Source organism: Humulus lupulus, chromosome 5 (genome assembly GCF_963169125.1).
Source record: "Humulus lupulus chromosome 5, drHumLupu1.1, whole genome shotgun sequence".
NCBI classification, from domain to species: domain Eukaryota; kingdom Viridiplantae; phylum Streptophyta; class Magnoliopsida; order Rosales; family Cannabaceae; genus Humulus; species Humulus lupulus.
Genome location: NC_084797.1, coordinates 238,706,234 through 238,778,322, shown reverse-complemented (window position 1 = coordinate 238,778,322; position 72,089 = coordinate 238,706,234). Strand labels below are relative to the sequence as shown.

Genomic DNA, 72,089 nt, shown 5'->3' with positions numbered 1-72,089 from the left:
TTTACAAGTGTTACACTTCACAAATGTGCATATTAACATGTCAAACGTGTAGATCTTGAAAAAATACCCAAAATAAAAAAAAATCACCCCAAACGGACACCCGAGTGAAAAATTATGTCTCTTGCAATAATTGCATCGAGCACCATCGAGCCACTATCGAGCTACCATCGAACCACCATCGAGCTAAGTCATTTTTTCAATAAAAATCATGATTTTGAAGGTCCCATCGAGCTGGCATCGAGCACCATCAAGCAAGGTCGATTTTCTGCAGATTTCAGAGTTTCAGATCTGAAAAAAAATCGCCAAAAAAACCCAAAAATCATGTCCAAATCTGTTCGAAATATAATATTTAGTGTGGTAGTGGTGTTGGTGGTGGTGTGAGGTGAGAGAGAGTGAAATAAGAGAGAGAGAGAGAGGGAAGAGAGAAGAGAGAAATTAGGAGTGAAAAGTGAGGAGGAAATGGTAATGGCATTTTGGGTAAAGTACAAAAAAGTAGCATATTTTTGAAAATTTTAATATTCCTAGCATTTTTTTTTTGTAATTATAACTTTTATCAAGCATATAAATTGAAATTTCCCTTCTAAAAGTAATGGGAAATTTGAGTTTTAATGCAATAAGTGACATTCTATTTGAAAAATACCTTATCACTATATAACTCTTGTTTTGGTGCTACTAATGCCGTTACTACCCAAAATACCCCTGGCATAATTTTCCCTCTCTTTTTCTCGTAGTCCTCACTCTCTATCTCTTATGTTTTCCCTCTCTGTCTCTCAAACTCTTGTACACACAAAAAAAAGCCAGCCACCATTAATTTGCATTTCGGATCTAGGGGCAAGTTATGAGTCCTTTCAAGTCAAGAAACTTAATTTTGGATTTCGGATCTAGGGAAAAAATCTTATGGGTAAGTATATATTTGTTATATGTAGTGAGAAAACTTGTCTGGTTACATTACTTGTCTTATTTCGAACAGATCTGTGTATGCCTTCATGTTTTATTGCAATTTTTCACGGAATGAATTTTGGATACTTCGTGCGTTTTTTTCTGGATTTTTTTCCTACCTCGATGAGTTTCGATGAAACTCAATAGGTCTCGATGTGTTGCATGCATGCTGGCTCGATAGTCCTCGATGGACCTCAACGTGCCTCGATAGTGTTAGGATGTTAGTACCTCGATGGTACTCGATTGTACTCGATAAAACTCGATAGGTGATAACTCTATATTTTAGAGTTATTAATTGAGCTTTTGAACTTAAAAATTTAAGTGAAATAGAGTGTTTGTGTTATTATTGTGTGGTTTTAGTCATTTTGTCTTTTTAATTTTGTTTGTGTATTCTGTTTTAATTAATGATAACTCTTGTGGAAAATAATGAGATTATATTCTAAAAATGTGGTATCTATTTTGAAGGCAAAAAGAAAGGGTGCTTGGAAAGCTTAGTGAAACATGTGCAAGGAAATCATCTTGGAGCTGAAATTCTGGCATTTTGTTGCAACATCAGTCAACTTTGCTGCAGCAAAGTGTGGGCAGTCAGCAACATAAAGTCTGTACACTTGGCATGTACTTAGATGAGGTGGAAATGAGCTGCAAAATTCTGAAAAGGAAAAGGATGTGGTCCCCACGTGTAGAAGAAAAAGAAAGGGTTTATACCCAATTTTGGAGCCCTAGAGAGTAAATTTAATTTTTATCTCCTTCAACCTTGGAGCAACCACCATTTTGGAGAGAGAGCTGCCATTGTAGAGAGAAAAACACCCAGAAAAATGAAGAAAAAGAAAAAGAAAAAAATATTTTATTTGAGTGTTAGTTTTAGGTTTGGTATTTTCCTCTAGTAATTTTATTTAGAGATTTGGCAAAAATCAAGAGGAGAAGAAGAGGATTTTGGGGGAAAAGCTTGGAGTCTTGTGACAAACTCCATATGGGTTTTTCTTTTTATCTTTCTTTAATTTAGAATTTTGTATTTTTACACATCTATTTATGAGTTAATTTGTATTTTGCTAGTATTATTTTCTTGACTTGAAATTGTGATTTGGTACTTTGTTGCATGAATGTTTTGGTGGATGAGTTTTGTTCATTCAAGTGTGTATATTGCCTAGTGCTTACTTTTGTTTGATCACCAATTGTGGGCTGATGAATTAATATTAATTCTGGAAAGGTTAATGTTAATGGACACAAACTTGAATGATGCAAGTTCTTAATTTCTTAGATTTGGATTTGTGATTGTATAGAGATATATTATCACCTTGCATGACTTAGAGGAATTGTACTTATATTGGTGTTCTTGAAATTAATTGGGCATAGGAATATGTTAATTAATTAAAGAACCAAACCATAAACACTTTGGAAAAATGATTATGAAATTTAAATTCCTAGTCAACTTTGCCCAGTTGCTATAGCATTCCTCTGCAACATTGTTACCATAATTGCATTTTTAGGACAATTTAATAATTCTAGCTTGTTTCTTCTCTTAGTTTTTGTTTGTTAATTTTATTTGCTTTTCATTAATTTAGTTTTATCTTATTGTTTTACTTTTATTTGAAACCGATTTGTGAGTAATTAATTTTGTGAATTAATTTCCAATTTTCAATTCCTGTGGAGACGATATTTGACTTATCACTTGTTTGACGACTGTGTATACTTGCACACACTATTAATTTCGCAACAATAGATGTATAAGAGTTTAATTGGATTTAATAACTCGATTGTACTCGATTGTACTCGATAGGTGTATAAGGTTTAATTGGATTGTTTGCCTCGATTGTTCTCGATAAAACTCGATAGGTGTATAAGGTTTAATTGGATTGTTTGCCTCGATTGTTCTCGATAAAACTCGATAGGTGTATAAGAGTTTAATTGGATTGTTTGCCTCGATAGTCCTCGACTGTACTCGATAAAACTCGATATGTGTGACCTCGATAGGACTCGACATATATCGATAGAAATCGATATTTTCTGTTTTATGTTGTAGTTTAACTTTTTGACCTTTTTTTTTGTTTTTTTTTTTTTTGCAGATTCGACTGTTTCCGTATTTGTTGCATTCAATGGTGTTTGGGAACTCGAAAATAGGGATTGGATTTTCAGAGATGCTGAAAATCAAGTTCTACCCGTGGAGAAGGGTGTGACATATGAGCAACTGCTTGACATTCTGTACGATGAGCTTGAAGTGGATAAATGTGTGCATGACTTGAAAATTGAGGTCCCGTACACATGCCTATCACAATCCGTCAAACCTATCGTTATAAAAAAATGATAGGCATGTGTGTGCATTCATTGGGTTAGCATCAAATGTTATATTATTTTATAATATAATGTAAAATTATATTATATTATAATATAATGTTTTAGATTAAATAAATGTGACATAGAGTGTCACATATTGTAACATATAATAGAGAGTTACATTATTTGGATATATGTGAAATATCCAAACATGTAACATATTTGGTGTTACAAATTCATCACAAATTTGTAACTCCTAAATATCACCCATTATTGTGTAGATTTGTTGTTACACAATATTGAGATGAATTTCTTAAAGCCATATGAGAAATGGCTGATAGAGATGTGATTTTAACTCCCATTATGTGTATGGAAGTTACAAAATCAAGTGAGAATGAATTTGGAACGTTTTGGAAAAGTTGGAAAAATGGTTGCTGAAAAAACGTCTTAGGCCGCGGCCTGAGTTTTCCAAGCTGCGGCTCAAGAGGCAAAATAGGCATAAAATGAACCGTAGGCCGCGACTCGTGTTTTTCAGGCCGCGGCCTGAGCAGCTGACACCATTTTCCATACTACGGTTTTTTCCAATTTTGAACGTTTCCAACAGCCAAGTAACTCCCAAATCTCTATTTTAATTCCATAAAACACCCAATTAATCATTGGTAACAGCCATGGGGTTGGTGGAATTTGAAATTCAAAGGGTGTCTCTAAACTCTATAAATAGGAGCCTAATGCTCACTTGTAAGACACACCATTTTTATCCACTAGAGCACTTGGCTAGAAACACCTTGAGGCTTGATTATTCCAGAAAGCATTTCCAAAATCTGTGAGAGATCCCTTAGTGCTTGAGTTAGGGGGAAATAAGCTTTTGGACAAAGGTTTCAAACCTTGTTCAAGTTGGTGATCCCCAATACTCTTCACTTTGGTTGTGTGAGTGAGAGTTCTTTGTTCATTGTTCTTATTCTTGTTCTTATATTATATTGCTTTTCTTTTCTTCTATTATTCACTCTTTTACATGTATCTTTTGTTTTAGAGTTGTAATCTCATCTATATCTTTTCATTATACTACTTCTAGTTTATTTGTATATTTTGTCTTAGAGTTGTATTTTCTATTTCTATCATCTTCTACCTCTTTCTTTATATTTACATGTATCTTTTGTCATAGAGTTGTAACACTTTTTAATCAATCAATATTTATTTGTAATATATTGTCTAGAGTTGTAATAGAATCTTACCATTTCCATTGAGGCAATATTATTTTTCCTAACATCAAAATCTGTAGAGAAGCTCATTCCTCTATGTGTCACATTGATTAAGAAGGGAGGTGTAAGAAATGCATCGGCTTCTGCCAGCGTTAATAAAGAAGTTCAATTTGAAGAGAACATTTCTCCTCCATGTCATGGTTTCAAAGGAACTCAATGTGACATTGGAACATGTGTTCCCGAGACAAATCCAGATGTCATAGTCCATGATGATATCTCGGTTAGAGATCCTTCATATGTGCATGACACGGCGAAGTACGATCCCTATGGCTACGAACCTTATGTCAACGACGATCTTGTTGCTGATGCAACAGATCTTGGTGGGCCAGATGTTAGGGCAGATTTTCCAACACAGAGTTAAGATGTTATGGTAGATGAGGAGCACATAATAGAAGACCGACAAACACCTGAGACCAGCAGTAGTCGTCCAGGTCCAAGTAGAAACGATGATAGTTTTAGATGGAGTTCTCCATTGGACTTAGGTGAAGATCGTAGAACATGGAGTGCTCCCATGTTCACCAAAGAGGATATAGAGGCCTCACATCAACATCATTCCTCAACCAACAAAGCTTCAGGAGAATTGCACCTTGGGAAGTTCTTTCAGAACAAGCTTGAATTGAAAACCAAAGCATCCATATTTGCGATGAAGAATAATTTTGAGTTTATGGTGAAGAAATCTGGGACTGATGTGTGGTACATTACCTGCAAGGATCCTGATTGTGGTTGGAGATTGAGGGGTAAGAAAAAAATGCGATCTGAAATGTTCGAGATTACTGTATACAACGAAGTACACACTTGCTCACAAGAAATTCGAGATAAGGACCACCGTCAAGCATCACCATGGGTTGCTGGGCACCTAATCAAGAGGAAATTTTCTACCGATGGTACTCGGTACATGGCAAACAACATAAGGGAGGACATGAAGCACCATTTTGGGGTTGAAATGAGCTATGAGAAGGCGTGGAGATGCAGAGAAAAGACTCTTATGTATGTCAGAGGGGCACCTGAGGAATCATACTCCAAGCTACCTGGATACCTGTGTCAGTTGGAGCATAAGAACCCAGGTACAATTACTGATTTTGTAGCAGAAGATGGTCGTTTCTTGTATTGCTTATTTTCCCTCGGTGTTTCTAGGTGTGGTTTCCAGTACCGTCGTCCTGTAATTTGTGTGGATGGCACATTCTTGAAGAATAAGTATGGTGGCCACATGTTCTGTGCTGTTGCGTTGGATGCAAACAACCAGTTGTTTCCAATTGCATTTGCATTGGTGGACAGTGAGAACCATAACTCTTGGGCTTATTTCATGAGAAAATTGAAGGAAGCCATAGGGGACGTTGAGAACCTTGCTTTTGTATTGGACAGGCATAAAAGCATTAATCATGCTTTGGAGCTTGTGTTCCTAGATGCGTATCACGGTGCATGTTACCATCATATCTGTATGAATGTTGTGGCAAAATTCAAAACTGACCACGTGCAAGACATCATGGGGTGTGTAGCGTACGCATTTCGAAGAACGGAATTTCACAAGTTCTTTGACAAGATTAAGGTAATTGATCCGCCCATTGCTCAATATCTAGACGGAATTGGCTTTGAAAGGTGGAGTAGTGCTTATTTTCCTGGTAATCGATACAATATCATGACGAGTAACTACGCAGAAAGCTTTAACAATAAGACCAAGGAGGCAAGGAGCTTTCCAGTCGCCACTTTTCTTGAATTCATAAGATTCACTCTTCAGTCTTGGTTTGCAGATAGACGTGAAAGAGCTGCAAAAGCAACAACTGTGTTATCACCTGAGATGGAAAAGGATTTGAAGCAAATAGGTGATAAAGCAATCTTTTTAGATGTCCAAGTCCTTAGTCATCACGAATTTCTTGTGGTCGATGGTAATGGTGATGGTGAGATGAACTTGGCCACAAAATCATGCTCTTGTGGCATGTTCCAAACCATTGGGATACCCTGTGTACATGCTTTTGCTGCAGCCAGAAAAAGAAGCATAAACATTTACTCATTGTGTTCCCTTTACTATAGAATCGAGGCATTGAAGGACACTTATAAAGATACTATTTACCCTGTTGGGAACGAGGATGAATGGGTAATCCCTGATCACATCAGAGATACGGTTGTCGGCGTCCCCGCTGAGAAAACCCCTGTAGGAAGGTCCAGGAAACAGAAAGTGGGTAGGCGAAAGACAAATCGCTATGCTTCACGCGGGGAAAAGATTGTCAAGCCATGTAAGTGTAGCAGATGTGGTGGTAGTGGACACAATAGGAAGTCATGTAAGGCTAGGATTTAAAATATTGTGTTATGTAATTATTTAATTGATTTTGCTTCTCCTCTATTCCAATGGAATTTTATTTATAGGCTGTGATAAATGTTTTTACTCCAAACATGTTATTGAACTCGTTGTTTTGATATAAACATGTTTTGCTTTGTGCTTTGGTGAATATGAAGTATGATAAAATAGGATAAACAAAACTAGCAGAATTAGAATTTGTTTATAAACTCAACCTCTGTTTACTCAGTTCACTTTGTTGTTTCATATTTGGTTTTTCAATTCAATCATATCGTAGATTCAACTTGTATGTAGATAAAAAGTATGCATGCCCACAAAACAAAAATATAAAAAGTAAGCATGAAAAGATTTTAACGAACAAATAACAAAAAATCTAAATAGAAACCAGAATAAGCTAAAAAATATTCCAAAAATACAAAGACCTAGACACCCAAACAACACAATTAGAATTAAGAGGAAACATATTAATCATCAAAGAACAATACTTTAAAGAACAAAAGGTAAAAACTTTGCCTCTTTTTAACCTAGAAAGATACTCTCGGCATAAGTAGCAAAGTAGGAACGACACTCCCGTTCACCAATATAGTGGACTGTCCTACTCTTAGGATCATAAAAGGACAGAGCATACTAGCTCTTCTCATGAAGACTTCTTGATTCAAGTAAGAGGTTACCATTATGTGAAACACCTATTGGCCGGAAGTGTTTTCTTAAGGATGATGGCACAGTTTGGTTAGCCAAGTCCACGTAAAGATATTTAGTCCAAGAATCGCACACACCATATTTCTTCATCACCCTTATCTCGATGGAAAAGAGCTGCAAAAGCAACAACTGTGTTATCACCTGAGATGGAAAAGGATTTGAAGCAAATAGGTGTTAAAACTATTTTTTTAGATGTCCAAGTTCTTGGTTATCACGAATTTTTTGTGGTCGATGGTAATGGGCACAATAGGAAGTCATGTAAGGCTAGGATTTAAAATATTGTGTTATGTAATTATTTAATTGATTTTGCTGCATTTATCATATGGAATACTTCTTCTAATACTTTGTGTGTTTGGATGTCGAGGCAGAGACATTATGTGAATTTAATATTTTTTTATTTAATAACTTTTTCAAAAAATATTGTTTGATAAAAAATAATATACAAAACTAACTATATGCTATACTATACAAGATGTGTAAGACAAAAATGTAAAGAGCATCACGGGGCCAAATTCTGATAGAACAGGTCCACACACCACTTGGTCCTGAAATGCTGGATGTTCTCATCGATAAGTGGTAGCCTCGCAACCAGATGCTTGATATGTTTGATGGCAAACATACCATAATCCCCACTGCATATAATCGATTTTGTGTCAATAGAAGATAAAAATAACTTTAATTTTCAGATTTCAAAATCCACTAATTAAATAGGGGAATACCTTGTCTTAGTCTGAGGACACTCCTTTGGATGAATACGACAATATGAGAAAGGCTTTGCATTCTGCTCAGGATATACCTGGAGGTCCTCATGGTCGTCAAACATGCCAGAACACCATAACAACGAAGGCAACAATAAGCACCAAGGCTTGATCGCTTCCTCCTTCAGAGTGGGGCTGAGCATGCTATGGTTGGAATCATAAACGTTGATGCACCACATTGGAATGGAGACTTCAATGGCGTCCAATGTGTGGCTTTCTCGGCGTGCAAGGCAAAATATACTTCACTCACATTTTTCCATGATACAAGGAATTGATTATCATCGCCCTTAAACATTCTCAGCACATCGTCGTCCCATGTATACTTAGTGCCGGTCTCTCTGAAATGATTCCAACGACCTAGGCACACCTGGGGGAAGGTGGTGTTCATGATCGCAGCATCCTGCTGAAATGCAGCATGGTAAAAGTGGCGTCGGCGGCGTAGCATGTGCAAAGCGGAATCAATATGCTAAAAAAACATAAAAATTCGTTAGTACCATCAATATATTTTAAGATTGAATTGAAAACATGAATGTAATTTACATACCGAACCCCAAAGCCAAGTCTGGACTGTGTGCAACTGTAAGAACCATGCCACACCGTGCGTCCCAGTATACACGTTGTGGTCTCTCTTATTGTCGTTCTTCCCGATGATCCACTTATGAAAGCTCTTCTCCTGCTGTGGGTCACACTTCCTCAGTGGTTCAGCAACTAGCCCCTGTTTATCTAGTCTGATCTTCTTTGTTGGGTCGGTGAAGTCATCAAAACGCTTGGGCCTGCGTTTCTTCCTGACAACTTCAAGGCTAGCTGCCTCCTCGGGCTGCAGTACTCGTACATTGGGACTGTCAGCATCATTGGCAGCTATAGATGTCTGGGCCTGTGGAGTGGAGGGTTGATCACCGTGCTCGTAGTCTGCAGGCAAGATATCAGACTCTGTATCTGATTTTACGTTGGTGGATCGACATGAGACCAGTGAAAGCAGCTGCGCCAACTGAGCCATGATCGTGGTCTGATTCTGTAGTAAGGTTGCCTGGCCCTCATCAACCCTCTTGAGCCTCTGTGTCAATTGCTCATAATCAGGCTGGGCAACCTGACTAGATGAAGCTGCACAGGCCTGTGAAGTGCCCTCAACCCTCGGGACATCCTCATAAAAAATGAAGGCTTCCTTTGCAACTTCTGTTAGCTTCTCTGCCTCCTTCTCAGGTACCATTACTTCATCCACTACAGTCCCAGCCTCCAACTCAGGGAATAACCTGGAATCAACTTCTGGGAGGGTATTGTAGTAGACTACCTCACCGGGACGTGGCTTCAACATGGAAAATACCACTAACTGCATGGTTGAATAACATGTGTCAGAAAAACTTTAATAAAATAAATCGTTAATCAATTAATTTGTGACATTTAACAAGATAAAATGGAACTTACTCGACGATTGACGAATATAGGAACCAACAGAGTTGTCGAAATAATGATATCAGTCTTCGTAGCCCAGCTGAGCATCCTCGGAATCTGATTCCCACTGTTCTCACCGAACTTACTCCCGAGAGAAGGCATGGCCTCAAAAGCCCAGTAAAGAATCGCGGGTGCATAGCAATTGAAACTATACTTCGCCTCCTTCTGTTTTTTGCTTGACCCCTCTTTCTTCTTCTCCACATAGTGTTTCAATTGCTTCTTCATGTCCTTTTGAAGGCCTTTGCTAACCTTCTTAAATGACAACTTCCCCCAAGGATATATGAAAAAGTAATCAATATCCTCAACCATCCTCAGGGAATCTCCCTATATCGTTGTTGTCTTCTCTGGGGCATTCAGTACCCCCTCTATCAAATAGCACAAACCCAGCTTAAATGCATCTTCTGGGTTTGTGGAGGCCTTCAATGCATCTTCCAGCTGACCAAAACTAACCTTCGAATCACCATTAAAATATTCCTAGATGATCCGATCACTTGAAAGATGCTCTTTCAATTCATCTGGGGACGATGATTTCCCAAAATTTAGCGTGGTAACTAGGGCAAACTCTGGAATACCAAATCTACACAGAGTGTTGCCCAGGTAGAACTGACCCTCTTCAGGCTTCTTACTTTCTACCTTACGCAACATTAGCTGATGCAGCAGAACCCCAGAAAAACTAAATGGTTTTGCCTTAAAGAACTGTCCCAACGGGCATGCCTGTGCCCTTTCAATAAGACCATGCCTCTTAGAGCTGAGCATAAAATCCAAAAAACTGAAAAAACCGTATACACCGACCTTCCGAACACCAAAAAAACTGAAACCGATTAAATCGAACACCGAAAAAACCGCCAACGGCGCAAACCGCCACTGTTGGTCGGTTTGAAAATTTTGTCCGAACCGACGGGCGGAACTGAAATCGACCGAACAATATAATATATAATAATATAATATTATATAATTATTAATTATTAAAATTATTAAATAAAAATAAAAAAATATAAAATTATGTTCTATATATTTATATTTTAAAAATGCACAAAAATGGATTCCAACAATCCAAAAATTTTAGTTTTTTAACTAAAACTTAAAAAAAAAAAAAAAAAAAATAAGAAATTCGGTTTGGTCGGTTTAACCGACCAAACCGCGGTCCAAAACGGCCGGTTTTTTCTTTTAACTGGTTTGGTCGGTCGGTTTTTGGATTGCACCAATCCGGACCGAAAACCGAATTCTGGATTTTATGTTATGAAAAAACTGCCCAAACCGACCGATGCTCTCTCCTAATGCCTCTTAAACTGCTCTATAAGGGTATCCAAGTAGGCACTACCCCTATAAGTGACACAGCCAGGAAAGTGTTTCTCCAACGGCACAATAAGTTCAGGCATCTGGAAAAAAAAAACAAAAAAAATGTAAAACAATCTGGTAAGGCAGTTACTATCGAGGCAGAAACAATCGAGTTCTATTGAGTCTTATCGATGCCTATCGAGGTGGGTTCCAAAATCACAAAGAATAATATCATCGGGTTACTATCGAGTCCTATCGAGGTAAGGCAAAAAAACCAAAGTCTAGTCATATCGAGGCCTATCGATTCCTATTGAGGTGGGTCCTAAAAATCCCGAAGCCGCGTACCATCGAGTCTTATCGAGTCCTATCGATTCATATCGAGGTATGTTCTAAAATTCCCAAAGCCTTGTATCATCGAGCCCTATCGAAGCCTATCAATTCCTATCGAGGTGGGTCCTAAAAATCCCAAAGCCGTATCTCATCGAGTCTTATTGAGTCCTATCGATTCATATCGAGGTAGGTTCTAAAATTTCCAAAGCCTTGTATCATCGAGTCCCATCGATTCCTATCGAGGCATAGTCTAATCCATTCCTCATCCTATACTATCGAGTCCTATCGATTCCTATCGATTTCTATCGAGTTTCATGAAAATATCAAAAAAAACCCATATTTCTTCATTGCCAGCCCTGATCTATTCTATGAACAAAAATCAACAAAAAAACCAGGCACATACACATATTGCAGATTAAAAACGAAATCCCTCACCTTCGCTTTCTTTGAGGTTGTTTCCTAAAAATTTGGTCGGCTTGCTCGACGTTTTCTCCTTCCCCTTCTCCGATCGTCACCCTTTGGGAGCCCTTATTCGTGGTCGTGGAAGACAATGAAGGTTGGGTTCTATGGATTCAATCGAGGCCTATCGATTTCAAAGTTTGCTTGGTTCGGGTATTTTGGGAGAGAATACGGAGAGTTTGAGAAAATTATGCCAGGGGTATTTTGGGTAGTAATGACATTAGTAGCACCAAAACGAGAGGCTTATAGGGATAGGGTATTTTTCAAACGGAGTGTCACTTATTGCATTAAACTCAAATTTCCCAAAGTAACATACCTCAATTTAAAGTTTTCCTTAAATCATGTTTTTTCCGTTTTCTGAGTTTTAAAAAGTAACATTTTGGTTACTTAAAATATTAATAAGTTACCAATTAATTACTTTTTCATGAAAATTTTATTTTAAAGCATGTTATTTTATATATATTTTGGTTACTTCCAAAACTTATTTGTTGAAACTTTTTTATCCTAAGACCCCGATTAATCATTTTTAAGTTATATTATGGTGTCTTATTATTTAAGATACTTTTATGTTGCCGATTTGTCATTTTTAGAAACTAATGAGTTACAATAAAGTATAACAAATTAATGTGTAGCTTATTATTAAAAGCTACTTTTAGTATACTATACAATAATTTTTTTAATGAAAAGTTTTAATTCACTTTTTAGTCACTAATGTAATTTACATGGGAGTAGTAATTTTTTTTATTAATCAAACAAAAAAGAAAGTTAAAAGTTACTTTTGAATAATAATAATAATAAAAATACATTTCGGTATTTTATTATTAAGTTTTGTTTAATCAAATTAAAAAGCAAGTACATAGTTACTTTTTAAATACAATATAGAAATTACTTATTTAAATTATTAAGAAACCTTTCCGTATTTTTTAATAAACAAAGCTTAAAAGAAACTTAAACGGTACTTTTCAAACACAACACAAAAACTATTCCATCCCATCATCTTCTTCGTCGACGTCAAGAAACCTATGCTTTCCATATACCAAAACGACCACCTTCAAGAGTAGGTCGCGATGGTACCACTCTTAAGCCCAAACAACCAACGATATACCCGAAAAAAGCTTCTAAAGTCGTGGAATACCCACAAACTACTCTCCGGAAAAAAGCCGACATATAGTTAGAGTAGCTGGGTTGTGTTCCTCTCGAAGAGCTTGTTCCAATGGTACCACCCCTGAGACTCGGGGTGGTCAGAGTTGGCTAGAAAATGCAGTCAAAATGTCACCGACGCTATCTTTGACCGGCGTGTGCAGCGGCTTCCGCCAACCATTGATGACGAAACTTCAGCCGAAGCTTCGTCGGCAACCGCTCTTCCTAGTAGTCCGACGCGTGTATAGAATGGATGCTCCGGTGGTTGGCGACAGCGAGGATAGAATAGAAGAAGAGAGAGAATGAATTAAGATATATTTATTAAGTTTAAAAAATAATATAAAAAAACATTATATTTGTAATTAAAAAAAATAAAAGTAAAACTGTAAATAAAATGCAAAAATCAATTCTACATGTAATTTTTCCTAAATTATATATGTAAAATTCCAATACAACCGTTGTTCCAATTATATATATATTTTTTAGAAACATATTTATTTAATTAGAATTGTACTTATAGTTGGATTTGTAATAATATAATTTTTTTTTGTTGAGTAATGATAACTTTATTGTTATAATATTATAAATTATTTTTGAAAAAATTCAGCTGAATAAATAGTATGCGATCAATCAAAAGGCCAAAGAATATTAAATGTGAAGAGAAAGTTATAAAAAGGAGATTGGTTGAGGCTCATTGTTTTTCTCAGTAACACTCTCTCCCTCTTCCTCTGTATCATTGAGGCTCTCTCATGAACTCTAAAAATGGGAACTCGGATGGGTTGTCCATCGTCATCTCGGCTGGCCACCATTCTAAAGCCCGGACAACATGTAGACTCAGGCGAGCTCTTCTTTCTCTGCCTATCCCTCGCCAGGTACTTGACTTTCTTGGGTTTTTATTTCTATCTATTATAACATATTCTCCTTTCATTCTCTTTGTTTCTATATATTTATCTCTTTTTCACCATTTTTTATTCTTGATCTTGATTTAAAGCTTTTGAGTTTTATGGTTTACTTTTCTTTTTCTTGGTGTACAAAAGATGGAGGTAGTGTGAGTTCATTTTTTTTTTTTGTTTATTTGGATTCAGGGTTTGGATTTTGTGCTATCAAGCTTTGATTTTTAGGGTTTTTTGTTTTTGTTTTTATTTTTTCGGGGTCACTGGCTAAAGATGAAAGAAGTTAGTGCTGCATTGCGTAGTATGTAATTATGGAGTATGACCTAACCCAGTGTTATTTGTTATTAGAGTAATATTGCATGGTCTGGTTGTTATGGTTGTGGAAACTTGTCTTAGTGGTGACATTGTTACTTTATCACTCATGTCTTTATGCTTCCTTTTGTCCCAAATTTATGGCTATTCTTCCTGTGATTTTTTCACCCTTTTCCCTTTACGGTGTTAATGAACTATATGGTTGAGTTTGTTGGTTTTCTGGGTGGAAACTTTAGCCACTGGTTGAGTTGTTATGTAAAAGCCATTGACTTGGGTGAAAGTTGGATGTTCATAGCATGATTGGGAGTTAGAACCCCCAATGAACGTATCAGCATCGGTGAACTGTGGTCTATACGAAAATCTTGGTCTACTTAAAGTTTTCTTACAGATAATGAGACCCAGTGGCGACTGGCTACCATCTTTTTTTATTTTTATAACTCAAACTCCCGGAAATAGTTAAAATTCAAATGATTAATTTAATGATTTTCTTAGTTTAGAGTTTCCTGTTTTATTATAAATAAATAGGCCTTTGAGTACATCTGTTTGAAGAATGGGGAAATGTTTAGTGGATAAGAACCAAGCTTGGTTAATCATAGATAAGCAGGCGAGGAGCCTTTAATCATTGGGTTGATTAAAGAGAAGCTTTATGGTATGGTGCTAAGAGGGCTAAAAAGTTGTGGAGAAGAGTGGGGGGATGGGTTGCAGTTATGTGGTCAAGTGACTAAATTGTTCCAGGACCAACACCCTAATTCTTAGTAACCATACTGTTACAGAGTCGGTTCTTTGGAGCAGATGTAACCAATGTATGAGATTTATGAGCAATTTTTTAATTCATATGGTTGTATTTGGTAAGATTTTAGGATCTTTGAACCAGTTAATCAATTACCTTTCGGAAGGCCTCACTTTTCAGAAATCCCATACCGAACTAACTTAGTTAACAAGAAGACCTATTTAACCTGGTCTGGGGGTAAAGCTTGTTTCAGTTTATTTGAATTGGTGGATATTGTGCAAATCTCTAATCCTGGTTGTAATGTTGATTAGCTGTTCCATTCTTTGAATGGGATGCTTCATTTGTTTATATTAAAATTGTAAATTTGACTTCTAATAGTGTCTCTTACTTGGCTTGGTTAACTTTGAAAAAACAGGGGTATTGACTTTGCAGTTGCAAACAATGAAAAAACAACTAGATCATGTGTGAAGATTTGAGTAGTAAACAGCATGCTTTGATATTGTTTGGTTGTAGTACATTGACTTATTAATTTGTCGTTCTTGCTTGTGAATACTGCATACCTTTATCTATTGAACTTTACCACACGCTATTGCCCTCATATTTGTTTGCATAATACCGTTTCCTTTTATGCATGCGTGCATTGGGGTGGGTAGAGTGCAGAATAAGCACACCTGGCCTGCACTATTCTCTAGAAAAGTGGCAAGTGAATGATTTTTACTTTTGTATGAATCATTGTGATTCTATATCCATTTTTGCAAATGCATTCTTGATTGTGAGCACTTTTTAGTTAAATTGCTTGCTAATTTAAATATGGACATGGTAGATTTGGTGCATCTAGTTAATAATAGGATGACTCAAGGAATTTAGACAACAACTTGTTGCTTAATTGTGATACATTCTTAAGAAATTTGTGAATTTTATTTCAACTTCAAAGGAGCTTATTGCTCTTGTAGCGACACCAAACCTAGCTGGTCTATTATGTTTCTCAGAAAGACCAACTAGGTACGAAATTGGTACAACATGGGACACCTTTTAAAGACTTATTATTATTATTTATTTTTTATGAGAAATTAGTGAAAATAACTTATTTTTTTTTAAGTGATTTTGCACTCTGGTCTGCTTTTGATAATTTTTTGCAAAATGACCTCTGTCTAAAATTCGACCAGCTGTCTAATATTTTTGAATGTTTGTTTGAATTTTTTGACACTTGTCTAAATTTTCAACCCTCTGTCTAAATTTTGAGAGGTTATTTTGCAAAAAATTATTAAAACTATGCTAAAGTGCAAAATGACTTTAAAAAATAGACCATTTTGCCGAATGACTCTTATTTTATTATTGGGTACAATTTGTTCTCTGATTAAATTATCTTTGTTTTTACAACTGGATTGTTGCTGGAAATATTAGCATAACACCTTGGTCTCAATATTTATGCATTCGCTCATATATAATTTTGTTATTTAAATCAAACCTTTGTTCTTATGTCTTTGTAGATATGTGAACAAAAAAGTTATATCTCCTTACAAGCTATGATTATGGTGGTAATGATTTCTGTAAAGGTAAATGTTAATACCAGCCAATGATATGCAGATTTTTTGTGTTCATAAAGAACAGTTAGACCTTTTATTGAAAAAGAAGTTGAACCCTTTTGGTTTATGATCATGCTTTATTAATTTAATATAAGTATTGCCCACTGCGGGCTTATTTATAGTCTTCATCTAACATCAGAATGTTTCTAATTGCTATAATTGTATTTTTTTGAAATTTTTTTCTTCTTTTAAAGATGTCTCTTAAAATGACTGTTATATGACTTTGTGCTCTGCAGAATGCTTGTAAAGTTGGATGGTTTTCTGAAAAGGAGACCAATGAGCTTTATACTCTAGCTAATGAGGTTGCTACACTATTGTATATTTTTATTTGCTTATGTTATTTATTTATTTTTTTGTCAAATTTATGGTCTGCATTAGATGGGTTTTTATGGCCCTTGCTTATTCATTTATTTTGTTGATACATATAGGGATGTACTTCTGCAGTCCAGGGGATATTAACACTGCACCTAGCTGTTTGGATTCTACCGTTGCAACAGTCATGACTAGGTGGGACTTTGATCTGGTTTACTGTTCAAAAAATTTCCCGAGCTTAGGTGAACTAAACGTTTCTTAAAAATTAATTTCAGCATTATCAAGTTTTTCATTGTTGGTTACATACTAGTGGTAGTTGAATCATTTTGTTGAATGTCCTTTTTTCAGGTTTTATCCACAATTGAAGATCGGCCATATTCTTGTTTCTCTTGATGTCAAGGTAGCTTTTTATATATTTTTTGTACATTTTTCATTTGTGAAGCATGTTGTAATTCCTCTTTGTTTATTTATTTGTTTGTTTATTTTTTTATTATTTCTTTCTAGCCTGGATATGGGATCTACGCAATTGATTTCCAGATATTGAAGAACAATGCGCAGTCTCAAGAGGAAAAGATTGTAAGCATCTCTTTAGTTAATTTGTATATGAAATTCTTATAGTTATAGGTTATATTATTATAGTCTGTTTCTATGTGTTTATTATCGTAATGCAAATATTCAACTCGTTTTTAGGGTGCATGTGTATGGCTTTTTCTTGGTCCAAGGGTTGGACTAGAAGGGTAATCCTGCATCTACTTTACTTGATTTTGACCCCAGAGCTTGGGAGACCTTGCAAACGTGTGCCAATATGCCTGTACCACGAGGGCTCTGTGTCTTGGCATGTTAACTTTCTTGATACAACTTATTCTGTGAAGATCAAAAGAAAACATCATTTTTTTTGTTAAATGTTATGTTGCGGGGCTCTGTGGGGCTGGTTGGCTGGGCTTCTAAAAGCCACTTTTTGGCTTTTGAAGTGCTAAAAGCACTTTTAATATTGTTTGGGTTTTTGATGCACTTTTGCTTTTAGCTCTAAAAGACATTTTAGAAGAAGCTAGACCCATCAACTTTATGGGTAAGTACTTTTTGGGAAGCTAAAAGTTAAAGCAAAAGTCCAGCCAATCATGCCTTATCTCCTGGCAAGTTAACTTTCTTGATTCAGCTTATTCTACGAAGATAAGAGAAAACTAATTTTTTTTGTTAAATGTTGTGTTACTTGAACCCAACCTGATGCCTCATACTCTACTCCACACTTGAGTGCTCCCATACTAATATTCTTTATGGTTGCATGATCTTTCCAATCTAACCTTAACTTTATGCATGCTATTCTTTGTTGCATTTGTGTACAAATAATATTCATGATCCATATACATATAGATGTAGCTAGTACTCAATGGGAGGTTAGATAGATTCTTTAGTCATGGATGGTTACATCAGCTTTAGTTGTTACATCTTTATTCAGTGATACAATTTTTCATACCTTTAAAAGGTAACTAAAAATAAATTGACTTTTTCAAATTTTTGGAAAGGCTGTCTCATGACATGGCGGTCACATATTTATTAATTAAAGAATAAAAAAAAATCTTATTTAATATTCATTTTTCATTTCTTCCTCATTCTTGATTCATTCATTTTATCCATTCCATGAGAAAAAAAATCATGTTGGAATCAATGGGAATAATTAATGTGACCATTATCTTTCCAATTAATGTTTATTGCCTAATTAATCTAAAAAAGTCAAAATTATTGATTTTATATATTTTATTTATTTATTTATTTTCATCATCATTATAATCATTTCTCATCAAAGACTTGTTTAGTGATTTTGTGGTAATCATCTATGGGTAATAACCATCGAGAAATCTTCTATATATATAAATATATCTCTATTTGCTTTTGCATTTTGTAATATTTTGTAATAGGAAGCCATATATCATTATGCAAATGTGACTTCCTTTGTATAAATTTGCTTGTTGACATCTATTGATTTGAGCAATATAGTTCTGCTGATTAATTAATCTTTATTTGTAAGGAATCTAAGTTTTGGGCATTCTCATTTAATGTTTGCAAAGCATTTACAACTTTGAATCAGTAGTTCAAATAACTGATTTCATACTTGCTAATTGAAGTGGGGTATATGGTTGTGGTCTAAATTGTACATTCTTTATTTTTCTTGCAGCACTTATTTGTAGCACAAGTTGATAATGTGGAGACATCTGCATGTATTATAACTCCTCAACAAGTAAAGTAAGAATCAATTTACTATTTTTCCTGGAGAAATCAAGGGAGTTGTTTGATATGAATCTATTACTCTTTGTTCTGATGATGTTTTCATTTGACATCTGTAGCTTCATTGTGAACGGAAGGGGAGTAAAGAAGAGAACTAATGTGTATATGGTTTGTCTCTTTCAATTTTATTTCTGGATCACTTAGTTTATATGGCAACATCTGGTGCATCTCTGATTGTTTAGAGGCTTAATATAGTAGCTCTTTAATCTCTCATGTTTTGTTTCCTAGGATGTCGGCCCACAGATGCCAACTAATGTGACTCCGTGATGAAATATGGAACAAATCTACTTCAAGCTGTGGGCCAGTTCAATGGTAAGCTTGTACAACAATCTTTTAGTTTTAAAATATTTGCGACCTTTGTCGTTCCATGACAGCCTGCAACTAATTTTCAGGTCACTACGTTATTGTTGTTGTCTTTATGAGAGAGACAAAATTATGTGACATTCCTGTCCTGTCAGATTATGTTCAGGCTCTTGCAGATGGATTCGATTCAGGTGTGCTAAAAGGAACTGTAGTTGTTTTGGGATTAATTCTTCTAATCTGATTTTTTTTGAAGAATAGAAAGGCCAATATATAGGCAAATTATAATGTACAAGATAGCTAAAAAAGGAAAGAAGTAAATATTACAACCTATGCTTAGCTGTACAAGACACCCTTGATATTTACAAATATGCTATCACTATTTCTACACTCCCTCTCAAGCTGTGTTGTATATGTTATACAAACCTAGCTTGGAATTAAATTCTTCAAAATTCGTTCTTGGTAGGGCCTTTGTTAGGATGTTGGCAATCTGTTTCTTTGTGAGAATGTAGTTGAGTTCAATGACTTTTGAATTTACTTTCTCAAAAATGAAGTGTCGGTCGATTTCAATATGTTTAGTTCTATCATGGTGAACCAGATTCTTAGCAATGTTGATTGCAGCTTGACTATCACTGTACATCTTAAATGACTTAGGAGAGTCAATTAGCCTTTTGAGCCACATTCCTTCACATATACCTAAGGCCAAAGCATGATATTCTGACTTTGCACTACTCCTTGAGGCCACAGACTGCTTTTTGTTTCGCCAAGTGACTAAATTACCCCATACATAGGTGCAATAACTATTGGTTGATCGTCTGTCGGTCAGCTCTCCAGCCCAACTAGAATCTGTGTAGACTTCTAAGTCTCGATTGTTGTGTTTTCTGAAGTGCAAATCAAGACTTGGTGTCATTTTTAAATATCTTAGAATACGGCGAACTGCTTCCAAATGCTCCTCGAAAGGATTGTGCATATGTTGGCTTACCACGCTGACAGAGAAAGCAATATCAGGTCTAGTATGAGAGAGATAGATTAGTTTCCCCACTAATCTTTGATAACCCCCCCTTTTTACTGTAGTTGAATCCTCACTTCGAATTGCTTTCAAGTTTGGATCCATTGGAGTGTCAACAGGCTTACTCCCAATCATTCTAGTTTTTTTTTTAAAAGGTCTAGAATATACTTTCTGAGATATAAAAATTCCATCTTTGGATCGGGCTACTTCCATTCCAAGAAAGTATTTGAGGGGTCCTAAATGTTTAATTTCAAACTCTGAGGCAAGAAGTTTTTTGAGATCTGAAATTTCACATGAATCGTCTCCAGTTAGGATTATGTCATCCACATAGACAATGAGAATTGCCAGCTTCCTTGTTGAAGAGAACTTAACAATCAGGGTATGATCAGCCTGACTTTGAGTATATCCATGTTTAATAACTGTCTTTGCAAATCTATCAAACCATGCCCGAGGTGACTGTTTCAAGCCATAAAGAGATTTGAGAAGTTTGCACACTACTCGACCACTAGAGTATTTTTTCATCCCTGGTGGAATTTTCATATAGACTTCTTCGAGTTCCCCATTCAAGAAGGCATTTTTTACATCCGACTGATATAAGGGCCAATCACAATTTACAGCAAGTGATAACAAAACTCTTATTATATTAAGCTTGGCGACGGGAGCAAAGGTCTCCTGATATTTAACACCATATGATTGAGTGAACCCTTTTGCGACCAACCGAGCCTTGAATCTGTTGATACTCCCATCTGAGTTATACTTGACGGTGAAAATCCACTTACAACCAACTGTCCGTTTTCCTTGAGGTAACTCAGTGAGAACCCAAGTACCATTTTTCTCAAGAGCATTGATTTCTTTATCGACTACAATCTTCCATTTAGAATCTTTCAAGGCCTCATAAATGTCTGTAGGAATTTGAATAAGATCAAAGGAAGAGACAAAGGTTCGGTACATAAGTGTTAGTTTCCCATAGGCAACATATTTTTCTATTGGGTGATTAGTACAAATTCTGACACCTTTTCGAAGAGCAATAGGTAGGTTAATGTCATCAATAGTAGGAGAAACTAACTCACGAGTCATAGAATCTATACCTTCATGATTTTCAAGGTCGCGAGCGGTTGAGTGTTTGAACAGTCCTTGTCTTGCAGGTTGACCTCTATATTCTCAGCTTATCTCCTGCAATAAACACAAAGTTCTTTGTTACCTATATCAAATTGTGCTTGAGTTTGAAGTGGCGGTACATTTGAGAGAGTGTTTGGATTTTCATCGGTGGAAAATGAAGTCGGACCGACTATAGGAAGTGAGGAGGACGGGCTAGATGTATTTTCTGGGTTGAGATTTGGTTGGATAGGCAAAGAAGAAGGCAAGGGAGAACCAGTTGACTGTGACAACATAGGTAAGGGTTGAGCAGTTTGATGATGTTCATGTGTGAAGACATTGGGTTGAAGAAATGCAGCCTGCTGATCATGAAGAGTTTCCCAAAGCTGGTATTCCTTTGAATGCTCCCCCTGAATACCAGGTTTGGGAAAGAAAGATTGATGTTAAAAAAAAGTGACATCCATAGTGTTATAAACCTTCTTTGTAACTGGGGAGTAACATTTGTATCCCTTTTGAGTGCTGGAATGTGACGCCCCACGTCACTATGACTGCTTTCTAGAATGACGACTGACCCTACAAACCAACACGAGTCTTTTCAGCGTGCTTTGTCCTCACTCACACGCTTCCTATGAAAACTTCCCAAGAGGTCACCCATCCTTAGATTACCCCAGGTTAAGCACGCTTAACTTTGGAGTTCTCAAGTGATAGGCTACCGAAAAGAAGATGCATCTTGTTGATATAGGCAGTACCCATCAATCAATTTAAGCCTTCTCCAACTGTGTAGTCCCATACCTACACAGTCTTAGAATCATCACACTTGACCTTCCCCAGGCGGTGTGGGATTGCACAGCTTACCCGGTTTTTCCCCTTACGGATCACGGGATTATGCCTGTCACATGGAATAGCCGATGAAGAGACATTTGTGAGACTTTGGATCAAGCTTTGTTCTTTTGTGATCATAAATATGGACAAAGGCAGTACACCCGAAGACTTTGAGTGGAAGATTTGAGGAGAAAGTTGAGATTTGAGGGAATGTTGCGAGTAATAGATTTCTTGGGGTTTTGAATTGTAGTACTCGGCTAGGCATACGATTTATGAGATAGGTGGCTGTCAGTACGGCTTCCCCCCAAAACTGTTTCGGAACATTATTTGTAAACATGATTGACCTAGAAACTTCAAGAGGATGTCTGTTTTTTCTCTCAGCCACCCCATTTTGCTGTGGAGTATCAAGACATAAACTAATATGAATAATCTCTTGCTCTTACAAGTATGGACCAAGAATGGAGTTAAAATATTCATTCCCATTGTCGGTTTTCAGAATTTGGATTTCTTGGTTGAATTGATTTTGAGTCATGGAATGGAAATTTTGAAAGATAGAAGCAATTTCTGATTTTTCTTTCATGAGAAAGGTCCATGTTGTCCTAGTGTGATCATTGATAAAGGATACGAACCATCTAGATCCATTGATATTTGTTACTCATGACGGTCCCCAAATATCACTATGTATCAGTGAAAAATGTTTTAAAGGTTTGTAAGAAAAATTGGGATAAGAGTTTCGAGTGTGTTTAGCAAGTTGACAAGCTTCACAGTGAAAGAATTTGGGTCGTTTGTGGATAAATAACTGAGGAAAGAGTTTTTCAAGATAACCGAAATTTGGATGTCCAAGTCGAAAATGCCACAAGATGATAAGATTGTCTTTCAAAACAGACACAGAATGAGAAATAGAATGTAAATGGTTACCACAACTTGATTTGTGAACTTGTTTATTTTTAGGAGAATCCTTGAGAATATTGTAATGACCCAACTACTCTAGACTTTGGACCATTAATGACTACTATACATAGACACTAGTTTTTTAATAAAATTTACAAGTGAAATAATCATAACTTCATTAAAACTTATAAAAAAAAATGTTAAACTACATAATATTTAAAGTAGGATATGAGATCCCATTATTTTTAAAAGAAAAACATAACATAATTTTAAATAAATTGATTACATAGTAAAGTGCGGAAAATACATATAAAATTTAAAGAGACTTCATCCTCGAATCGAACTCTCGGTCCTTCGATTCCATTCCGCCTCAATACACATCCCCAAGCTTCCAAGAACCTTTTCCTCCACCAAAGCTATTTTCCTGCACATATAAACATAAAGGAGTGTGCCTAATGCCCAGCAAGGAAAATCTAACACATAAATCATATACATAAAATTCATATCAACATATACTAAAACATATCATAACACATGTCACATATACTATAATGACCATTATTACTTGGGATCCCATAAACTAAACAAGTCATATGCCCATTAGATTTGTGGGGCTTGCTAGCTAAGCAAGTCATATGCCCATAAATTTATTGGGGCTTGTTAGTTGTATAGGTCATATGTCCAAGTCTACAAACATACATAATATAACATATACATAACACTTAAATCATAAGATAACATATAAAATCCTATCCTATTTTCCTTACCAAAAGTACCGGGATATGAGAACAGGTTTGAGACTTTGGAACACTCCTAAAAACCATCAATGAAAGGGTGAGTATACTGAAGAAAAAGGAATGGAAAGAATGGACGAACTATACCATCAAGAATATACTTACCAAAAACCTTATGTTCAAGATCTTAGATTTTCTATCCAAAAATAAAGAATAAAGTTAGGATGCTGAGTAGAAAACTGAGTAGAAAACTATAAGAACTTAAGGAAAACAATACCAAAATGAACTAGAGTTTGGAATACCTTGAATGCTTCTATGACCGATCTAAACCTTGAACCGAAATGTGCTATAAACCTTACTTCCCAAGTGTTTGGTAAGCTTATAATCCCCAACCCAAGTGTTTACACTCTCAGCAATAACCTAGCAACTTGCAGCCTCTGAACTTAGTTTGATGAATGAATAAATGGCTGGGTACTAGGTTCTATTTATAGAGTTCAAGAATGAAAAGATCTTCATTTAACTTGAATAAAATAATGGTTTTTTAAGTGAAAAATATTTGAATTATCGTTCAGCAGAGGCTGAAGACTTGGTCAGAAAGATGCTGGACTTATCAAGAGGTTAAAGATTAAAAAGAGAACGTTTTAAAAAACATTCAAAAATATACCAAAGGAGCTGATATATCGCTTGGGCCAGCATGCCCGAGGCTCGTCGAGGTGATCGTGCGAAGTTCCGTGTTTTTCGTATCCCTGTATTGCGATATATCGCCCCCTATAGCTGTGATATATCGGCATACGCTGAATATTTATACACGAAATTGCACATTTTCAACTTAATTTGAATTGAGTAAACAGCCTTGACTAAGTCCTCTAACGTTTTCAAAGCTGCTGACAGACCCCTAGATATCCAAATATTACTCTTAATAAACTTATTCCTCAAAAATACTAAATTATCATTAAACATACACATGACAAGTGTTACTTTCTTATTGGGTCTATCTAAAATCTTATCATATAATAAATATCACTATCAATATCAGTCATATTAATCAAACCTTGAGTTAAAATTAATATTCTTAAACTATAGGTTAAATTTAGAAAATCTACAAGTGTTACTATGAGTGTCCAATTAAATCCCAATTTGAACCAAAATTCACAGTCATAAAAATACTACTACTATTACTATTATACTACTATCTAACTAGCTAAGTAAAGTTCTTGGACTCTACAAATATAGAGTCCATCATGCATTTCAGCACTGTCATTCACCTTCACCGAGCCCACAACCTGAAATTCACAAAAAATTGGATAGAATTTAGTCACACAATTCAAGTCTCTTGTGAGTTTGCTTATTGAGAGAAGATTGCAGCTTAATTTAGAGACAAATAGAACAGATGAAATGAGAAGATCATCTGATAATTTTACAGAACCAATCCCCATCATTTTTTAGAGGGATCCTTCGGCAATTCTGACTGTGGGGCAATGATCACATTGTTTGAAGGTGGTGAAGACTTGTAAATCACCTGTCATGTGGTCGGAAGCCCCTGAATCCACTATCCAAAGACCTTTGTTGGCAGATGCAGTAAATGTGTGAGATGAAGAACCTTGATGACACATTATACTGACGTTTGCCTCAATTGTATGTGGTTGTAGCTGCTGCAGAAAATGTCGAAGAGGGTTCAGAGGTGTTTTGAGAGGTGGCAAACTTTGTTCCTTTGAGATGTGGCTGACTTTGTGATAGTTGGTAGAGCGCTCTCATGAAGTTGAAATAAATTTGTGAGATTAATTGGTTGAGATGGAGGAGCTATGAAATTTGGAGATTGAATTTTCATGATGAATGGGCAGTAGAGAAAACAATGGGCAACGGAAAAAAAAGATGTTTATAAACTCAAGATAGATGGAAAAACTTAGCACAAAAATGCAATTCTTTGATGAAATGGTGGGAGAACCCGAGATGAAGAGTCACAACCACAATAGGAAGTGCCGAGGAGGAAGACGCTAGAGAAAGGTGGCTGATCGGCATTGTCACGCGCCTACACGCACGCGCGCGTGGGAGAAGACACCTGGAAGTGTGGCGGCGCGTGTGACTCACGCACCACTCTTCCAGACCACGAGATTTGGGGTTTTGTCGATCGGAGGTGGGGCAAGCTTTCTGGGCAGGAGATGAGATTAGAAGACAACTCTAAACAAGATTTCTAAGTTTGAGCCTCAAAGAATGAAGCCCTAATTTTTTTAAGAAATGGCAGAGAAAAAAAATTGGAAAGATTTCCCAATTTTGGACTACAAATGCTCTGATACCATGTAGTTATTTTGGGATTAATTCTTCTAATCTGATTTTATTGAAGAATAGAAATGCCAATATATAGGCAAATTACAATGTACAAGATAGCTAAAAAAGGAAAGAAGTAAATATTACAACCTATGCTTAGCTGTACAAGACACCCTAGATATTTACAAAGATAGGAAATATTTTTATCGGCTGTTTGTATCCTATTTATATTTATATCTTTCTCCTCACTACTTGATCTTTTATGGCATCTGTCAATAAATCTTGATAAAAAAAACTGATAGAAACTAGACCAGATATGAAATCTAGAGACTAATCTTCATTGATATCAAGAATTGAGGTGTCAAGAATTTATAACAGATTAAAAAATGATTTGGTCGTGAGAAATAAAAAGGAGATAAGATCGTTTGGAATGCATGGAGGGGAGAAATATCTAAAGGACACGTGTGGCACTTTGTCAATGTTTAAAAGTAGGGGAAATTGGGCTAAGCATTTGGGCCTGGGCTTGGGTTGTTGGGCCTGATTTTTTTGAAGGAACTTGTGGATGTGAGGAAGGGAAGCTTCTGGGCCGAGAGGTCATGAGAGGCTATGGTATTGAAGGAAGTGGATCCAGTAGGAAAACTGAAGTACTTTTTGTCTCCTAAGCTTTCAAAAAAATTTCCTAAAGGCCCAAATTTTTTTTCTAAAGTAACAATTTATTATTGGACCAATTTCCCTCTCCCAAAGAAGAAAATTTCTAACTCCGTTCTTGTTAAGGATATTGAGGAAGAATCGATTGTCTTTACACAGGAACGTAATATTTTGGTGTATGAACGTAGGAAAAAAAATCCAGGGCCGTTAATGCACAGTAACGGGTGTGAGGAGGAGGAAAAGGAGGTAGGGATTGAATTGTCTGATACAGAGAGATTTCAAGAAATAGCCTTTGATAAGGGACAGGAGTTTGGGGGGTCTTTTCTGGATGACGCAAGTCTGGATGGTGGTAACTCAGATATGGATGAGGAAGATTTGATTGAGGAGGGAGATCAACATTCTGAGGACAATATTGCACATATAAGAAGTTTGTGGGAAGATAAGGAAGACTTGGAAAATTATTCCCTTATTGGAAATATGGAATCTAAGAGTGGAGAGGAAAGTAAGATAGATCGAGAGAAAGTTAATGTTCCCTCTAATCTTTTTGAGGAAGATTTTCAGTGTGAGAAAAAGGGAGGTTTGCAAGAGGTAGTTAGGGATTCCTTTGAGGGTACTCTAAAAGCGATGGGAGTGGAGTTGGTTTCAAAAAATTTGGAAGATGCTGATAATCTGAAGCAGGGTTCGATTGATGACAGGAAAAGAAGAGAATTGAAGAAATTGGCCTTCAATATAAATTATGAAGGAGGGAGTAAAAAAAAGCGAGGTTGTGGTATTTCTAAATGAGGATTCTTTCTTGGAATGTTCGAGGTAGCGGTGCTTTACAAAAGAAGAAGGCAATAAAAGAGACGGTGTGTAAAATCAATCCAGATATTCTTGTCCTTCAGGAGGTGAAAAGAAGTCAAGTGGATAGGTGTTTTGTTGGTAGTATTTGGCGTTCTAGGTATAGAGCTTGGGTTCTTTTACCGTCTGTTGGGAGATCAGGTGGGGTTCTGGTAGTGTGGGACACTATATGTGTCAAGGTTTTGGATTCTTTAGTGGGTAATTTATCCGTCTCCATTCTGGTTCAAGCAGAAGGTCATCCTCCTTGGTGGTTCTCAGGGATTTATGGATCGGTTCGCTATGGTAGTAGGAATGAGTTTTGGGATGAGATCGCAGGCCTTAGTGCTATTTGTGGGGATACTTGGTGTTTGGGGGGAGACTTTAATGTAGTTCGTCGGGTGGAAGAAAAGGCTAACAGTACTACTAATACGAGGAGCATGAAGATTTTCGATGAGTTAATTACAGAGCTTAAGTTGGTGGATCCTAGACTCAACAATGGGAAATTTACTTGGTCAGATTTCAGAAAGCGTCCTATATGTTGTCGGCTGGACAGATTTCTCTTGGGTAGAAACTAGACCATGCTTTTTCCTTTCATTAGACAGGAGGTGTGTGTGCGGGTGGTTACAGATCATACTCCGGTGATTCTGGATTCAAATCCCCCACTTTTGGGTCCTGGACCTTTCAGATTCGACAATCTTTGGCTTGAGCATAAGGAGTTTCACTCAAATTTCATTAAATGGTGGTATGGTGCGTCTCTGAGATGTGGGTCTGGAAACAATTTTATGCTAAAATTGAGAGAAGTGCAACGGAGGGTTCAAGTGTGGAGTAAGGGGATTTATGGACCAAGGAAGTGGGATAAGCAGGCACTTGAAAGACGTATTTTAGAATTGGATAGAATGGAGGAAATTGGTAATTGGGATGATTCTCTCATAGCTGATAGAAGTATAGTTAAGAGGGAGTGGCATAATTTGGTTCTAGAAGAGGAGAGAGGAAACAGGTTGAAGCTCAAGTGTCAATGGGCCAAAGACGGGGATTATAATTCCAGACTTTTCCATAGTATCCTCAGTGCTCGTAAATTCAAGAACTTCATTTCTAGGATTGAGAGAATGGACGGGAGTATGCTAAATGGGGAAAGTGAGATTGCTGATGAGATTGTTAGGTTTTTTTCAAATTTATATTCGGCCGTTGGGCATCAATGGAAGGGAATTCAGGGCATAGAGTGGAGAAGACTATCTGGTTTCCTAGGCTCCTTTATTGAGAGGCCTTTTGAGGAGGAGGAGATCAAGCAAGCTGTTTTTGATTGTTCTGGAGATAAAGCACCAGGGCCTGATGTGTTTCATTCAAATTGGGATGTCATTAAGGATGATTTAGTGGAGGTTTTTAAGGAGTTCCACGTCAATGGTTCCATCCCAAAGGGTTCCAACGAGACCTATATATGTCTTATTCCTAAAAAGCTCAATAGTTGTCGCGTGAATGATTTCAGGCCAATTAGCCCTGTCACGAGTGTGTATAAGATTATTTCAAAAGTTTTAGCCAATAGACTGAAAGTGGTGCTTTCAGAGACTATTTCAGAAACTCAAGGTGCATTTGTAGGGGAAGACAGATTTTAGATTCTGTTCTAGTGGCTAATGAAGCAGTGGAAGAGTATCGTAGTAAAGGGAAGAATGGTTGGGTGTTCAAGATAGATTTTGAAAAAGCTTACGATTGTGTGGAGTGGGATTTTTTGGATTTTGGGCTAGATAAAAAAGGTTTTGGCGCTCTTTGGCGAAAGTGGATGAAGGGGTGTCTCACATCTGTCTTTTTTTCGGTTTTTGTGAATGGTAAGCATAGGGGTAAATTTGGGGCCTCTCGCGGGCTTCGTCAAGGGGACCCTTTATCTCCTTTTTTGTTCACCATTGTGGCGGACGTTCTCGGTAGCTTGGTGGACAAAGCAAAGGCTTCTTTAGTATTCAAATGATTTTTGGTGGGTAAGGATAAGGTAGAGGTGAGCCATCTGCAATTCGCTGATGATACAGTTTTCTTTATTAATGACGAGGTGTCTCTTCAGGCTTTGCTAGATATTCTTAAGGCTTTTTCGGCCAACTCAGGTTTGCAAATCAATTTGCAAAAGTGTCAATTGTTAGGGCTTAATGTGGAGGAGGAGGTTGTGATTTCACGTGCTTCAATAATTGGGTGTGAGGTTGGAAAATGGCCAATGAGGTACTTAGGTCTTCCTTTGGGAGACAATCCGAGACTAAAGTCCTTTTGGGAGCCAGTTATGGCTAAGTGTGCAAAACGGTTAGCTGGGTGGAAGAGTGCCTTTCTTTCTAGAGGGGGTCGACTGACTTTGATTGAATCGGTGTTGTCTTCATTACCAGTGTATTATATGTCGCTCTTCAGAGCTCTGAAAAATATTTTGAAGGGTTTGGAAAGGTTGATGTGCGATTTTTTGTGGGATGGGGCAGATAATAAGGGGTCCGAGCATTTGGTAGCATGGAACGATGTTTGTAAACCCCTTTTTCAAGGTGGTCTTGGAATAGGACATTTAGAAGAAAGGAACAAAGCCTTTCTTATCAAATGGTTGTGGAGATTCCCTTTAGGGCGTAATTCTCTGTGGCACAAAGTGGTGTTGAGTCGTTATGGCCGGGCGGAAAATTTGTGGGATACAAAATCGATAGGGAGATTTACTACGAGGGGCCCATGGAAGGACATCTCCTTTCTTTATGGTGAGTATTTGGGGATGGTTCACTTTAAAGTGGGGCGCGGAGATTTGGTGAGGTTTTGGGAGGACGTTTGGATTAAAGGGCAAGCATTGAAGGACAGGTTTCCGGATTTGGCCATCATTTCTCAAGCTAGGAACACTCCAATTTTTTAGATGGGTGTTTCTAGGGATGGGGGAGCAGGGGTGGATTGGGACTTTCATTTCAGAAGGTCTCTTTTCGATAGGGAAGTTCTATCATTGATTGAGTTACTAAGGATTTTGGAGTTTGTTAATTTACCATCAATTTTGGATGATAGGAGGGTATGGGAGCCTGATCCCAACGAGTTGTTTTCTTGCAAGTCTGCTTTTTAGAAGCTCATTTCCGTTAATGGTTGGTTTGATGTGTTTTGGGCTAGGATTTTGTGGAAAAGTCAAGTTCCTTCTAAAGTAAAGGTGTTTAGCTGGTTATTGTGCATGGAGAAACTAAGTGTTAATGATGCTCTTCAACGTCGCCGTCCTTATCAGTGCCTTTCTCCTAGTTGGTGTGTTTGTTGTAAAAGGGCGGCTGAATCTGTATCTCATCTATTTTTGTTTTGTGAGTTGGCCCAGTCAATATGGTCAAAGGTGTGGGGTGAGTTTGGGGTGAGTTGGTGCCATCCTTCTTCTTGCTCTCAGTTGTTATGTTGTGGTTTAATGGGGGATAAGCATTTGAATAAGTTGTGGAGGGCTACAATATTGGCTTCTTTTTGGGCAATTTGGTTAGAACAGAATAGCAGAATTTTTGACGAAAAGTCTAGTCTTTGAGACTTCATTTGGGAGAGAATTAAGTTTTGGGTTGCCACTTGGGTGTATCGCACAAAGGGTTTTGAGGGCTTATCCTTTTTGGATCTCTCTAGAGAGTGGAAGATGTTTTTGGTTGTGTAGTCTGGTTTGTAGTGGGTGTTGCTTTGTCCTTGTATTTAGAATTTTGTTTGTACCAAGGTTTTCCTCCGCCATAAGTGAGGGTTTTTTATTTATTTGAGTGGGGGCCTGACCTAGTGTTTGGTCTCTATCTCCTTTTTCAAAAAAAAAATTGATATCAAGAACTGAGTTGCAATATTCCAAGTATCCGAGACCTTGGATATCTGCCAAAAAGAGTTTTACTCCCAAAATACACAATAATCAGATCCCTAACTCAGAGTATTATATATCCAAGTATCTAAGACCTTGGATATCTCCCAAAAAGAGTTATACTCTTCCAAAATACACAATAATTAGATCCCTAACCCAGAGAGATTAACTAATATATTTCATTGGCAATTACAATTACAAGGATTCATCTCCATCAATAGCACGTCACCAACGATCCAGAGTAGTGGTTGTCAATCCAAATGTTTAGGGTGATCCACCGTCAAGCAACTGTGTTTCTTTCTCGTCAGGCCGTGGTTCACCATCGAGTAGCGACAGTTGTAGCAAAGAATATGGTTGGGTTTCTTGTACATAACCGTTGCTTGTTCTTGTGGAGGAGGGCTTTCTCATGAACTGTCTCCAAGAAACATGAGTCTCCAAATTAATTGTACCCCATCAATCTTGACCTGCTTATGTGCTCCCTTGCAAGCAGACCCAATTTGTTGAGTTTTCTTTAGCTGCAGCACCATATTTTTCGAGCTTGATGCCCTAAACATGGTCATTTGAGGATGAAACTGGAGCTGTGGCAAAACTAAAAGCCTCCCATCCACTTATTCTTGGTGAGGTTCTTGAACAACAAGTCAAATTTCCTTGCCATTGCTGCCATCGCCTCCTTCAAGGCAGCCATTTCTCACTAATTTCATAAGGTGTGTTGACTTCCCACACCTTCCAGATGGACTTTAGCATCTCCTCCATTGATTTCAGCCTTTTGGACTCATTCTTGTTGCTGGCCATCTCCCAAGATGAATGACTTTGATACCACTTTGATAGAAGCTAGACCTGATATGGAATCTAAAGACTAATCTTCATCAATATCAAGAACTAAGTTACAATATTCCAAGTATTCGAGACCTTGGATATCTCCAAAAAAGAATTTTACTCTTCTAAGATACATAATAATCAGATCCCAAACACCAAGTGATTAACTATTGTATATACTAAGTCTCTCCTACTTAACCAAATAACTACCCCAACTAATTAAAAATACAACTCAGCAACAACTTCTGATTAACATGCATTTAAGGCCTAACAAAAACCCATGCATAATATAAACCAATGTTCGTCTTCTATCGATCTCGAGATCCTTACCAATAAGCCCTTGCTCAAGTTATTGACAGTAATCATAATAACATCAATGCTGGTCATTATGAACTCCAAGCGCATGACACTGCCATTTTACGAAATTCCTTCTTTTATCACTACTGCAGAGCATGACCAATCTCATACTCTCCAAGATGATCGAGCAAAAAGCATTGTGAGGAGAATCATACAGTCAGAAATAGGGAAATTTTCTGATATATTATTTTATCGTGAATGATACAATATATACACATATAAGAGGTTGCCCTAAAACAATACAATAATATTCTACCTTAATGTCAAATCACCCTATTTAACAACTTTCCTAAAATAAATAAAATCAGCAAGCAAATCAGCTATTTTACAGCTTTAAACAATCATTCTAAAATTAGAAAACTTCCTAAAATAGTTTGATTTTCTCCAACACTCCCCCTCAAGCTGGTGTAAAGATGTCTTCCATAGCCAGCTTGCTACTCAGAAAATCAAATTGCTTTTTTAATAATCCCTTCGTAAAAATGTCTGCTACTTGCTCTTCGGTTGGAACATAAATCATGCAAATCAGGCCTTCCTCTATCTTTTCTTTGATGAAATGTTTATCCACTTCTACATGCTTTGTACAGTCATGCAGAACTAGATTAATCTGCAATCGAAATAGCAGCCTTGTTATCACAGTAAAGTTTCATAGGGGATGCTTGAGATACCTTCAACTCTTCAAGTAACCTTCTTATCCATAATATCTCACACATACCTTGAGCAACAGCTCTAAACTCAGCCTCAGCACTACTTCTGGCAATTACATTCTATTTTTTACTCCGCCATGTGACCAAGTTACCTCCAACAAATGAACAATAACCTGAGGTAAATCTTTTATCAACTATACTCCCAGCCCAATCTGCATCTGTATAGGCTTCAATTTGTAAATGGCCTCTTGACTTAAACATGAGTCCTTTTCCAGGTGTTCCTTTTAGATACCTTAAGATTCTGTAGATTGCTTCGAAGTGTTTAGGTCTAGGTGCATGCATGAACTGACTCACCATACTCACTGAGAATGCTATATCTGGCCGTGTGTGTGATAGATAAATCAGTCTCCCTACTAAACGTTGATAACGTTCTTGATCCTTCACATTCTCAGCTTGTGTGGGTTGCAATTTGACATTTGGTTCAATGGGTGTTTCAACAGGTTTACACTCTAGCATACCAATCTCTTTAAGCAAATCAAGAACATAATTACATTGATTAACAAAGATTCCTTCCTTGGACCTAGCAAATTCCATTCCAAGAAAGTATTTTAAAGTACCCAAGTCTTTGATCTCAAACTCTTGAGCAAGTCTCTTTTTCAACTCATCAAGTTCATCATTGTTGTGAATTTTCTAACGATTAAAATATGCGCAAGTATACATAGTCGACAACAAGTAATACAGTGATACAGTATCAAAGTTCGTCTCTACAGGGACTTTTAAACTAAAAATAATGCAATATCAACTAATAACAATTTACAATTCAGTAACCAAATCTTGAGAAAATTTATGTAATTAATTATGAAAATAAATGTAAATGAGCAAATTAATTAACCTAAAAATCAGAGATTAAAATGAAAGAATTCTGGGTGGATTTCAGATATGAGAAAAATAGATTTGGGTGGTTAATTCCCCTCGGTTCGTTCCAGTTGCTACAGCAATGACTCAACAATGGGTCAGCAATTTATGTCACAGTTAACAGATTTCGTAAAACCCATTAAGTTTTTCCCAAAACTTAATATCTATTGTCTATAGCCCCTCAATACATTCCTGTATTAAAACAGACTATAACCAACCAATCAAGCACCAAATCTTTAGGTTATGCAAGGCAGCAAAATAGTCCTATTCCACTATTCAAAATCACCTAAAACTAGGTAAGTTTCTTGCATCAATTGAATGGGTTCAGCTAGACTTCCCTTTTCCAAGCTAGATCTAACTTAATAAATGCTAAAAATGGCCAGTAATTAACATTCACTTATCATTACAGCACATTCAATTGAACTATGACATAAACAACTTAACCATGCATTTAGAAATTTAGTTCATACATAAGGGTTCATAACCACCCAAATCTTTAGGGTGTTAGTTCATAGCTGAAATTATAAACATAAGACCAGTACAGAATATTTCCATGAAGTTTGAACAGAAATTGAGATGAGAAAATAATACAAAATTAAAGAGAAATAGAGATTAGAGAGAATTGAGTGTTGAGCTCTAGTCCCCCTTAGGCGTCTGCCTTCTTTTTCTCTCCTATTTTGTACTCCCTTCTTCTTCGTTCTTTCTGCTTCTCTCAGTACTTTTCTTCCGTGAAAATATCTAGAATTCTCAAAAATGATGGGTGTGTCCTTCTATTTTCGGCTGCCTCCTCTTTAGGGTACTTGGTTTACCCTAATTAGTAAGTCAAAGTCAATTGTGCCCTCTTGTCCTTTGCCACACCATCCAGCTGACTCATTGTACAACATTCTCGCCACCTAGGCGTCACTTATTCTTCATTAAGTCCAGCTGGAATTTGTCACGTTTCTTCACTGGTCCTTGCCAATTGTTACGATAGGTTTGCTACAGCATTAAGAGCACAGCAACATGCTCTTTCCAGAATTGTTCCTCTTCATGGTCCAAAGTTCCCAATCACCTGCTTTAGCCTCCTTTCTTGATTAACATAAACACGAAACTACATAAATCACTAAGAAAAATATGATAATACAGATACACAGTCCCTTGATACAAATATACACTAAATGGACACAATTACACTACTTACAACTCATTACTCTTTTGTTTTGGTTTGAAAATTAAGTTTAAAGGTGTGAAAATAACTCTAAATCCTAGAGTTATCAACACCCCAAACTTAGCCTATTGCTCGTCCTCGAGTAATGATGACACAACAGTAAACACAATAAACAACACACAACACACCAATAACAGATGAGAGATTCAAAAGAATTCAAAATGGCCTAGTGAACATTGATGCTCTCAGAAAAATGGAATTAAGTGGAATAAAGAAATGTTTCTGCCTTAACCGTATATGCTGCCCTTTCAATTTTTTCTCACTGGATATCACTAACATCTCTCTAGAGTCCTCTAATCAATAGTGTATAAAATTGCATCCCACCGAACTTTGAATTTCTCTACAATCACCCTTTGATTTTTTCATTCATAATAGCTCCATAAGTTGAATTAGTGCACTCCTCTCCACTAATGTAGTCTAAACTTATCCCCTTGATCAATATGACTTTACTAAGCTTGTAATGTAAGGCTTGGGCTAGGGTATGGTAAATGATATATTTTACTAGCTTAAACCTAACCACCTCACTTGTCAAAAACCGAACCTCTCCTTCACTATTTATCTCTTTTGACTCACTTCCCTATAATTAATTCTACTCACTAAGACATGTGGTTGTAATCTATTTTTCTTGCTATTTTTATTCCTATCTCTCTTCCTTTTTGTTTTTTTTTTTTTCATAACCACATAATATATATTTTTTTTCTTCTTTGCTTTTCTGATTTTTTTTTATTTAATTTTCATTTTTCAATTTTTTTTTCTTTCAAACCACCCAGATTCATCACAAGAGAGATACAATTACATGATATATAGCAAGAGAAAATGCAAATAAATAATGGCATGCCTTGTGAGCTAATTCCCCACCCCAAACTTACAACCCAACATTGTCCCTAATGTGGCTAAAAGAGTAATCAAGAATTAGCTCGCCACAAGCTACACTCACCGCACTCACCGCACTCACCCCAAACTTAGTGTGACAATTAATTTTTGACAAGTGATAGCAATCAAGTTGGGACATATATGGAAAGTGTAATATAGGGGTAATGGGTATGTATGATCGGGTGAAATACAAGAATAGGCTAATCGGCTAAAAAATGAGTGACTAAGGGAAAAATATGCTTATAAGGAAGGCTAGAAAGGCTCAAACGTCCAAAGATGGCCTAAATCATGTCTTAGGGATAAGTCTAGCTAGGATTTCGCCTCAAGGAAATGCACTAACCAATTCTAGATGCTAATAGCATATACTCAGCAATCATTGGAAAAAATTCAAAGTATGGTGGGAAAACAACATTATACACTATTGAAAAGAGACTAAAGAGAAACATCCATAATATCCAGCAATTAAACAGGCATAAGCAACATAGAAAGCCAGGCAGTTACATGAATGGAGCGAATGGAAAAATATCATCATCGAGCAGAACACTAGGCCACATGAATAAATTTTCAACTCTCTCAACGACACACTCAAACAAACAAACAATAACAGAACCACACAGAAACAGAAAACGAAAAACATAGTCTAAAACATAACATAAAAAAAACTAACAACAATAACATAAAACAGAACAGGAATTAAAATAGTTAACAGGACAAGGAAACCCCCTTCACTCGGAGTCCTCGTTAGGAGCATCCGGATTAGGCTCAGGCGCTGATTGCGCAGTCCAAGGATCAAGAATCTGCTGCGGGAATGGTGGGAATTGGGGAACAACTCTCGGAGTTAACTTCTTGAAGGTGCGCTCCATGATGCCATCGCGCTGCTGCTCATACTGCCAGAAGGATTGCAAACGGCCACACATCTCCTCTTGTCGGTGATGCATTTGTTGTTGCATCACTTCAAACTGAGTGAACCGCTCCAAAAGAGCATCGTCGACCGGGACAGCAGGTGCCGATGAAGAGGCAGAGGCGCGGGGGTTCTTGGTGGCTCGGGATGGGCCAAAACTGACAGCTGCTCTGGGATGTAACAAACCCTCCTCGGGCCAAACAGGGACTCCAGCATCACGGCAAAGAGCGGTGATGGTAGCAGGCAGAAACAATTTCCCTTTTCCGCGTTGGGAACACTCGAAGATCTCTTGAGCTAACACTGTCCCGACATCTACTTGGAATCCCTTTTGCAGGCAATAGAGCATGAAGGTGCGAGCCTTGTTCACCGTAGAATCATGTGAAGTAGGGCAGAGAGTGGTCTGAACAAATGAGTACAGACATTTAAGATCATGCTCCAATTCCGTCCTCCGAAAACGTAAGTTGTCGTGTTCATCCACATCCCAGGTAGAATCATGCTGAGCTATTGTTTCCATAACTTCTATTAGTGCGTCCCCTGTCACCTCCCCTCGGCATGGGGTAAACGAGCACTCAACGGATTCTAGTTCAAATAAGCTGTTAATTGCTGCAGCACTGAACTGGACTTCAACTTCACGAACCATGACCGTAGTGGGCCACTCTTGAGACAGAAAGTTCGCATAGAACTCTCGGACAAGCTCGGTTACTGCGGGCTCGGGCTGCACCACAAAATTCTCCCAACGCCTCTCACTGATTGTGGTACGTAACCACTCAGGTAACTCCTCTATTCCAGCTTTTTCGGCCACCAAACCTCTCTCAATATACAGATCCCGACTAACCACTTGGTTGTTGTATTTTGCTTCGGCCGTGGGACAGTAAAACCTCTGCACTTCATGGAATTGCCTCCTCTTCACTTTGTGTGCGACTTTCTTGGTTCTCGGCATTTTGAAGTTGGAGCTAGACTGAGGGATAGGCTCGGTTAGTGTTTGGTGAGCTGAGAGAAATGACTGAATGGAAGAAATTTCTATGTCGTGGGGCTCGGGTTGCTTGTTTTGGAGTGTGTTTGGTGCTGAGCAGAGGTATGGTGAAATGGGAAATGGTTCGGGATGCTTGGGAGTGGGGTACGGGGTACGTGGTGGTCGTGGAATTTGGGTTGTGGCAGGGGCGTGGAATTTGGGTTGTGGTAGGGGCGTGGAATGCGGTTTGGGTGGCAGGTCCGTGGGCGGCGGAGCTCGGTGGTAGCTAGGCGGGGACTGGTGCTCCGAATGGGGAGGTGCGGCGGCTGGGAGTGAAGTTGATGTAGAAGATGAAAGTGACAATAGGTAAAATGGGGTAGGTTTTTTTTTTTTTTCTTTCTTGGGTCAATGGTGGGGTCATTGGGCCGGTCGAATAGGGTCAGCTACTGTTGCAAGGGGGCCCAGCTGACTAATTCTTGGGAGCCCAATATAATATAGGGTCAAATAGACCCTTTTTTTATTTCTTTTTATAAAGTCCACGGGCTGCTGGGTCCACAAAAATCCAAAATTTTGACAATTGAAATGCACCCAATGATTGCAACTTTAATTCATTAATCATTGAATCCTTTATTCAAGCACGTGCCAGTTTCTCACTTTTCGGACCAACCAGCCTCGATGAAACCCCGATACTTCTAGTTTGGACCCAGACTCATTTAGTTGCTGCCCAGCATTGCTGAGTGGTTGCTATAGCAACTGGGCAACACTTTCCACCCCAAACTTAATTCTGCTTCCCAGACTCAATTTTCGCTCAGTTCCTTAGAAACCGTCCCAGAATTAACCTGCACAGAAAACACACCTTTCAGAATTCCACCGAACAATTTATTCCTATCTAATATATATATATATTTTCTTTTTCTTTTTTTTTTTTTATGGGGTGCCATTGAATTTTTCTTTCCTCATTTTTTTTTTCTGATTTTCAATTCTGTTCTTTCCTCTCTTTTCTTTTTGTAAGGCACCCCAAGTTACAATTTGTGTAAGCATCCTTCAAGGAGATCGAGGTTTTTTCTCGGTTGACCTCGCCTCCCCAACAGTGTTTTAACCGCTGCCCGTTAACTGTGAACTCCCTCCCGGACTGATCTTCTCGAATTAAAACAACTCCAAAAGGGTAGACTTCAATCACTGTGAAGGGGCCCGACCAACGGGATTTTAGCTTGCCAGGAAACAGTTTCAACCTGGAATTAAACAACAAGACCTTCTGGTTCTTCTCAAACACCCGCTCCTTAATTCTTTGATCATGCCACTTCTTTGTTTTCTCTTTATATAGCTTGGCGTTTTTGTAGGCGAACAGCCGCATCTCGTCCAGCTCATTCAGCTGCAGTTTTCTTGCTTCTCCAGCAACTACAAGATCCAAATTTAACTTCTTCAACACCCAAAATGCCTTATTTTCTAATTCCACAGGAAGATGACACGCCTTCCCGAAGACTAAACGATAAGGTGACATGCCTAGAGGAGTCTTAAAAGCTGTCCTGTATGCCCAAAGCGCATCATCTAATCGCTGGGATCAGTCCTTCCTGCTGGGATTCACAACTTTTTCAAGAACGCCCTTGATTTCTCTATTTGAGATTTCAGCTTGCCCGTTGGTTTGCGGGTGATAGGCAGTGGCGATTTTGTGCTTGACACTATATTTGGCCAATAGGGCAGCCAAGAGTTTGTTTACAAAGTGCGTCCCCTCATCGCTAATCAAAGCTCTTGGCGTACCGAATCTTGTAAAAACATGTTTATGCAGGAACTTCATAACCACTTTTGCATCATTCGTAGGACTAGCTACTGCCTCCACCCATTTTGACACATAGTCCACAGCCACTAGAATGTAGAGATTCCCAAAAGATTGCGGGACAGGACCCATAAAGTCAATGCCTCATACGTCAAACAATTCCACCTCCAAAATGCAATTAAGAGGCATTTCATTCCTGGCTGAGATGTTACCCACTCGCTGGCAGCAGTCACAACGTTGAACAAAATCGTGAGCATCCTTAAAGATAGAAGGCCAATAGTACCCTAACTGAAATACTTTGGCAACGGTGCGTTGCCCACCAAAATGACCGCCATAAGGAGCTGAATGGCAGTGTTCTAGGATGCTGGAAACTTCATTTGCTGAGACACATCTTCTCATTATATGGTCTGGGCATTGCTTATACAGGTACGGCTCATCCCAGAAATAAAATCTGGCATCATGTAAGAATCTTTTTAGCTGCTGTTTGTTTAAATCTGGTGGATGTACGCCCCCAACTAAAAAGTTTACAATGTCTGCATACCATGGTACCTGCTCTTGTTCCACAACTAGTAATTGTTCATCAGGAAAGGAGTCTTGAATTTGCAATTCTGCCTCTGATTTGCTGCTGTTATTGTGAGTTTCTAGCCTTGATAAATGGTCCGCTACTTGATTTTCAGTGCCTTTCCTATCTCGGATTTCTAAATCGAATTCTTGCAGCAATAGAACCCAACGTATAAGCCTCGGTTTAGAATCCTTTTTGGCTATCAAATACTTGATAGCCAAAAAGATAGAAGGCCAAATTCCACGCCCCTGCCACAACCCAAGTTCCACGACCACCACGTACCCCGTACCCCACTCCCAAGCATCCCGAACCATTTCCCATTTCACCATACCTCTGCTCAGCACCAAACACACTCCAAAACAAGCAACCCGAGCCCCACGACATAGAAATTTCTTCCATTCAGTCATTTCTCTCAGCTCACCAAACACTAACCGAGCCTATCCCTCAGTCTAGCTCCAACTTCAAAATGCCGAGAACCAAGAAAGTCGCACACAAAGTGAAGAGGAGGCAATTCCATGAAGTGCAGAGGTTTTACTGTCCCACGGCCGAAGCAAAATACAACAACCAAGTGGTTAGTCGGGATCTGTATATTGAGAGAGGTTTGGTGGCCGAAAAAGCTGGAATAGAGGAGTTACCTGAGTGGTTACGTACCACAATCAGTGAGAGGCGTTGGGAGAATTTTGTGGTGCAGCCCGAGCCCGCAGTAACCGAGCTTGTCCGAGAGTTCTATGCGAACTTTCTGTCTCAAGAGTGGCCCACTACGGTCATGGTTCGTGAAGTTGAAGTCCAGTTCAGTGCTGCAGCAATTAACAGCTTATTTGAACTAGAATCCGTTGAGTGCTCGTTTACCCCATGCCGAGGGGAGGTGACAGGGGACGCACTAATAGAAGTTATGGAAACAATAGCTCAGCATGATTCTACCTGGGATGTGGATGAACACGACAACTTACGTTTTCGGAGGACGGAATTGGAGCATGATCTTAAATGTCTGTACTCATTTGTTCAGACCACTCTCTGCCCTACTTCACATGATTCTACGGTGAACAAGGCTCGCACCTTCATGCTCTATTGCCTGCAAAAGGGATTCCAAGTAGATGTCGGGACAGTGTTAGCTCAAGAGATCTTCGAGTGTTCCCAACGCGGAAAAGGGAAATTGTTTCTGCCTGCTACCATCACCGCTCTTTGCCGTGATGCTGGAGTCCCTGTTTGGCCCGAGGAGGGTTTGTTACATCCCAGAGCAGCTGTCAGTTTTGGCCCATCCCGAGCCACCAAGAACCCCCGCGCCTCTGCCTCTTCATCGGCACCTGCTGTCCCGGTCGACGATGCTCTTTTGGAGCGGTTCACTCAGTTTGAAGTGATGCAACAACAAATGCATCACCGACAAGAGGAGATGTGTGGCCGTTTGCAATCCTTCTGGCAGTATGAGCAGCAGCGCGATGGCATCATGGAGCGCACCTTCAAGAAGTTAACTCCGAGAGTTGTTCCCCAATTCCCACCATTCCCGCAGCAGATTCTTGATCCTTGGACTGCGCAATCAGCGCCTGAGCCTAATCCGGATGCTCCTAACGAGGACTCCGAGTGAAGGGGGTTTCCTTGTCCTGTTAACTATTTTAATTCCTGTTCTGTTTTATGTTATTGTTGTTAGTTTTTTTTATGTTATGTTTTAGACTATGTTTTTCGTTTTCTGTTTCTGTGTGGTTCTGTTATTGTTTGTTTGTTTGAGTGTGTCGTTGAGAGAGTTGAAAATTTATTCATGTGGCCTAGTGTTCTGCTCGATGATGATATTTTTCCATTCGCTCCATTCATGTAACTGCCTGGCTTTCTATGTTGCTTATGCCTGTTTAATTGCTGGATATTATGGATGTTTCTCTTTAGTCTCTTTTCAATAGTGTATAATGTTGTTTTCCCACCATACTTTGAATTTTTTCCAATGATTGCTGAGTATATGCTATTAGCATCTAGAATTGGTTAGTGCATTTCCTTGAGGCGAAATCCTAGCTAGACTTATCCCTAAGACATGATTTAGGCCATCTTTGGACGTTTGAGCCTTTCTAGCCTTCCTTATAAGCATATTTTTCCCTTAGTCACTCATTTTTTAGCCGATTAGCCTATTCTTGTATTTCACCCGATCATACATACCCATTACCCCTATATTACACTTTCCATATATGTCCCAACTTGATTGCTATCACTTGTCAAAAATTAATTGTCACACTAAGTTTGGGGTGAGTGCGGTGAGTGCGGTGAGTGTAGCTTGTGGCGAGCTAATTCTTGATTACTCTTTTAGCCACATTAGGGACAATGTTGGGTTGTAAGTTTGGGGTGGGGAATTAGCTCACAAGGCATGCCATTATTTATTTGCATTTTCTCTTGCTATATATCATGTAATTGTATCTCTCTTGTGATGAATCTGGGTGGTTTGAAAGAAAAAAAAAATTGAAAAATGAAAATTAAATAAAAAAAAATCAGAAAAGCAAAGAAGAAAAAAAATATATATTATGTGGTTATGAAAAAAAAAAAAACAAAAAGGAAGAGAGATAGGAATAAAAATAGCAAGAAAAATAGATTACAACCACATGTCTTAGTGAGTAGAATTAATTATAGGGAAGTGAGTCAAAAGAGATAAATAGTGAAGGAGAGGTTCGGTTTTTGACAAGTGAGGTGGTTAGGTTTAAGCTAGTAAAATATATCATTTACCATACCCTAGCCCAAGCCTTACATTACAAGCTTAGTAAAGTCATATTGATCAAGGGGATAAGTTTAGACTACATTAGTGGAGAGGAGTGCACTAATTCAACTTATGGAGCTATTATGAATGAAAAAATCAAAGGGTGATTGTAGAGAAATTCAAAGTTCGGTGGGATGCAATTTTATACACTATTGATTAGAGGACTCTAGAGAGATGTTAGTGATATCCAGTGAGAAAAAATTGAAAGGGCAGCATATACGGTTAAGGCAGAAACATTTCTTTATTCCACTTAATTCCATTTTTCTGAGAGCATCAATGTTCACTAGGCCATTTTGAATTCTTTTGAATCTCTCATCTGTTATTGGTGTGTTGTGTGTTGTTTATTGTGTTTACTGTTGTGTCATCATTACTCGAGGACGAGCAATAGGCTAAGTTTGGGGTGTTGATAACTCTAGGATTTAGAGTTATTTTCACACCTTTAAACTTAATTTTCAAACCAAAACAAAAGAGTAATGAGTTGTAAGTAGTGTAATTGTGTCCATTTAGTGTATATTTGTATCAAGGGACTGTGTATCTGTATTATCATATTTTTCTTAGTGATTTATGTAGTTTCGTGTTTATGTTAATCAAGAAAGGAGGCTAAAGCAGGTGATTGGGAACTTTGGACCATTAAGAGGAACAATTCTGGAAAGAGCATGTTGCTGTGCTCTTAATGCTGTAGCAAACTTATCGTAACAATTGGCAAGGACCAGTGAAGAAACGTGACAAATTCCAGCTGGACTTAATGAAGAATAAGTGACGCCTGGGTGGAGAGAATGTTGTACAATGAGTCAGCTGGATGGTGTGGCAAAGGACAAGAGGGCACAATTGACTTTGACTTACTAATTAGGGTAAACCAAGTACCCTAAAGAGGAGGCAGCCGGAAATAGAAGGAAACTCCCATCATTTTTTAGAATTCTGGATATTTTCACGGAAGAAAAGTACAGAGAGAAACATAAAGAAAGAAGAAGAAGGGAGTACGAAATAGGAGAGAAAAAGAAGGCAGATGCCTAAGGGGGACTAGAGCTCAACACTCAATTCTCTCTAATCTCTATTTCTCTTTAATTTTGTATTATTTTCTCATCTCAATTTCTGTTCAAACTTCATGGAAATATTCTGTACTGGTCTTATGTTTATAATTTCAGCTATGAACTAACACCCTAAAGATTTGGGTGGTTATGAACCCTTATGTATGAACTAAATTTCTAAATGCATGGTTAAGTTGTTTATGTCATAGTTCAATTGAATGAGCTGTAATGATAAGTGAATGTTAATTACTGGCCATTTTTAGCATTTGTTAAGTTAGATCTAGCTTGGAAAAGGGAAGTCTAGCTGAACCCATTCAATTGATGCAAGAAACTTACCTAGTTTTAAGTGATTTTGAGTAGTGGAATAGGACTATTTTGCTGCCTTGCATAACCTAAAGATTTGGTGCTTGATTGGTTGGTTATAGTCTGTTTTAATACAGGAATGTATTGAGGGGGGCTATAGACAATAGATATAAAGTTTTGGGAAAAACTTAATGGGTTTTACGAAATCTGTTAACTGTGACATAAATTGCTGAGTCATTGCTGTAGCAACTGGAACGAACCGAGGGGAATTAACCACCCAAATCTATTTTTCTCATGTCTGAAATCCACCCAGAATTCTTTCATTTTAATCTCTGATTTTTAGTTTAATTAATTTTCTCATTTACATTTATTTTCAGAATTAATTACATAAATTTTCTCTTGATTTGGTTACTGAATTGTAAATTGTTATTAGTTGATATTGCATTATTTTTAGTTTAAAAGTCCCTGTGGAGACGAACTTTGATACTGTATCACTGTATTACTTGATGTCGACTGTGTATACTTGCGCATATTTTAATCGTTAGAAAATTCACAACAAGTTTTTGGCTATCAAATATATATCTAATATATATATATATTTTTTTCTTTTTAATTTCTCTCTCTCTTTTTTTTTTTATGGGGTGCCATTGAATTTTTCTTTCCTCATTTTTTTTTTCTGATTTTCAATTTTGTTCTTTCCTCTCTTTTCTTTTTGTAAGGCACCCCAAGTTACAAATTGTTTAAGCATCCTTCAAGGAGATCGAGATCTTTACTCGGTTGACCTCGCCTCCCCAATAGTGTTTTAACCGCTGCCCGTTAACTGTGAACTCCCTCCCGGACTGATCTTCTCGAATTAAAACAGCTCCAAAAGGGTAGACTTCAGTCACTGTGAAGGGGCTCGACCAACGGGATTTTAGCTTGCCAGGAAACAGTTTCAACCTGGAATTAAACAACAAGACCTTCTGGTTCTTCTCAAACACCCGCTCCTTAATTCTTTGATCATGCCACTTCTTTGTTTTCTCTTTATATAGCTTGGCGTTTTCGTAGGCGAACAACCGCATCTCGTCCAACTCATTCAGCTGCAGTTTTCTTGCTTCTCCAGCAACTACAAGATCCAAATTTAACTTCTTCTACGCCCAAAATGCCTTATGTTCTAATTCCACAGGAAGATGACACGCCTTCCCGAAGACTAAACGATAAGGTGACATGCCTAGAGGAGTCTTAAAAGCTGTCCTGTATGCCCAAAGCGCATCATCTAATCGCTGGGACCAGTCTTTCCTGCTGGGATTCACAACTTTTTCAAGAATGCCCTTGATTTCTCTATTTGAGATTTCAGCTTGCCCGTTGGTTTGCGGGTGATAGGCAGTGGCGATTTTGTGCTTGACACTATATTTGGCCAATAGGGCAGCCAAGAGTTTGTTTACAAAGTGCGTCCCCTCATCGCTAATCAAAGCTCTTGGCGTACCGAATCTTGTAAAAACATGTTTATGCAGGAACTTCATAACCACTTTTGCATCATTCGTAGGACTAGCTACTGCCTCCACCCATTTTGACACATAGTCCACAGCCACTAGAATGTAGAGATTCCCAAAAGATTGCGGGACAGGACCCATAAAGTCAATGCCTCATACGTCAAACAATTCCACCTCCAAAATGCAATTAAGAGGCATTTCATTCCTGGCTGAGATGTTACCCACTCGCTGGCAGCAGTCACAACGTTGAACAAAATCGTGAGCATCCTTAAAGATAGAAGGCCAATAGTACCCTGACTGAAATACTTTGGCAACGGTGCGTTGCCCACCAAAATGACCGCCATAAGGAGCTGAATGGCAGTGTTCTAGGATGCTGGAAACTTCATTTGCTGAGACACATCTTCTCATTATATGGTCTGGGCATTGCTTATACAGGTACGGCTCATCCCAGAAATAAAATCTGGCATCATGTAAGAATCTTTTTAGCTGCTGTTTGTTTAAATCTGGTGGATGTACGCCCCCAACTAAAAAGTTTACAATGTCTGCATACCATGGTACCTGCTCTTGTTCCACAACTAGTAATTGTTCATCAGGAAAGGAGTCTTGAATTTGCAATTCTGCCTCTGATTTGCTGCTGTTATTGTGAGTTTCCAGCCTTGATAAATGGTCCGCTACTTGATTTTCAGTGCCTTTCCTATCTCGGATTTCTAAATCGAATTCTTGCAGCAATAGAACCCAACGTATAAGCCTCGGTTTAGAATCCTTTTTGGCTATCAAATACTTGATAGCAGAGTGGTCCGTGTACACAATAACCTTAGTCCCCACAAGATAGGATCGAAATTTTTCAAAAGCAAAAATCACGGCCAACAGCTCTTTTTCAGTTGTAGTGTAATTAATCTGGGCGTCCACCAATGTTTTGCTTGCATAGTAAATAGAATGAAAAATTTTGTTCTTCCGCTGCCCAAGAATAGCTCCAATCGCGAAGTCACTGGCGTCGCACATAAGTTCAAAAGGTAACGACCAGTCGGGTGCTGTGATCACTGGTGCTGTAACAAGGGCTGACTTCAATCTCAAAAATGCCTCTTTACACTCAGCAGTAAACTCAAAAGGCTTATTTTGCTCCAGCAAGCTGCATAAGGGTTTGGACACCTTTGAAAAATCCTTTATAAAACGCCTGTAAAAGCCAGCATGGCCGAGGAAACTTCTAATGCCTTTTACTGTGGTAGGGGCTGGTAGTTTCTCATTAACTTCCAGTTTAGCCTTGTCAACCTCTATCCCCTTGCTAGACACTTTATGCCCCAATACAATGCCCTCTTACACCATGAAATGGCATTTTTCCCAGTTCAACACTAGATGAGTTTCTTCACACCTCTTTAAGGCTTTTTCTAAATTCTCCAAGCAAACTTCAAAAGAATCCCCATAGACAGAGAAATCGTCCATGAATATCTCCAAGATACTCTCAGCCATATTCGAGAAAATAGCCATCATGCACCGCTGAAATGTGGCTGGTGCATTACATAACCCAAAGGGCATCCTCCTAAAAGCGAATGTGCCGTATGGGCAGGTGAAAGTAGTCTTCTCTTGGTCTTCAGGCGCGATAGATATCTGATTATACCCAGAATACCCGTCAAGAAAACAAAAGAACTCCTTACCCGCCAAGCGGTCCAACATTTGGTCGATGAAGGGCAAAGGGAAATGGTCATTTCTAGTGGCTTTGTTCAGTTTTCTATAATCCATACAAACCCGCTACCCAGTAACTGTGCGAGTATGAATAAGTTCGTTGCTGTCATTTGTAACTACTGTAACACCCCCCTTCTTCGGAACACATTGGACAGGACTAACCCAAGTGCTATCGGAAATCGGATAGATTATCCCATAATCAAGCCACTTAATGACTTCTTTTCTAACCACGTCCTTCATTACTGGATTCAACCTCCTTTGCTGCTCCACATAGTGAGTACAATCAGATTCCAGCAAGATCTTGTGCATACATAGCGCTGGACTAATCCCTTGAATATCAGCCATTGTCCATCCAATCGCCCTTTTATGCTGCTTCAGCAATTTCAGCAATGCCTCTTCAGCAACAGACTCCAGACAGCTAGATATTATCACAGGTAAAGTATCATTGTCGCCTAAGTACACATACTTTAAATGACTTGGCAGTGGCTTTAACTCCAGCTGGGGTGGTTCTTCAACAGATGGTTTGGGTGTCTGGATGTGCTTTTCTGGCAGATTTAGAGCTTCAAAGACTTTATTGAATTTCTTTACTGGTTGATAAGAATCCACCCATGTAATAATCTGCTCTTCCTCACTACTATAATCCTCCTCATCTACAAAAATCTGGGTACCCATAGCAGCTTTTTCCACACTTCTACTGATTCTTTCAGCCACTAAAGTGTCAACAACATCAACTCTAGAGCATTCTTCAACTTCATCCGGAAACTTCATGGCTTTGAATACACTAAAAGTGACTTGTTGGTCATTCACCCGCATAGTAAGTTCTCCGTTCTGTACATCAATGAGAGTACGCCCAACTTGGACTAGAACATCCTCGATTTTGCCCTCGGGATGAGCCATGGATCTGTCGGCAAGCTGTAATGTAACAGTCGTGGGTCGTGCTTCACCAATACCCAACTTTTTAAAGATTGACATAGGCATAAGGTTAATGCTGGCGCCCAAATCGCATAATGCTCTTCCAACATCTCTACCTCCACTAGAACACGGAATCGTGAAACTGCCAGGATCTTTTAACTTAGGAGGGATCTTGCTTTTCAACATCGCGCTACATCCTTCTGTGAGAGCTACAGTCTCAAATTCCCCCAATCGCCTTTTCTTTGTCAAAATATCCTTTAAGAACTTGACATAATTCGGCATTTGCTCCAATGCTTCGACCAAGGGGATATTAATATGCAGCTGCTTCAGTACATCCAAAAACTTTCTGAACTGACCATCCTGTTGTTGTTTGCGAAATCGCTGCGGAAATGGAAGGGGCGGTTTAGGACCAGAATTTACTGGAGCAGTTTGCTGACCCTTTGCTGTAGCAACTGGGCCAGTTTCAGCAATTTCCTGGGCAGTTTTGTTACTTGTTTCTCCTTCGCTTTGGATTGAAGTGGGCTCTCCACTACCCTGTATTTCCTCAGAATTTCCCAGATTTTTACCATTCCGCAGCTGAATAGCTTTACAGTGTTCTTTCCCATCTCTCCTTGGGTTTTCTGTATCACTAGGCAAAGATCCTTGCGGCCTAGTTTTCATTTCATTGGCTAGCTGGCCGAGCTGCATCTCAAGATTACGAAGAGAAGCTGCTTGGCTCTGTATTACTGCATCATTCTTAGCCATATACTCCCTCATTAGATTGTCCAAAGAATTCGGCTGGGTGTTTTGAACATGTTGTGAAGGTCTCGGCTGCTGTGAAAAACCTGGTGGATATGCTTGTCTTCCTTGTGCTGGTGCTGTGCTTGAACTTGCTCCTTGACCCCCCCATGACAGATTAGGATGATTCTTCCACGCTGGATTGTAAGTGCTAGAATATGGGTTGTTGTTGCGGTTGAAATTCTGATTACCCAGATAGCAAACCGAGGCTGGATTTGATGGGCAATTCTCAAAAGTATGCCCGTCCCCACAATACACACACGATACTTCTGCACTTTGAATGGCAGCAGCTGGCTGAATATTTCCTCCCAAACTCATATTCTTCAAGATGTTGGTCATTGAGGCCATTTGAGCTGTTAGAGCCGTTAATGCATCTACTTCAAGAACTCCCGCCACCTTTCTACTTGTAGGAGCTCTAGTGTTTGACCATTGATAGTTATTACTTGCAATCCTTTCCAAAATCTCAAATGCTTCGTTGTAAGACTTGGAAAGAATGGCTCTATTGGCTGAAGCGTCCAAGACCATTCGAGAGGCTGCATTGAGACCATTGTAGAATGTCTCCATTTGTATACAATGTGGGATACCGTGGTGTGGACATTTTCTTAAAAGCTCTTTGAATCTTTCCCACGCATCACTAGTGGACTCATCTTCCAGCAGCTGAAACGACATAATCTCACTTCTAAACTTTGCATTTCTGGTGGGAGGGAAGTATTTTCTTAGAAATTTCTCAGCCAAGTCATTCCAATTTGTAACGGAATCGGGAGGAAGGGTGTTGAGCCATGATCTAGCTCGGTCCCTTAAAGAGAACGGAAATAGCTTCAGCCTTAATGCTTCTTCACTCACTCCTTGAAGCTTAAAGGAATCGCTCACCTCCAAAAATGAACGAAGGTGGAGATGAGGATCCTCCGTTGGCATCCCGCTGAACTGCCCCACGGTTTGGAGCATTTGAAACATCACTAGCTTGAGCTCGAATTGAGCTGCTTGTATTTCTGGCCTCACAATGCCTGCATTTAGCTCATTAAACATGGGGGCAGCGTATTCCCGTATTGCTCTGGCTCTGTCATCTGCCAAAACAATGGGATTAGTAACTTGCTGGCCATCCCCCTCATCATCAACATGTTCAGCCATAGTGCCTCGGCTTTTAGCCTTTTGATCATTTCTCCTTTTTCTGAAAGTTCGTTCGATCTCGGGGTCAATAGGAGCAAGTTCACTGTCCTCTTGCTGGTTCATACACTGTAGGTACCTGAGTTTGCACAACCCGAACCAACAAGGTTAAAAACAATGAAAATAAACTGTAAAATAGTTGATAAAACAGAATTTAATTTTAAAGTCCCCGGCAACGGCACCAATAACTTGTTGTGAATTTTCTAACGATTAAAATATGCGCAAGTATACATAGTCGACAACAAGTAATACAGTGATACAGTATCAAAGTTCGTCTCCACAGGGACTTTTAAACTAAAAATAATGCAATATCAACTAATAAAAATTTACAATTCAGTAACCAAATCTTGAGAAAATTTATGTAATTAATTCTGAAAATAAATGTAAATGAGAAAATTAATTAAACTAAAAATCAGAGATTAAAATGAAAGAATTCTGGGTGGATTTCAGATATGAGAAAAATAGATTTGGGTGGTTAATTCCCCTCGGTTCGTTCCAGTTGCTACAGCAATGACTCAGCAATGGGTCAGCAATTTATGTCACAGTTAACAGATTTCGTAAAACCCATTAAGTTTTTCCCAAAACTTAATATCTATTGTCTATAACCCCCCTCAATACATTCCTGTATTAAAACAGACTATAACCAACCAATCAAGCACCAAATCTTTAGGTTATGCAAGGCAGCAAAATAGTCCTATTCCACTACTCAAAATCACCTAAAACTAGGTAAGTTTCTTGCATCAATTGAATGGGTTCAGCTAGACTTCCCTTTTCCAAGCTAGATCTAACTTAATAAATGCTAAAAATGGCCAGTAATTAACATTCACTTATCATTACAGCACATTCAATTGAACTATGACATAAACAACTTAACCATGCATTTAGAAATTTAGTTCATACATAAGGGTTCATAACCACCCAAATCTTTAGGGTGTTAGTTCATAGCTGAAATTATAAACATAAGACCAGTACAGAATATTTCCATGAAGTTTGAACAGAAATTGAGATGAGAAAATAATACAAAATTAAAGAGAAATAGAGATTAGAGAGAATTGAGTGTTGAGCTCTAGTCCCCCTTAGGCGTCTGCCTTCTTTTTCTCTCCTATTTTGTACTCCCTTCTTCTTCGTTCTTTCTGCTTCTCTCAGTACTTTTCTTCCGTGAAAATATCTAGAATTATCAAAAATGATGGGTGTGTCCTTCTATTTTCGGCTGCCTCCTCTTTAGGGTACTTGGTTTACCCTAATTAGTAAGTCAAAGTCAATTGTGCCCTCTTGTCCTTCGCCACACCATCCAGCTGACTCATTGTACAACATTCTCGCCACCTAGGCGTCACTTATTCTTCATTAAGTCCAGCTGGAATTTGTCACGTTTCTTCACTGGTCCTTGCCAATTGTTACGATAGGTTTGCTACAGCATTAAGAGTACAGCAACATGCTCTTTCCAGAATTGTTCCTCTTCATGGTCCAAAGTTCCCAATCACCTGCTTTAGCCTCCTTTCCTGATTAACATAAACACGAAACTACATAAATCACTAAGAAAAATATGATAATACAGATACACAATCCCTTGATACAAATATACACTAAATGGACACAATTACACTACTTACAACTCATTACTCTTTTGTTTTGGTTTGAAAATTAAGTTTAAAGATGTGAAAATAACTCTAAATCCTAGAGTTATCAATCATGATCATCTCCAGTTAAAATAATATCATCCACATACACTATTAAGATAACTACCTTTCCTTCCTTTGAATGTTTATAGAACATGGTGTGATCTGCTTAACTCTGAGTATATCCATGGTGCCTCAACACTCTACCAAAGCGCTCAAACCAGGCTCTAGGAGACTGCTTAAGTCCATACAAGGACTTTTTAAGTTTGCAAACTCTCCCAAAACCAACACTCTTTTCAAAACTAGGTGGAGGACTCATAAACACTTCTTCTTCTAGATCCCCATTAAGAAAAGCATTTTTAACATCTAATTGGTATAAAGGCCAACTAGAATTAACAGTAAGAGAAAGTAAAACCCGAATGGAATTTATTTTTGCAACCAGAGCAAAAGTTTCTTGATAATCAATTCCATAGGTTTGAGTAAACCCTTTTGCAGCAAGCCTAGCCTTATACCTTTCAATACTCCCATCAACTTTGGTTTTTATTGTAAAAACCCATTTGCACCCAACAATCTTTTTCCCCTTTGGTACTCTTACAATCTCCCAAGTACCATTTTTAATCAAGGCATTCATTTCCTCCATAACTGCCAAATTCCAATTCGAATCATCCAATGCTTCCTGTATATTTCTAGGCACAACAAGTTCTGAAATATTCGCAATAAATGCTCTATGGTTTTTTGACAAATGATTGTAAGAAATATATTTAGCAATAGGATACTTAGTGCAAGTACAGATTCCTTTTCTTAAGGCAATAGGAAGATCTAAATTGGTATTTTCTGGAATTACTCCTAGAGTAGATTCAGGTTTAGTAAGAGAAGTAGAAGTAGGAGAAGAATTACCTGAAATATTTGGAAGACCGTCGCTTAAAGCTTCCGTTTGACCATGTGCTGGGATGATTACCTGGTCTTTATTTCTTTCAGGTACATTTCTCCTAGAATAAACCAAAGGCTCAAGATTTCCACGATTTTTAATAACTCGTAGTATTTCCTTTTCTGACAAACCAATTTCAGATTCACATTCAATAGGTTGAGCTTAAGCTATTTCTAGAATGATATTAGGGAGCGGATCAATTTCCCAAAAAATTGATTTCACTAAAGTCTCCCGTGAATAAATTTTTTGGTAAAAAATGGGGTTTGTTCCAAAAAAGTAACATTCATAGTCATATGAAATCGTTTGGTAACAAGAGTAAAGCACTTGTAACCTTTTTTATTAGGTAAATATCCAATAAAAATACATTTTTCAGCTCTTGGTTCTAATTTGGACCTAGACCTTTTTGGAGTGTGAACATAGGCAGTACAACCAAATATTTTCAAAGGAATATCTGAATTAATTCTACACCCTGGAAATAATTTTTTCAAGCAATCAAGAGGAGTAGTATATTGTAAGACTCTAGTAGGCATCCTATTAATTAAATAGGAAGCAGTAAGAACAGCATCTCCCCATAAGTATTTTGGAATATTCATGTAAAACATCATAGCTCTAGCCACTTCTAATAGGTGTCTATTTTTTCGTTCAGCTAAGCCATTTTGTTCAAGTGTATCAGGACAAGAAGATTGCTGAATAATTCCTTTTTCCTTTAAAAAACTGCCTAATGTATTATTAAAATATTCTGTTCCATTGTCAGATCTCAAAATACTGATTTTACTATGAAATTGTGTTTCAATCATACAGTAAAAATCTTTAAAAATTTGAGCCACATCAGATTTTTCTTTCATTAAATAGACCCAACAAAGACGAGTATGGTCGTCGATAAAAGTAACAAACCATTTCTTACCTGAAAATGTGGTGACCTTGGAGAGTCCCCAAACATCGCTGTGAAAAAGGTAAAAAGGTTGAGAATGACAATAAGATTTTTTAACATAAGTGATTTTATGGCTCGTGGCCAATACACAACTTTCACATTGAAAAGATAAAGGATTTAATTTTTTAAATAAACCAGGGAACAAATGTTTCAAATAGGAAAAACTAGGATGGCCCAACCTATAATGCCATATCATTATTTGATCAAAAACAGAAAAAGAACTGATACTACTAAGTCCTTGAGCAATTTTATTAATAGATAGAGTATCCTCAAAATAGTAGAGACCATTAATCATCCTAGCACTGCCAATCGTCTTCCCCGAGCGTTGGTCCTGGAAAAATACAATGAGATTCATAGAAAACAACACAACAATTAGAATCTCTAGATAGTTGACTAACAGATAAAAGATTACAATGAAGTTGTGGAACATGGAGAACAGATTTAAGATCTATTCCCTCAGATATTTTAACAAGGCCTTTTCCCGCAATAGGTGCGAGAGTTCCGTTGGCTATCCTAACCTTTTTATTACCTGAACATGGGATATAGGATTCAAACAGTTTAGAAGAATTTGTCATATGGTCAGAAGCTCCAGAATCAATTATCCATGGAGTAGAATTTAAAAAGGAATGGAGAGCATATTTTTCAATACCTGTTTGTGCCACAGATGCAACAGAAATACCAGATGATTGCGGATTGGATTTCAGCAGCTCATGAAGATGAACCATCTGCTCTTTTGTAAAGGGAAGAGCTTCAGCCTCATCTTGTTTTATGTCACCAAGTTTGAGATTCAACTCAAAAATTTGAGATTGATTCTCCAAATCAGAATACATCTTATGAACATTATCCCACAATTCCTTAGCAGTAGGATAACACATATAGTTTGAACTAATCTCCTCCTCCATAGAATTAACCAGCCAAGTCATAACCATGGAATTTTCTGCATCCCTTGTAGCATAAGCCGAGTCATCCTCCTTAGGTGCCTTCTTATCACTCGTCAAATAGCCCATCTTCCCGCGTCCTCGCATGTACATTCGAATCGATTGAGACCAGCGCAAAAAATTATCACCATTAAGACGAATGGTGGTAATCTGAACAGAATGGGATTCAGAAACATGTTTAGAGGATTTAGGGGTGTTAAGGTTGATAGGTTTGGTTGGTGGGATAGTAGTGGACTCATGGGAGGTATCTGACATCGTGGTGAGAGAAAGAGATTAGGGCCGGCTCTGATACCAAGTCAGAAATAGGGAAATTTTCTGATATATTATTTTATCGTGAATGATACAATATATACACATATAAGAGGTTGCCCTAAAACAATACAATAATATTCTACTTTAATGTCAAATCACCCTATCATTGATAATATAAAACCATTCTCGTAATCTATAAAAAAAAATTGGATATTTATTTAATTGTTGCCCATGCTTATTCCTCTCCACTTTTCACACGTGATTGGCAAAGGTAAATAATATATTATGTCCCTAATTGATAGGTCATTCATGTCCACTATTACAAAAGTATAGTTGTCATTCAAGTGCTCTATTTTAATAGTAAATGGTCAATCGCTAGCACTATTTAAACAGTAAATGGTCAATCGTCTCTACTGTTTAATTGAATTGTCTTCCTTGTCTTTTTCTCTCAGTCAAATGTACTATTATCTACAATTTTCCATGTCATGTTCTATAAAGTTCACTCCTCCCCAATCATCAAAATTAGTATATTTAATAAATAATTAACTTATTTTATGCTGTCAAAAAAGGAATAGCATAATATTACAAAAATAGAGAAATTAATATCAATGCATTTTTTTTCAATAATCTCACACCACCTTTAATTATTTTTCCTATAATACTATACACAGTATTCCCATAATTTTAAATAAAAAACGATCCACCAACTAGTGATCATGCAAAATGAAAGATAATTCTTGAACTCCCCCCACGTGCAATATTGCAATAGTCTATGGTCATTCGGTTCCACTATTTATATGAAAATTTATTTCTTATCTATTAACAAAGACTATCATTCCTAAGATTTTGTACTATTATTATGATATCATATGTTTGTCTTGATATTTGTGTTTGTCCTCATCTATGATAAATATAAGTAACATTCTATACTATTTAAGTTGTACAATGGTGTCATCCTCGCATGCACGTAATTTTATTTGTCCTCTTCTATCTCATGAAGATCAATTTAATTATATACTATTTAACTTGTACAATGGTTGCATTCTCACCATAAAAAGTACTTACACGTTGTACTACTTACCCATGTGAGTTGTCAAAATCACCCATGTAATAACAAGTTAAAAAATAATTACCTATGAGTCAATTCTGTGAAGTTGAAACAAGAATTAAAATAATTTATTTTTTGGCAATGTTGTTGGGAAAAAGTTAGAAAGGAGTGAAAAATTACACATAAAATTGGTCCACGTTTATAATATTGTAAAAAAATAACAAATTTTAGTAAATCATTTTAACAATAAATAAATTTTCTAACTTGATTTTGAAAACAATAAAACATAATATTAATATATTTATTTTGCAAAAGCCATGAAATCATCTTGTCATCCTGATTGTTTTTTCATGACTTGTTTAATTTTTTTTTTCAACAAGACACATTGATTGTTAATCTAGGGTAATATTTTAATATAAATACGACATAACAAACATTTAAGAGAGAACAAAGATTCCATTAGAGAGAAAACATTGCTTAACAAATGACAATAATATTCTAAAGAAAGAGAAGGAATTGAAATACATATTCTGATATATGTAGTTCATTTCTCAAACAACGAAAAAAAATATTAATAGATAATACTAGATGAGCCACTAAAGTTGGCTGATTAGTTGGTTTAGGGTGATAATATCTTGCCCCATTTCATCCACCAACCTCTCTAGAGAATATACACGATCTTTTAACGAGTCAAAAACACATTGCATCTCGTTGAACTTGCCATTAAGTTGATTGACTGCAACTTCAATTTCGTCGTGCTTCAATTGCAGTTGATCATAAGCAAACTCCACTTCTTGCGCGGCCCCGCAAACACATCTTTCAGCATCAGCATACCTATGGCAATGGGGAACGTCGGGGCAGTTCTGGTTGCATTGGTTGTTGGTGTCCATAGATGAACGTTAGGAAATAACTACCAAAAGAATTAATAAGAATGGTTGAATGTTTAGATGGATGATTGTGGTTGAAAAGTTTATCTAAATATTCAACCATTCTTATTAATTCTTTTGGTAGTTATTTCCTAACGTTCATCTATGGACACCAACAACCAATGCAACCAGAACTGCCCCGATGTTCCCCATTGCCATGGGTATGCTGATGCTGAAAGATGTGTTTGCGGGGCCGCGCAAGACGTGGAGTTTGCTTATGATCAACTGCAATTGAAGCACGAAGAAATTGAAGTTGCTGTCAATCAACTTAATGGCCAGTTCAACGAGATGCAATGTGTTTTTGACTCGTTAAAAGATCGTGTATATTCTCTAGAGAGGTTGGTGGATGATATGGGGCGAGATATTATCACCCTAAACCAACTAATCAGCCAACTTTAGTGGCTCATCTAGTATTATCTATTAATATTTTTTTTCGTTGTTTGAGAAATTGTAGAGTCCAAGAACTTTACTTAGCTAATTACTTAGTAGTATTACAGTATGTATAGTATTATCTTTGTTATTGTGGATTTTTGGTTCAGACCGGGAATTATTTGGACACTCATAGTAGTACTTATAGATTTTCTATGTTTAACCTATAGTTTAAGAATATTAAGTAAAACCTAAGGTTTGATTATATGACTGTTATTAAGGATAATATTTGTTATATTATAAGGTTTAGATATCAACCAATAGGATTTTAAGCACATGTTATGAATGGGTAATTAAGGATTTAGTATTTTTGAGGATTAAATTAAATAAGGGTAAAGTTTGAATGTTATAGGGTCAGTCAGCAGCTTTGAATACGTTGAAGGCTTAGTCAAGGCTGTTTACTCCATTCAAACTTAGCTAAAAATGTGTAATTTCGTGTTTAAATATTCAGTGTGTGCCGATATATCGCATCACGTAGATACGGAAAACACGAGACGATGCACGGTCGCCTCGGGCATACTGGCCCAGGCGATATATCGCCTACAGGGGGCGATATATCGCCTCCTCCAGCATGTTTTCAAACATTTTTGAATTCTTTTCCCTTCAGCCATTCAAACTCCTTCATAAGTCCAGCATCTTTTGAACGAGTCTTCAGCCTCTGCTGAACGATTATTCAAATTATTTTCACCTAAAAAGCCATTATTTTTATTCAAGTAAAATCAAGATACGTTCATTCCCAAACTCTATAAATAGGACCTAGTACCCGACCATTATTCACCTTTTGCTCTAAGTTCAGAAGCTGCTAGTGTTAGGTGAGTGTGAGAGTGTAAACACCTGGTTTGGGAAAATCATAAGCTTAAACATCATAAGCTTATCAAACACTTTGGGGAGTGAGGTTCTATAGTATTTCGGTTGTGGTGTAGATTGGTCTTTCAAGTCTTTGAGGTAAACCAAAACTCTAGCTCATTGTTTTATGTTATTTTCTTTCTCATAGCCTTCTATTCAGTTCCCTAACCTCATTCTTATTTTGGTTAGGAAAACTAAGTTCTTGAGCACATAAGTTTCGGTAAGCATGCTTTTCAAATGGTTTAGTCTTTCCATCCCTTTCATTTCATCTCTTTTCTTCTTTAGACTCACTCTTTCTAATGGTTATTAGGAGTGTTCCAAAAAGTCCCAACTCAGTCCACATATCCCGGTAACTTTGGTAAGGAAAATAGGCTAGAATCTATATGTTTTATGCTTATGTGTTATGTTATAAATATGTTATGATATGTATGTATGTATGTTTGTAGGCTTGGGCATATGACCCATATGGCTAACAAGACCCCAAATGGGTTATGGGCATATGACCTACTTAGCTAGTAGGATCCCACTAATCCCATGGGCATATGCTTGTTTAGTCTATGGGACCCCAAGTAATAACAGCCATTATAATAAGTGTATGTTATAAGTATTATGGTAAGTCTTTATGTTACTTATGAAATTATGTTTATGACTATGTGTCAGATTTTCCTTGCTGGGCATTAGGCTCATTCCTTTTTGTTTTATGTGCAGGAAAATAGCTTTAAGAGGCGGTAAGATTCGTGGACGCTTAGAGGATGTGTATCGATGGTGAATGGAGTCAAGGGGCCGAGCGTTATTCGATTCGAGGATGTAGTTACTGTTTTATGTCTTTTTATGGTTTTACATGTATTTTCCGCATTTCTTATGTAATGTCTTTTTATTAAATCATGTATTGTTTTTAAAGACAATGGGATCCCATATCCTTTTTGGTATTTATGTAAGTAACTTTTATTTCTACAAGTTACCTAATAAAATTATGGTATTTTTGCAAATGTAAGTTTTAGTAAGAAATTGTATGTATAGTTTCGTTAATGGTCCAAAAGTCTAGATTAGTGGGTCATTACAGAAATGAACTCATATATCATAATATGTATTTCAATTCCTTCTCTTTCTTTAGAATATTATTTTCATTTGTTAAGCAATGTTTTCTCTTTAATGGAATCTTTGTTCTCTCTTAAATATTTGTTATGTCGTATTTATATTAAAATATTACCCTAGATTAACAATCAATGTGTCTTGTTGAAAAAAAAATTAAACAAGTCATGAAAAAACAATCACGAAGACAAGATGATTTCATGGCTCTTGCAAAATAAATATATTAATATTATGTCTTATTGTTTTCGAAATCAAGTTAGCAAATCTATTTACTATTAAAATGATTTACTAAAATTTGTTATTTTTTTACAATATTATAAATGTGGACCAATTTTATGTGTAATTTTTCACTCCTTTCTAACTTTTTCCCAACATTGCCAAAAAATAAATTATTTTAATTCTTGTTTCAACTTCATAGAATTGACTCATAGGTAATTATTTTTTAACTTGTTATTACATGGGTGATTTTGACAACTCACATGGGTAAGTAGTACAACGTGTAAGTACTTTTTATGGTGAGAATGCAACCATTGTACAAGTTAAATAATATATAATTAAATTGATCTTCATGAGGTAGAAGAGGACAAATAAAATTACGTGCATGCGAGGATGACACCATTGTACAACTTAAATAGTATAGAATGTTACTTATATTTATCATAGATGAGGACAAACACAAATATCAAGACAAACATATGATATCATAATAATAGTACAAAATCTTGGGAATGATAGTCTTTGTTAATAGATAAGAAACAAATTTTCATATAAATAGTGGAACCGAATGACCATAGACTATTGCAATATTGCACGTGGGGGGAGTTCAAGAATTATCTTTCATTTTGCATGATCACTTGGTGGATCGTTTTTTATTTAAAATTATGGGAATGCTGTGAATAGTATTATAAGAAAAATAATTAAAGAAGGTGTGAGATTATTGAAAAAAAATGCATTGATATTAATTTATCTATTTTTATAATATTATGCTATTCCTTTTTTGACAGCATAAAATAAGTTAATTATTTATCAAATATACTAATTTTGATGATTGGGGAGGAGTGAACTTTATAGAACATGATATAGAAAATTGTAGATAATAGTACATTTGACTGAGAGAAAAAGACAAGGAAGACTGTTGCGTAAATTTAAGTAATTAAAATGTGCAAGTATACACAGTCGGCAACGAGTAATATAGTAGTAAGTGAGTATCGTCTCCACAGGGATTTCAAATTAAGCAAATGCAAAACCAACTAAATAACAATTTAAAAGTAAAAGGAATTATGAGAATGAATGTAATATGGATCTGAAATTAAATGGTTGCAATTAATTCTAATTAAAATATAGCTAAGATGTCAGCAAAATTTAATTCGAGAAAAGTGTCTATGGACTAATGGATCTGAATGGCTATTTCCCCATATGTTGATCTGCCCAGTTGTTATAGCAATCGTTCAGCAATTATGCACAGAGTTAACAGATTTCTAAATAAGCCAGTGAGATTTTTCCAAAACCCACTGAGGTAATTCCACAACGTAATTCAATACATTCGTATATTAAACCAGGTTGTAAAACATGCAATTACACGCCAAATCTCAGGTTATACAAGGTAGCAAAATATTCCTATTTCACTCACTAAGAACTACCTAAACATGGTATTCCTCTTGTATCATTCAAGTTAACTCTACTAGATAGATTCTTCCCAAAATCAGATCTAGCTAATTAAATTGTTAGTCATGGCCAGCAATTAACAATCATTTAACATTCATCTCACTTGAATGAACAAAGGCAAATTACTAAACTCATGTATTTCAATTAATAAGTCATAACATAGGGTTCATAGCTATCCAAATCTCAAAATGATTAGTTCATGTCTAAACTGAAAATTACAATCCTATGTAAAAGATAGTTCATCTATGGTAACAACAGTTCACAGATTAATCAAAATAAGAGTATACACTACAAAAGAAGGAATGTAGAAGAAAGAGAGAGTAGTAAAGTCTTGTGCTAAAACCCTCTTCCTTCCTAGCCGTGAGCTTCTTTGATCTTTCCCTTCTGTGTATCTCTCTGTTTTTTCTCTCTTTTTTTCTATACTCTTCTTGCTGAAAAAATGTATATTCCCCCACGTACTGTGTCCTCTACCCTTCTATTTCGGCTGTCCTCTCTTCTTGGGGTACTTTCATTTTCACCTTACCCTAATTAGAAAGCCCATTTCCATCTTTGGTCCATTACTCCTTGCCACCTCAGCCAGCTGAATTAATTCTTTAAATGGGTGCCACATAGGCGCTAAAATCAGTAAATAACTGCAGCTGGCTTTTGTCCACGTCAGTCTTCATTTTCCAGATTTTCTAACATTTTGGCCTACAACATTCGAGCAGCAATTCCAACTTTCTGTCCCCTTTTTCTTTTGATTCCCTTGATTCCCTTGGCGAGTTTAAGGTTCCTTCCCTAGATAACAAAACACACATATTTACATAAATATTTACAATTACTACCAACAAATCACAAGACTCTTGAATTGACACACTAATTAGAAAATAAAGGTAAAAACTAAACAAACTTACAATTAACAACACCCTCATTACTCTTTTCACCCAAAATTCAAGTTCAAAGTTAATAAAAATAACTCTAAATCATAGAGTTATCACACCCCAAACTTGGCATATTGCTCGTCCTCGAGTAATGAAAAACAGAAGCAAAATAAACACTACAAACACTAAGACAACAACAAACACAGATTTGTAAATGAGAGTACTGATCAATCAATCATAGCTTAGCGAAGAAAATGCTCTCAGAATTATGTGGAATGGAATGATATGATGGTAGTGAATATGCCTTGACTTTATATGTCTCAATCTCATTTTAAGTGCTATTGATATCACTAATGCCTCCCAAAAGTAACCCAATCACTAGAGTGCGCAAATACTTCCCACCAACACCTTGAATTCCTCTAATAACTACCCTTGATCCTCAAGTTTAAAGATATCTGCTTCCATAGGTTGAATTAGTGTAACCCTCTCCACTAATGTAGTCTAGCTTTACCCCCTAGATCAAAAGGATTTTACTAGGCTTGTAATGTAAGGCTTAGGTTAGGGTAGGATAAAAGGTAATATTTCTATGGCTTATAACCTAATTACCTCAACTGATCAAGAACCTTTCTTCTTCTCTCAAGCTCTCACCCAAAATGCACTCTTAACCCACAAAAATTAATTAATTTCAGCTCTAATTCTCTTGCTATTTTTATTTCCAAATTCAACTAGAACAATAGAAAGAAGCCTCCAACATTTTCTTGGATAGGGGGTTGTACACCCCAAACTTAGTTTTGGGTGGTACATCCCAAACTTAGCTTCAAAACTGCCTCTTTCTCTCTTTTTTTTTTGTTTTTTTATTATTATTTTTTTTTTAGTTTTGTTTTTTTTTGTTTTTTTTACTAAACTCATTGTAACAGTAAAGATATATATATATATAGCAAGAGAAATATGAATATTTATGTGAGCTTATTCCCACACACCCCAAACTTAATTCCCATCATTGTCCCCAATGTGGCTAATAAATGAAACTTGGAATAGCTCACCACATGGCTAAAAACTAACCCCACTCACCCCAAACTTACTGCAAATAATTTGTTCTTGATAAATTTCAGCAGCTAGGTTTGGTTAATGAAAGTTAAAAATAACAATTTAAACAGGGGGTTATCATTAATGAAAGGTATTAAGAAAGAATAGACCAATTAGCTCAACTAAGGGTGACTAAGGGGAATTAATATACAATGGGAAAGCTTGAAAGGCCCAAACATCCAAGGATGGCCTAGATCATTTCTAAGTGGTAAAGCTAGCTAGGATTTCGCCTCAAGGATTACACTAAGCAATTCTAGAAGCTTAAACTTTCTCAAGATGTTGGTTATTCTAGAGATCCAAAGCATGGTGGGATAGCACAAGCACACAACTATTGAAAGAATCGCTAATAGATGGCATTAAAGATAGCAATAACACCTAAACTAGCATATTTAACACATAAAATCAGGGCATAACACAAATGGAGGAAGGGGGATGATATCATCATCGAGCGCTACGCTAAGCCAGACCAAACAACAGTATCTCTCAAGCACAAATACAAACAACACACAATCACAGCTATTAAAGTTCAATGCTAAAACACAATTTAAACAACCTAAACTAAAAACACAATAAGAACAGCCACAAAACACAAAATAACAGAAAATAAAATAACAAGGAAAGGAAACCCCCTCTACTCGGAGTCCTCGCCATGGGACTCCTCTTTGTCATCAACATTGTCAGTCCAAGGATTCAAAATCTGATCTGGGAACGCTGGAAATTGTGGACCAGCTTTGGGCAGAGCCGAAGGAGGTCGACCCCAGCCATATGTCCTCTGCTCCGCCTCACTGTCCTGCGCAAGTTCCGTGTTCTTCCAGCGTGGGTAACTCATGCTTTGGGTCCATTCTCGGCTATTGAATCCATTAAACAGGTTTTGTTTTCTCTGAGGCATTTGGGTACATCATTGTGGTCTGTTATTCTGCTTAGGGGTCAGCTAGCATTTTCGCTACTTGTCCACAATTTCCAGCGTTCCCAGATCAGATTTTGAATCCTTGGACTGACAATGTTGATGACAAAGAGGAGTCCCATGGCGAGGACTCCGAGTAGAGGGGGTTTCCTTTCCTTATTATTTTATTTTCTGTTATTTTGTGTTTTGTGGCTGTTCTTATTGTGTTTTTAGTTTAGGTTGTTTAAATTGTGTTTTAGCATTGAACTTTAATAGCTGTGATTGTGTGTTGTTTGTATTTGTGCTTGAGAGATACTGTTGTTTGGTCTGGCTTAGCGTAGCGCTCGATGATGATATCATCCCCCTTCCTCCATTTGTGTTATGCCCTGATTTTATGTGTTAAATATGCTAGTTTAGGTGCTATTGCTATCTTTAATGCCATCTATTAGCGATTCTTTCAATAGTTGTGTGCTTGTGCTATCCCACCATGCTTTGGATCTCTAGAATAACCAACATCTTGAGAAAGTTTAAGCTTCTAGAATTGCTTAGTGTAATCCTTGAGGCGAAATCCTAGCTAGCTTTACCACTTAGAAATGATCTAGGCCATCCTTGGACGTTTGGGCCTTTCAAGCTTTCCCATTGTATATTAATTCCCCTTAGTCACCCTTAGTTGAGCTAATTGGTCTATTCTTTCTTAATACCTTTCATTAATGATAACCCCCTGTTTAAATTGTTATTTTTAACTTTCATTAACCATACCTAGCTGCTGAAATTTATCAAGAACAAATTATTTGCAGTAAGTTTGGGGTGAGTGGGGTTAGTTTTTAGCCATGTGGTGAGCTATTCCAAGTTTCATTTATTAGCCACATTGGGGACAATGATGGGAATTAAGTTTGGGGTGTGTGGGAATAAGCTCACATAAATATTCATATTTCTCTTGCTATATATATATGTGGGACAGTGAGGCGGAGCAGAGGACATATGGCTGGGGTCGACCTCCTTCGCAAAGTTCGGGGACGGGGTTTGTTTTGGGAGGCTCACGACAAGGGCTGGGCCGAGGCCGTGGGTTCGGCTGCTGGTGCGTGGGTGTGATGGGTTCGTGGTGTCGTGGTGGAGAGTTTCGGTGCTGGGTCGTTGGCTGGGTGAGATGGTGAAGGCGACGGGGTGGCTCGGAGTGGTGAGGCGGTGTGGGGCAGAGCTGGGTGATTTGGGCGAGTGGGTTTCGTTGCCGTGAGTTCGTGGTTCGGGGGGGGGGGGTCAATGGATTTCTGGGTCGTGAGTGTGGAAGATAAAGAGGTATGGGGTATTAGGTAATATACTAATATATATATGATAAAATAAAAATAAAATAGATAAAATATAAGCAATATACGAATATATATATATTTATATATGATAAAATAAAAATAAAATATATATATACCGTAAATATATATATGATAAAATGAAACTAATATATATATAGTAAATGGATAATATATATTAAACTGATATATATAGCTTTTCTCTCCCCCTTTTTTATTTTTTATTTTTTTATAAAAAACCTCAAAATTTCTCAGAAAAAAATGCTCCCAGTTGATATAGCAAAGCTCATAGCATAGCATTTTTCCTCCTGCAACCCTGTTAAATGCTGAAGCGATGCTATAACAACTGGGACTTCCGGTTTTTTTTTGAAAATTTTCTGCCTTTCACCAAACTTGCCCAGCTTCCCATATTACAGCTTCTTTTCTTCCACCTGCAATAAATCATTACAAACACCAGCAAACACACTTAGTAACCTCAAGAAAACACCAGTCTATCTATATAGTATATATATATATTTTTTTTCTTCTATTTATTTATATATATATTTCTTTAAAAATGGTGATACACCCCAAACTTAGTTACATATATTATTTATTTACACTCTGTCTCTTTCACTCATGGGTTGCCCAAGTGTGATACATTAAATACATGGCAACCCATAGTCCTTCTACTTCAAGCATCCTTCAAACTGATGGAGGTCTTTGCTCTATCGACCTCCCCTCCAAGGTAGTGTTTAAGTCGCTGCCCATTCACCTTGAATACCCTCCCGGATTCATCTTCTTTGACATCTACAGCTCTGTATGGGTACACCTTAACTACGGTGACTGGTCCCGACCAACGGGACTTGAGCTTTGCCTGGGAACAGCTTCAGCCGCGAGTTGAAGAGTAATACTCGCTGGCCTTCTTCAAACACTCTATGCTGAATTCGCTTGTCATGCCATCTTTAAGTCTTCTCTTTATACAGCTTGGCATTTTCATACGAAAACAGTCTCATCTCCTCAAGCTCATTCAACTGTAACATGCGGGCTTCTCCAGCAGCGTCAAGATTAAGGTTCAGCTTCTTGAGGGCCCAAAATGCCCGATGTTCCAGCTCGACAGGCAAGTGACAGGCCTTCCCATAAACCAGCCAGTAGGGGGACATTCCGAGAGGTGTTTTGTAAGCTGTACGGTACGCCCACAACGAATCATCTAATCTCTGCGACCAATCCTTGCGGTTAGGATTTACAACTTTTCAAGAACCCCTTTTATCTCTCGGTTTTACAACTCGGCTTGCCCATTAGTTTGAGGATGGTAGGCAGTAGCAACCTTGTGTTTCACACTATATTTGGCCAACAAGGCTGCTAGGATCTTGTTCACAAAGTGGGTACCTTCATCGCTTATCAAAGCCCGTGGGGTTCCAAACCGAGTAAACACTTGCTTATGGAGAAACTTCATAACCACCTTGGAGTCATTTGTGGGACTTGCTACTGCTTCAACCCATTTCGAGACGTAATCCACCGTAAACAAAATGTAGAGATTGCCATAAGATGGTGGAAATGGCCCCATGAAATCGATTCCCCAAACGTCAAAGAGTTCCACCTCAAGAATGCAATTCAGCGGCATCTCATTCCTTGCTGAAATATTGCCAACTCTTTGGCAGCGGTCACATCTTATTGCAAAATCATGAGCATCCTTGAAAATGGTAGGCCAATAGTAGCCCGATTGAAAGACTTTGGCAGCTGTTCTTTGTCCCCCAAAATGTCCACCATAGGGAGAAGAATGATAGTGTTCTAGGATGCTTGCAACTTCCTCTTCGGGCACACAACGCCGCATCATTCGATCCGCACAATGCCTGTACAAGTAAGGCTCATCCCAATAGTAGAATCTCACCTCATGGAAGAATTTTTTAAGCTGCTGTTTAGTAAAATCTGGGGGCTGTAATCCACTCACCAAATAATTAACAACATCGGCATACCATGGAGCAGTCTCTTGAGTTAAAACCAGCAGCTGTTCATCAGGAAATGTTTCTTGAATTTGCATTTCATCTTTACTGTCACCACTTGCTTCCAGCCGAGATAAATGATCAGCCACTTGGTTTTCAGTGCCTTTTCGATCTCGAATTTCTAAGTCAAATTCTTGCAGCAAAAGAACCCAACGGATAAGTCTTGGCTTGGCATCTTTCTTGGGAATGAGGTACTTGATTGCTGAATGGTCGGTGTAAACAATCACCTTCGTTCCCACAAGATAAGACCTGAATTTTTCAAAATCAAACACCACAGCCAGCAACTCCTTCTCGGTGGTTGAGTAATGTATTTGAGCATCAATTAGTGTCTTGCTTGCATAATAAATAGAGTGAAAAATCTTCTCTCTTCGCTGCCCAAGTACCGCCCCAATAGAAAAATCACTAGCGTCGCACATTAGTTCAAATGGCAAAGACCAATCGGGGGCAACAATGACTGGAGCAGTAACTAATGCCTTCTTCAAAGTAAAAAATGCTTCATGACAGTCTTTAGTAAACTCAAACTGGCGGTTTTGTTCCAGCAATGAACAAAGGGGTTTTGAGATCTTCGAAACATCTTTAATGAACCGCCTATAGAACCCCGCATTCCCCAAAAAACTTCTAATGCCTTTTACAGTTGTCGGTGGTGGCAATTTCTCAATCACTTCCATCTTTGCCTTGTCTACTTCAATGCCCTTATGAGAGACTTTATGGCCCAAAACTATGCCTTCCTTCACCATAAAATGGCATTTCTCCCAGTTGAGAACCAAGTTTGTCTCCTCACATCTCGCTAAAACTCGCTCCAAATTAGCCAAGCAACTGTCAAAAGACTCCCCAAATACTGAGAAGTCATCCATAAAAATTTCAAGAATATTTTCTGCCATGTCTGAGAAAATCGCCATCATACACCTCTGAAAGGTGGCTGGGGCATTGCATAAGCCAAACGGCATCCTCCTAAAAGAAAAGGTGCCGTAGGGACAAGTGAATGTCATTTTTTCCTGGTCTTCCGGCGCTATAGAAATCTGGTTATAACCTGAATATCCGTCAAGAAAACAGTAAAATTCTTTTCCAGCCAACCGATCCAACATTTGGTCAATAAATGGCAGCGGGAAATGGTCTTTCCGAGTGGCTTTATTAAGCTTCCTATAATCCATGCAAACTCGCCAACCAGTCACCGTTCTTGTGGGAATCAACTCATTGTTATCATTAGTCACTACTGTAACTCCTCCCTTTTTAGGGACACATTGAACTGGGCTGACCCAAGAGCTGTCTGAAATCGGATACACAATGCCATAATCCAGCCACTTAATCACTTCTTTCCGAACTACCTCCTTCATGATGGGATTCAACCTTCGTTGCTACTCAATAGAGTTATTACAGCCAGCTTCTAGCAGTATTTTATGCATACAAAACGTCGAGCTAATGCCTTTTATGTCTGCCGTAGTCCAGTCGATTGCCCTCTGATGCTTCTTCAACACTTCTAGCAGTAAACATTCAGCTTCAGCTCCCAAATACGCTGAAATAATCACAGGCAGCGTTTCATTGTCCCCCAAGTAGGCGTATTTTAAATGGCTGGGCAGCGGTTTCAACTCCAGTTTTGGTGGTTCTTGGATAGAAGGCTTTGGAGGCTTAAAATTCCCTTCCGACAGATTTAAAGACTCAAAGTGCTTGCTGAATTTCATGGCTGGTTTGCTGGACTCTACCCAAGTGACTTGGGACTCCTCCTCTTTGCTAAATTCTTCATCATCTTCAAAGATATTCACCCCCAAATCAGCCTTGCAAATTTCTTTATTAAAAGTTTTAGCCACAAGTGTCTCAATTACACTCAATCTAGAGCATTCTTCTATGTTATCCGGAAACTTCATGGCTTGGAAAACACTAAAGGTCACTTGTTGATCGTTCACCCTCATGGTAAGTTCTCCATTTTGCACATCAATCAAAGTCCTCCCTGTGGCAAGAAATGGCCTCCCCAATATTATGGGTACTTCTCGATCCGCTTCATAGTCAAGAATGATGAAATCAGCTGGGAGTATGAACTTGTCAACCTGCACTAGTACATCCTCAATCTTCCCTTCCGGATGAGCCATTGATCTGTCCGCTAACTGCAATGTAACTGTGGTTGGCCGAGCTTCACCAATGCCCAGCTTCTTGAAAATAGACATAGGCATTAGATTAATACTAGCGCCCAAATCGCATAAAGCTCTTCCCACATCTCTTCCACCAATAGAACATGGAATCGTAAAACTGCCGGGATCTTTTAATTTAGGAGGAATTTTGCTTTTCAACATAGCACTGCAACCTTCTGTTAGAGCAACTGTTTCGAACTCACCCAGCCTCCTTTTCTTTGTCAAAATATCTTTCAAAAACTTCATGTAGTTGGGCATTTTCTCCAAGGCTTCCACTAAGGGAATATTGATATGGAGCTGCTTCAAAACATCCAGAAACCTCCTGAATTGCCCATCTTGCTGTTGTTTTTTAAAACGTTGAGGGAATGGTGGAGGTGGCTTGTGTAAAGTCTTTTCTGCAGCAGAATGCTGACCCGATGCTGTATCAACTGGGCTGAATTCAGCAGCTGAACTTGCTGGTTTTTTACTCATTTCCCCTTCAGTTTGGATTGAAGTGGGCTCCTTGCTGCCCTTTGTTTTCTCCTCATTAATTTCCAGAATTTTTCCACTCCGTAGATTAATTGCTTTGCAGTGTTCTTTACCATCCCTCCTTGGATTCTCGGTATCACTAGGCAAAGAACCTTGGGGCCTATTTTTCAGATCATTGGCCAGTTGCCCCAACTGAATTTCCAGATTACGAAGAGAAGCTGTTTGGCTCTGAATCACAGCATCATTCTTTGCCATATAATCTCTCATTAAACTCTCCAAGAAACTGGATTGAGAGCCTTGAGATTGGTGAGGTTGTTGAGCCCTTGGCTGTTGAGAAAAACCTGGCGGAAATGACTGTTTCCCTTGTGCTGGCGCTCCACTTGAACTTGCTCCTTGACCCCCCCATGACAGATTTGGATGTTGCCTCCACGCTAGATTGTAAGAGTTTGAATACAGATTGTTGTTGCAGTTGAAATTTTGATTACCCACATAGCAAACCGAGGCTGGATTTGATGGGCAATTCTCAAAAGTATGTCCGTCTCCACAATAAACACATGAAATTTCTGCACTTTGAATGGCAACGGCTGGCTGAATATTTCCTCCCAAACTCGTATTCTTCAAGATGTTGGTCATTGAGGCCATTTGAGCTGTTAGAGCCGTTAATGCATCTACTTCAAAAACTCCCGCCACCTTTCTACTTGTAGGAGCTCTAGTGTTTGACCATTGATAGTTATTACTGCAATCCTTTCCAAAATCTCAAATGCTTCGTTGTAAGACTTGGAAAGAATGGCTCCATTGGCTGAAGCGTCCAAGACCATTCGAGAGGCTGCATTGAGACCATTGTAGAATGTCTCCATTTGTATACAATGTGGGATACCGTGGTGTGGACATTTTCTTAAAAGCTCTTTGAATCTTTCCCACGCGTCACTAGTGGACTCATCTTCCAGCAGCTGAAACGACATAATCTCACTTCTAAACTTTGCATTTCTCGTGGGAGGGAAGTACTTTCTTAAAAAAAAATTCAGCCAAGTCATTCCAATTTGTCACCGAATAAGGAGGAAGGGTGTTGAGCCATGATCTAGCTCGGTCCCTTAAAGAGAACGGGAATAACTTCAGTCTTAGCGCCTCTTCACTTACTCCTTGTATCTTGAAAGAATCGCTCACCTCCAAAAATGAGCGAACATGGAGATGAGGGTCTTCCGTGGGCATCCCACTAAACTGCCCAACTGTTTGGAGCATTTGAAACATGACAGGTTTGAACTCAAACTGGGGTGCTTGAATTTCGGGCCTCACAATGCCCGGATTGAGCTCGTTGAACATAGGGGCAGCATATTCTCTTATTGCCCTGGCTCTATCATCCGCCAAGACAATAGGATTAGTCATGTTTTGTGCACCCTCTTCTTCTTCTCCAACATTTTCAGCCATGTTGCAGCGGCTTTTAGCCTTTTGTGCCTTTCTCCTTTTTCTGAAAGTACGTTCAATTTTGGGGTCAATAGAAGCAAGTTCAGATTCGTCTTGTTCGTTCATGCACTAGATTAAACCTGAGAAACGCACAACCCAAACAAGAAGAATTAGAAACAAACAGAAATAAATTGCAAAATAGTTGATAATACAGAATTTTAATTTTCAATCCCCGGCAACGGCGCCAAAAACTTGTTGCGTAAATTTAAGCAATTAAAATGTGCAAGTATACACAGTCGGCAACGAGTAATATAGTAGTAAGTGAGTATCGTCTCCACAGGGATTTCAAATTAAGCAAATGCAAAACCAACTACATAACAATTTAAAAGTAAAAGAAAAAGGAATTATGAGAATGAATGTAATATGGATCTGAAATTAAATGGTTGCAATTAATTCTAATTAAAATATAGCTAAGATGTCAGCAAAATTTAATTCGAGAAAAGTGTCTATGGACTAATGGATCTGAATGGCTATTTCCCCCTATGTTGATCTGCCCAGTTGTTATAGCAATCGTTCAGCAATTAGCACAGAGTTAACAGATTTCTAAATAAGCTAGTGAGATTTTTCCAAAACCCACTGAGGTAATTCCACAACGTAATTCAATACATTCTTATATTAAACCAGGTTGTAAAACATGCAATTACACACCAAATCTCAGGTTATACAAGGTAGCAAAATATTCCTATTTCACTCACTAAGAACTACCTAAACATGGTATTCCTCTTGTATCATTCAAGTTAACTCCACTAGATAGATTCTTCCCAAAATCAGATCTAGCTAATTAAATTGTTAGTCATGGCCAGTAATTAACAATCGTTTAAC

General features: G+C 37.8%; 2 protein-coding genes and 2 non-coding genes across 9 annotated transcripts; 3 read left to right on the top strand and 1 right to left on the bottom strand.

The window, feature by feature from the left end:
* Nucleotides 1-13,542: 13,542 nt before the first annotated feature.
* LOC133778506 (E4 SUMO-protein ligase PIAL2-like) lies at nt 13,543-59,343 on the top strand. Of its 6 annotated transcripts, none has more exons than XR_009869119.1 (11): nt 13,543-13,747; nt 16,301-16,366; nt 16,633-16,698; nt 16,825-16,903; nt 17,057-17,108; nt 17,246-17,284; nt 18,882-18,949; nt 19,051-19,099; nt 19,220-19,303; nt 19,384-19,485; nt 59,052-59,343. XR_009869119.1 is itself a non-coding variant. In XM_062218460.1 (10 exons), the coding sequence occupies exons 4-9, from the start codon at nt 16,827-16,829 to the stop codon at nt 19,256-19,258; spliced, it is 357 nt and encodes a 118-aa protein (XP_062074444.1). In that variant the 5' UTR covers nt 13,543-13,747; nt 16,301-16,366; nt 16,633-16,698; nt 16,825-16,826; the 3' UTR covers nt 19,259-19,303; nt 19,384-19,933. The 6 variants fall into 6 exon arrangements, 3 of the variants coding, with proteins under 3 accessions (XP_062074444.1, XP_062074445.1, XP_062074446.1); XR_009869117.1 differs by having other exon boundaries at nt 17,213-17,284; XR_009869118.1 differs by lacking the exon at nt 16,301-16,366 and having other exon boundaries at nt 17,213-17,284.
* On the top strand, nt 49,846-49,952 carry LOC133781248 (small nucleolar RNA R71). Its single transcript, XR_009870034.1, has one exon. It is a non-coding gene; the product is annotated as a small nucleolar RNA R71 (small nucleolar RNA).
* A 9,227-nt stretch (nt 59,344-68,570) lies between the features above and the next one.
* Nucleotides 68,571-70,448, bottom strand: LOC133780137 (uncharacterized). Its single transcript, XM_062220011.1, has one exon. The coding sequence runs from the start codon at nt 70,446-70,448 to the stop codon at nt 68,571-68,573; it is 1,878 nt and encodes a 625-aa protein (XP_062075995.1).
* A 231-nt stretch (nt 70,449-70,679) lies between these two features.
* On the top strand, nt 70,680-70,786 carry LOC133781278 (small nucleolar RNA R71). Its single transcript, XR_009870061.1, has one exon. It is a non-coding gene; the product is annotated as a small nucleolar RNA R71 (small nucleolar RNA).
* Nucleotides 70,787-72,089: the final 1,303 nt, after the last annotated feature.

Excerpts from the sequence above, each read along its gene's own strand:
- LOC133778506 (XM_062218460.1), top strand. The coding sequence starts at position 16,827 with ATGTACTTCTGCAGTCCAGGGGATATTAACACTGCACCTAGCTGTTTG. Across the intron at positions 16,904-17,056 it reads GTTGCAACAGTCATGACTAG|GTTTTATCCACAATTGAAGA; the intron begins GTGGGACTTTGA and ends TCCTTTTTTCAG. Across the intron at positions 19,100-19,219 it reads AGAGAACTAATGTGTATATG|GATGTCGGCCCACAGATGCC; the intron begins GTTTGTCTCTTT and ends TTTGTTTCCTAG.
- LOC133780137 (XM_062220011.1), bottom strand. The coding sequence starts at position 70,448 with ATGGCCTCAATGACCAACATCTTGAAGAATACGAGTTTGGGAGGAAAT.